The sequence below is a fragment of the Sminthopsis crassicaudata genome, chromosome 2 (genome assembly GCF_048593235.1).
Source record: "Sminthopsis crassicaudata isolate SCR6 chromosome 2, ASM4859323v1, whole genome shotgun sequence".
In the NCBI taxonomy this organism is placed as follows: domain Eukaryota; kingdom Metazoa; phylum Chordata; class Mammalia; order Dasyuromorphia; family Dasyuridae; genus Sminthopsis; species Sminthopsis crassicaudata.
In genome coordinates, this window is record NC_133618.1 from 156165449 (window position 1) to 156237537 (window position 72089).

Below are 72089 nucleotides of genomic sequence, written 5' to 3' on the forward strand. Positions count from 1 at the left end.
TTTCTCTTGTCAATTTGTTTTCTTCCATTCCCTCTCTGACAAAATGAACAAAAAATTTAAAAGGGCTCTAACCATTGACAGCTTCTGTATGGAGAGAGAGCAGACTTCAAATACTGAGGAGACTAAAAGCAGATTATCTTAACTCTGGACAAGAGTTAATGTCAACTGCCTGGAGACAACAGTTCTCTACAGGAAGAAGAATCTGTCTGAGAGATTTGAGTAGACACAGCAGATCTCTTCCCAGAGAGCGATCCGGCAGCTTCTGAAGACGACAGCTTGGTACAATTGGATATATATATATATATATATATATATATATATATATATATATATATATATATATATATATATATATATATATACACACATATATATACATATATATAGGAGAGGAATCCCCTAAGGGTGATATGATCTGCTCTTCAATACATAAGACTCTCATAGAGGAAATCAAAAAGTCTCTCACAAGAGAGCTAGAAGAGAAATGGGAAAAGGAAAGGGAAGCTTGGCAAGAGAGTCTGGAGAAGTCATCCCACACATTTAAAGACAGTGGATAAAGAAATCAAATCATTGAAAAACAAAATTAGTGAATTAGATAAGGTAAACAACTCCAAGGAAAACAGGATTAGTGAATTGGAAAAGGTAAACAGCTTCAAGGAAAAAAAAGATTAGTGAGCTGGAAAAAGAAAACAGCACTCTAAAAAATAAAATGGATGAAATGGAAAAAAATTCCATAGAAGAAAAAAACTCACTTAAAAACTCAATTGGACTATTACAAAAAGATATTTTAAAAAATGAATGAATAAAATATGTCATTGAAAATTAAACTCAAGGAGAAATGAATTAGAAAAGAATGACTCAAGGAGAAACCAAGAAGTAGTCAAGCAAAACCAGAAAAACAAAACAATTGAAAAGAATGTCAAGTACCTTATTCGAAAGACAACAGACCTGGAAAACAGATCCAGGAGAGACAATTTGAGAATAATTGGACTCCCTGAAAAATGTGAGGGAAAAAAAGAGCCTGCACACTATTTTCCAGGAAATTATTAAAGAGAACTGCCCAGACGTTTTGGAATCAGAGGGTAAAATAGACATTGAAAAAATTCATTGATCACCTACTGAAAGGGACCCTAAAATAAAAAAGAAATATAGTGGCCAAGTTCAAGAACCATCAGATAAAGGAAAAAATATTGGGAGCTGCTAGAAAAAAGCAATTCAGATATGGAGGTGCCACAATAAGGATAACCCAGGATCTAGCAGTGTCTACATTAAAAGAACAAAGGGCCTGGAATATGATATTCTGAAAGGCTAAGGAACTTGGTATGCAGCCAAGAATAACATACCCAGCAAAAATGAGCATCGTTTTCCAGGGAAGAAGATGGACATTAAACAAAATAAATGAATTCCATATATTCTTGATGAAAAAAAAAAAAAAAAAACATATCTACACAAAATGTTTGATCTTCAAATACAGAATTCAAGAGATTTCTATAGAAGTAAAAAGAAATCTTGAGAACTATATTCCTGCCATAAAGATATGTAAAGAACACATGTATAATTTGTCCTAGAAACTGGAGGTGGAAAGGAAATTATATCATAAAAAAGGGTAAAGTGGTGGTACTATATCTCATGAAGAGGCAAAGGTAACCTATTATATCTGAGAGAAAGAAAGGAGGGGGATGAACATAGTGTGTATCAATAGACATATTCGATTTATGGTGAAACTGTTTTCACTTCATTGAAAAGTGAGAGGGAAGGAGTAAGCTAAGAGGAAGGGAATACAGAAATTGTGTGAAAAGGGGGTCAAATAGGAAGAGGAACTTCAAGGTGGGGCAGGGATACTAAAAAGGGAGGGCTATGAAAAGCAAGTGGTGTTCACAAGTTTAATACTGGGTAGGGGGGTAAGAGGGAAGGAAAGGAGAAAAGCATAAGCAGGGGTTAAGAAGATGGCAAGCAATGTAGAATTAGTCATTCTAACCATAAATGTGAATGGGGTAAACTCCCTCATAAAGGGGAAGCAGTTAGCAGACTGGATTAAAAGCCAGAATCCTACTATATGTTGTTTACAGGAAACACACCTGAAACAGGGTGATACAATCAAAATAAAAGTAAAAGGGTGGAACAGAATCTACTATGCTTCAGGCAAAACCAAAAAAGCAGGAGTAGCCATCCTCATCTCAGATCAAGCAAAAACAAAAATTGATCTAATTAAAAGAGATAAGGAAGGTCATTATATCCTGCTAAAGGATAGCATCAATAATGAAGCAGTATCAATATTAAACATATACCCACCAAGTGGTACAGCATCTAAATTGTTAAAAGAGAAATTAAGAGAGCTGCAAGAAGAAATAGACAGCAAAACTATAGTAGTGGGAGATCTCAACCTTGCACTCTCAGAATTAGATAAATCAAACCACAAAATAAATAAGAAGTCAAAGAGGTAAATAGAATACTAGAAAAGTTTGATATGATAGATCTTTGGAGAAAGCTAAATGGAGACAGAACTGGGTATACTTTCTTCTCAGCAGTTCATGGAATCTATACAAAAATTGATCATATACTAGGACATAAAAACCTCAAAATCAAATGCAGTAAGGCAGAAATAGTAAATGCATACTTTTCAGACCACAATGCAATTAAAATTACATTTAATAAAAAGCCAGGGGAAAATAGACCAAAGTAATTGGAAACTAAATAATCTTATACTAAAGAATGATTGGGCAAACAGCAAATCATAGACATAATTAATAACTTCACCCAAGAAAATGACAATAATGAGACATCATATCAAAATGTCTGGGATACAGCCAAAGAAGTAATAAGGGGAAGTTTTATATCTCTAGAGGCCTACTTGCATAACATAGAGAAAGAGAGGGTCAACGAATTGGGCTTACAACTAAAATTGCTACAAAAGGAACAAAATAAAAACCCCCAGACAAACACAAAACTTGAAATTCTAAAAATAAAAGGTGAGATAAATAAAATTGAAAGTAAAAAAAAAAAAAAAAAAAAAAAAAAAAAAACTATTGATTTAATTAATCAAACTAAGAGTTGGTTCTATGAAAAAAAAAAAAAAAAAAAACCAACAACATAGACAAACCCTTAGTAAATCTGATTAAAAAAAGGAAAGAGGAAAAGCAAATTGTTAGTCTTAAAAATGAAAAGGGAGAACTCACCACTAATGAAGAGGAAATTAGAACAATAGTTAGGAGCTACTTTGCTCAACTTTATTCCAATAAATTCGATAACTTAAATGAAATGGAAGAATACCTTCAAAAATATAGCTTGCCCAGATTAACAGAGGAAAAAGTAAATAGTCCCATTTCAGAAAAAGAAATAGAAGAAGCTATTAACCAACTCCCTAAGAAAAAATCCCCAGGACCAGATGGATTTACATGTGAATTCTACCAAACATTTAAAGAACAACTAATTCCAATGCTATATAAACTATTTGAAAAAATAGGGATTGAAGGAGTCCTACCAAATTCCTTTTATGACACAGACAGGGTACTGATACGTAAACCAGGTAGGCTGAAAACTGAGAAAGAAAATTATAGACCAATCTCCCTAATGAATATTGATGCTAAAATCTTAAATAAAATATTAGCAAAAAGACTACAGAAAATCATCCCCAGGACAATCCACTATGACCAAGTGGGATTTATACCAGGAATGCAGGACTGGTTCAATATTAGCAAAACTATTAGCATAACCAACTATATCAATAACCGAAATTAACAAAAACCATATCAATAGATGCAGAAAAATCATTTGATAAAATCCAACATCCATTCCTACCAAAAACACTTGAGAGTATAGGAATAAATGGACTATTCCTTAAAATAATAAAGATTATATATTTGAAAGCATCAGTAAACATCATATGTAATGGCGATAAACTAGAACCTTTCCAGTAAGATCAGGAGTGAAAACAAGGTTGCCCACTATCACCATTACTATTCAACATTGTACTAGAAATGCTAGCCTCGGCAATAAGAGCCAAGAAAGAGATTCAAGGAATTAGAGTAGGTAGAGTTTTTACAGATGACATGATGGTATACTTAGAGTACCCTAAAGACTCTGCTACAAAGCTATTAGAAATAATTCATAAATTTAGCAAAGTTGCAGGATACAAAATAAATCCACATAAATCCTCAGCATTTTTATACATTAACAACAGAATCCAACAGCAAGAGATACAAAGAGAAATTCCATTCAAAATAATTGTCGATAATATAAAATATTTGGGGACATATCTACCAAAGGAAAGTCAGAAATTATATGAGCAAAATTACAAAACACTTGCCACAAAAATAAAGTCAGATTTAAATAATTGGAAAGATATTAAGTGCTCTTGGATAAGACAAGTGAATAAAATTAAGATAACAATACTCCCTAAAATTATTTATTTAGTGCTATATCAATCAGACTCCCAAGAAATTATTTTAATGACCTAGAAAAAAAGCAACAAAATTCATATGGAAGAATAAAAGGTCGAGAATTTCAAGGGAAGTAATGAAAAAAAAATCAAATGAAGGTGCCCTAGCTGTACCTGACCTAGAACTATATTATAAAGCAGCAGTCACCAAAACCATTTGGTATTGGCTAAGAAATAGACTAATTGATCAGTGGAATAGGTTAGGTTCACAGGGCAAGATAGTGAATAAAAATAGCAATCTAGTGTTTGACAAACTCAAAGATCCCAACTTCTGGGATAAGAATTCATTATTTGACAAAAACTGCTGGGAAAATTGGAAATTAGTATGGCATGAACTAGGCATGGACCCACCTTTAACACCACATACTAAGATAAGATCAAAATGGGTCTAAAATTTAGGCATAAAGAATGAGATCATAAATAAATTAGAGGAACATAGGATAATTTACCTCTTAGACTTGTGGAAGAGGAAGGAATTTATGACCAAAGGAGAAATAGAGATCATTATTGATCACAAAATAGAAAATTTTGATTACATCAAATTAAAAAGCTTTTGCACAAACAAAACTAATGCAAACAAGATTAGAAGGGAAGTAACAAATTGGGAAAACATTTTTACAATTAAGGGTTCTGATAAAGGCCTTATCTCCAAAATATACAGAGAATTGACTTTAATTTATAAGAAATCAAGTCATTCTCCAATTGATAAATGGTCAAAGGATATGAATAGGCAATTTTCAGATGAAGAAATTGAAACTATTTCCACTCACATGAAAGAGTGTCCAAATCACTATTGATCAGAGAAATGCAAATTAAGACGACTCTGAGATACCACTACATACCTGTCAGATTGGCTAAGATGACAGGAACAAATAATGATGAATGTGGAGGGACTGTGGGAAAACTGGGACGCTGATGCATTGTTGGTGGACTTGTGAAAGAATCCAACCATTCTGGAGAGCAATCTGGAATTATGCCCAAAAAGTTATCAAAATGTGCATACCCTTTGACCCAGCAGTGCTACTACTGGGCTTATATCCCAAGGAAATACTAAAGAAGGGAAAGGAACCTGTATGTGCCAAAATGTTTTTGGCAGCCCTTTTTGTAGTACCTAGAAACTGGAAAATGAACAGATGTACATCAATTGGAGAATGGTTGGGTAAATTATGATATATGAATGTTATGGAATATTATTGTTCTGTAAGAAATGACCCACAGGATGAATACAGAGAGGCTTGGAGAGACTTACATCAACTGATGCTGAGTGAAACAAGCAGAACTAGGAAATCATTATACACTTCAACAAAGATATTGTATGAAGATGTATTCTGATGGAAGTGGATATCTTCAACATAGAGAAGAGCTAATCCAATTCCAATTGATCAATGATGGATAGAATCAGCTACACCCAGAAAAGGAACACTGGGAAATGAGTGTAAACTGTTACCATTTTTTGTTTTTCTCCCCAGATTATTTTTACTTTCCAAATACAATTCTTGCTTTGCAACAACAACAACAACAAAATTCAGTTCTGCACACATATATTGTACCTAGGATATACTTTAAGATATTTAATATTTATGGGAATCCTGCCATCTAGGGGAGGGGGTGGAAGGAAGGAGGGGGAAAATTTGGAACAGAAGGGAGTACAAGGGATAATGTTGTAAAAAAAAATTTACCTATGCATATATATTGTCAAAAAAATGTTATAATTATAAAATTAATTTTAAAAAGAGTACAATTAGGTTCTGAAGCTATGGAGAGATATTTTCATATAATAGGTATGATTTATTGATATAATTAATCCAAACTTTTCTCTTAAGTGATATTAGTTATCTATGTTATGCTATATCATTTTATGTTGTTATGTTATATTGTATAAATAAAACAATAAATTTAAAAAATGATTTTCTTGGGATACAGACCCGGTAGTGGCACTGCTGGGTCAAATGGTATGGCCAGTTTTATAGCACTTTGGACATAGTTCCAAATTGCTGTCTACAAAGCATTTCACAACTCCACCAACAATGCATTAGTGTCCCAATTTTCCCACATCCCCTCCAATATTTATTATTATCTTTTTCTGTTATCTTAGCTAATCTTAGAGGGGTGAGGTGGTATCTCAGAGGTGTTTTAATTTGCACTTATCTAACCAATAGTTATTTAGAGCAACATTTTTATATGAATATAGATGGCTTTAATTTCATCATTTGAAAATTGTCTATTGATATCCTTTGACCATTTGACAATTGGGAAATAACTTGTATTCCTAAAAAATTGACACAGTTCTTTATATATTTTAGAAATGAGAGTTTTATCAGAAATACTGATTGCAAAGATTTTTCCCAGCTTTGTGTTTCCCTTTTATTCTTGTTTCTGTTGGATTTGTTTGTTTAAAAACTTTTTATAAAGCTTTTTTATTTTCGAAACATATGCACAGATCATTTTACAATGTTTCAGATTTTCTCCTCCTTCCCCCACCACCCTCCCCTAGATGACAAGTAATCCAATATATGTTAAACATTTATAAACATATGTTAAATTCAACATATATATATATATACATATTTATACAATTATCTTGCTGTACAAGAAAAATCATATCAAAAAGGAGAAAATGAGAAAGAAACCAAAATATAAGCAGACAACAACTAAAAGAGTGAAAATAATATATCATGGTCCTCACTCAGTTCCCAGTCCTCTCTCACAAGATCATTGGAACTGACCTCAATCATCTCATTGTTGGAAGAGTCATGTCCATCAGAATTGATCATTATAAAATCTTGTTATTGTCATGTATAAAGATTTCCTGGTTCTGCTCATTTTACTCAGCATCAGTTCATGTAAGTTTCTCCAGGTCTCTCTAAAATCACTCTGCTGATTGCTTCTTATAGAACAGTAATATTCCATAACATATAACTTATTCAACCATTCAACAAGTGCATAAGGATCCACTCAATTTCCAGTTTTTTTGCCACTACAAAAAGGGTGGCCACAAACATTTTTGCACATGGTGGTTCCTTTCCCTCCTTTAAGATTTCTTTAAGATACAAGCCCAGTAGAAGCACTGCTGGATCAAAGCATATGCACAGTTGGATAACTTTTTCAGCATAGTTCCAAATTGCTCACCAGAATGGCTGGATGTATTCACAATTCCACCAACAATGTATCAGTGTCCCTGTTTTCCCACATCCCTTCCAACATTGCACATTATCTTTCCCTTTCATTCTAGCCAATCTGACAGTTGTATAGTGGTATCTCAGAGATGTCTTAATTTGCATTTCTCTGCTCAATAGTAATTTAGAACATTTTTATTGACTAGAAACAATTTAAATTGTTCATCTGAAAATGGTCCATTCTTATCTTCTGACCATTTGTTAATTGGACAATGGCTTGTAGTCTTATAAATTTGAATCAATTCTCTATATATTTTAGAAATAAGGCCTTTATCAAAACCCTTGGATATAAAAGTTTTCCCCCAATTTTCTGCTTCCCATCTAATTTTGTCTGCATTATTTTTGTATGTATAAAACTTTTTAATTTAATATAATAAAAATTATCCATTTTACATTTTCTACTGTATTCTAGTTCTTCTTTGGCCACAAATTCATTCCTTCCTTTTCCATAGATCGAAGAGGTAGATTGTCTTTTGTTTTTTGAATCTGCTTATAATATCACTCTTTTTGTTTAAATTTCTTGTTTCAAAAAATCTGTGTTTCAAATTTTCACCATATTTGAACAGATTCCACTTGTCATTCTAAAGTTGAATTAAATTATTTGCAAATAGACCAATTCCTTTTTTGGACTTTAATATATGTGTGTATTTTGTCCCAATGGGCAAAACATTAGAGCATTAGAGACACGCCTAAAAGAGATCTTAAAAGCCACATCATAAAATTCCCTAATTTTTACACATAATAAACCTTTTGAACATAGTGGTGAAGGAACTTGTTCAAGGTGGCACAAAAAAATTAAATAAATTCATTAGTTTTTTGTAGCACCTTTTATAGTACTCCCAGAATGTAAACTCTGTGAGAATGACATTTATTCTTTAACATCACTGTCACTTCATTTTTGATCAATTAATCTTTTGACATCTTTTTAAATTAGTCTTTCTTCTACTATAACTTAAAACCACAATGAGACATCTGTAAAAAATTGTTTATTAATAAACTTTATTAGACTGTAGTATCATCTCTCTACCACATCTTCCATCTCATAGCTTTATAAATGATGATAGTACCTACATATTTAATTGCTGTTTAATCTTTAGAATTCTCTGGGATAAAAAGGCATATGGAAATATAAACTATGCATATACCTGAAAAAAAGGATAATCTGGCATTTCAGTGCATTAGAAAGAATATTGTTTGTAAATAGACCATTGGCTTATAATTCAACCAAGTTTATGAAGTAAATCTATTTTTGATCATTTTTAAATGTGTCAAATTATGTGTTTATGGATTACATTATAAGGAAAATACTTTCCCCAGAAACAACTAGTTTTCTAGTGGAAAAAAAATCAAAACTTTATGTTTAAATTGACCTTGAAATCCAGCCTTGAGTTAAATATTACCCCAGTGAGTAATTTTACTTACATTTCTTCAGTACAATGAAGAAATCTTGGAAAGGCCAAGTATTGGCATGACTGTCAGGGGGAAAATGCCTTAAAATTCCTCCTATAAAGCCATAATGAACTGCTTGTTGTTTCATATCTTCAATTTTTAAAAATATCATTTTCTTCCTAATACTTAAAGAAAGATACTTGGAGTAGAAGTTGACATTTCCTACATGTTTCAGTAATATGTTCTTCTATTTAAAGTATAAATAAACTTAAGAATTACTTATTTGGCCTGAGAAGAAATTCCTTGAAAGTTTCTTGAAAACTATCTATTGTGCTTTCTCTCTTAATGGAAACAAATGAATGAATGAAGGCATGAATGAATTTATGGGGGATGAGGAGCCATTTATTAAGTGTTTACTATGTGCTAAGCAGTTTGCTAAGCCCTGGGAATAAAAAGACTAAAAACAAACAGATGATCAAACACATTCCCTGTCATCAAGGGTTTTATATTGTAAAAGTGGAAAACAACAGATATAGTGATGTTGTGAATGAAATTTTGTTTTAAGGACATGTTGGTAGGAGAAGGTACAAGTGGCAGATGGTAAAATGGCCTTGGAATGTGAAGCTAATGCATGGTCTGATGTGTAAGGTCAGTCACTAAAAGTAATAGGGTAAATGGGATAGTGCACTTACTCCAATTATCTAGGTAAGGCCCTAGAGTGTAACACTGGAAAAAGCTTTTCCTTGATCCATATATAAATAAAATATAGTCATTGTGACTCCATAACCATTTTAAGTAGGATTCAGTCAATCACTTTATTTATTTGTTTTTGATTAACCAACCAAATTTGTAGTCCTAATCTTTTATTTAAATAAAAGAAATAAAAGTTCTCATGCCTTCATCATTTAACATAATTGCATTGACCAGACTTTTCTAGCTATACTATCTATACTACATATTGGAATAATAGACATTCTTTGGTTAAAGTCCTGACTTGATACACAATGGTTGTTTGAAGCTGAAAGTCATTTATCTTTCAGTACCCTCAAGTAAGTGGCAAAGAAAGTACTGATTTACCTTGATAAAGGTAAACTTATTTTGCTGTTTAGTATTCTCACCATTAAAATACAATTATTACTAGAAATGATAAGATTTATGTAGCACTTTAAGGTTTGCAAAGTGTTTTAGAAATATCGTTTTTGATGATCATAAAAGTCTTGGGAGGTAGGTGCTATTTATTATTCCTTAAACAAGGAAGAGACTACTCTGACTCCAGAAGTTTTCAGGGAAAGGAAGTTGGATTTCTTTAATTCCTCATGCAAGTAGGCAAAGAAATACAGGAAATGCAATGTGAATATCCTTTAATGATGTTCAACTCATATTTCCAGTATGGTCAATTTTTGGATGAAAGTCCAGGAAGTTTTTATCAGAGATTCAGATCCTCTGATGGTACAGGTAGATGAGATTTGTTTAGAGCTTTTCCATTTGATGTCTTCTCCTGGCAAAGACAATCTCTGACTGTTTACTCAGTCATGGAGCAGAGGGGTGGGCAAAGTCAGGCCTGACATAAAGAAAAACTACTAATCATTCAACATCAAGATTTCTCTGTCCTGAATGGGAATGTGGGAAAACTAGGACACTAAAGCATTCTTGGTCGAATTGTGAATGGATCTAGCCATTATGAAGAGCAATTTGGAATTATGCTTAAAAAGTTATACTGTTCACATGCTTTGATCCAGCAGTGTTTCTACTGGTCTTGTATCCCAAAGAGATCTTAAAGGAGGGAAAAGGGACCCAGATGTGCAAAGGGACCCATGTGCAAAAATGTTTGTGGCAACCCTTTTTGTAGTGGTAAAGAAACTAGAAAGTAAGTGGATGCCCATCAGTTGGAGAATGGCTGGATAAATTATGGTATATGAATGTTATGGAATATTATTGTTCTGTAAGAAATGATCAGGAGGACTATTTTAGAGAGGCCTGGAGAGTCTTACATGAACTGATGCTAAGTGAAATGAGCAGAACCAGGAATTCTTTATACATGACAAGAAGATTATATGATGATCAATTCTGATGGACATGACTCTTTCCAACAATGAGATGATTGATACCAGTTCCAATGATCTTGTGATGTAGAGAACTATGTACACTAGAGAGAGGATTGTGGGAACTGAATGTTGAATACAAAATAACAACATAACATTTTAATATTGTTCCCTTGCATTTTGTTTTATTACTTTTTTCCTTTCTTTTTGATCTGATTTTTCTTGTGTAAAAAGAGAATTGTATAAATATGTTTATAGAAATTGGATTTAACATACATTTTAATATATATTAGATTTCTTGCCATCTAGGGGAAGGGACAGGAGGAAGAAGGAGAAAATCTGAAACACAAGGCTATGCAAGTGTCAATGTTAAATTACCGTGCATGTTTTGAAAATAAAATGCTTTAGTTAAAAAAAAATTCTCTGTCCTCTAGGTCTCCAACCTAGAACTTTTCAATAAAAGTTTCTGGTGGCCAAGAGTTATGCTCCATGTCCTATCAGTCTCTAAGTCCTTTAAGCCTTTCTCTTAACCTAGGTTTCTTCCTATGAATTTCCTTGTCTCTATTTCTGTCTATGTGTATGTGTGTGTGTTTGTCTTTCTCTTTATATCTTTCTCTGTATGTCTCTCTGTATCTTCCTCTGTGTCTCTCTATAACTGTATGTTTCCCTCTGTCTGCCTATCGGTTTGTAGGTTATCTGGTTATCTGGTTTGTAGGTTGCTTTATCAAAATAATTCATCCTAAGTGGTCATTCTCCTAAGGGTGTTGTGCCTCTCCATAATTAGGAAAATTTTGTAAAGCAGATATATTTTGTTGTCTAGGACTATATTTAAACCAGTTCCACAGATGTAGAATTCTCATATCTTAATTCCTCCAACATAGCCTTAGATAACCAGATTCTCCTCAGTATAACAATGAGACATTGGAGTAGAGTGTTGGAGTAATTGATAAATCAGAAACATAAAAATCAATATCTCTGACCTCAAAGAATTTATGTTTTTATAATGAAATCCTATACCCCACTGTGGGACTATCTATGAATTTTTCAAATTCTAGGCTGTCAGTACTTGGCATAGTAGATGAAACAGTGGCCTTAGAATAAGAAAGATTCATCTTTTTGAATTCTAATTTGATCTCAGATACTTTGTAGCTATGTGATCCCATTGCCTCAGTTCATCATATTTAAAATGAGCTAGAGTAGGAAATGGCAATTCCCTTTAGTGGTTTTTTTTTCCAAGAAAACCTCAGATTGGGGTCATGAAGAGTCATATAAAACTGAAAAAGGACTAAACAAACACACACACACACACACACAGCACACAACACACACACACTCATACTTAGGATAATTTTGCTTGTCATACTTTGACATAAGTGCATTTGGATTCTAGGGAAAAAATATTCTGGTGGTCCTCTATGTTTCTCTCACCATTTTTACCTTGTTTCTCACCCTCATGCATGTATTCCCAACTTTTGATTGTATATTATTCCTACATATTAAACCTTTCTAGAAAATAGAAACCAGCTTAATGATAGGAAGGGAAAAAATGAAGAAGGAAAAAAAATCAAGAAATAACAACATTAACAGCAGCAGCAGCAGCAGTCATGGTGATAATAATAATAGCAGTAGCAGAGTGATGATAACAATGATGATGATGTTGAATTTTTAAAATTGCCTGGGATTAAATAGCAGAGTTTATTTCTCCATCACCAAGTTGTATGCAGTCAGGCATGGGGATCTCTAGAGTGTCCTACACAATTGAAAGTGAGCCCTGGGGACATGCTAATGGAGACCACCATCCTGAAAGAATATCCCAATAGCCCTCATTCAGAACATATTCTCTTTGGCAGGCAAAAGAATAAACAAGACAGGATGTGAGAAGTTAAATGAAGTATGAAAGAAGAGAAACAGTTTATAAAAATGGCAACGAGGTAGAAATGGGAAAGAAACTGAATGGCAGTTAGTTTTTCTCTAAATAAGAAAGAAAGGCAAAGGGTAAATGATACAAAAGAAAAGGCTACAATGTGGTGGAATAGAAATAGCACTGAAGATTGAGTTGAAAATTTGGACTTAAGTCCCAGTTCTGACACTCTCTGACTGTGTGATCTTGGAAGAGTCACATCCTTCTGAGCCTCAGTTTCTACATCTGCAGAATTGGGGGGGGGGGTTATACTAGGTCATTTGATACAACAATTTTTTTTATTTAGCAAGTAATATGTGGGGTCATAAAGACAAAAAGCAGTGCCTTCATTTAAGTTGAAGTTTCCTTTGGTCAAAAATTCTGTGATCTACTCTCTTAAATAAGGATATATCTCATGATGCTATTGCTGTCTTATTTCATCTGATCAAGCAGTAAAACAGAATATAATGTTTCAGATAAAAAAAAGAGATATGAGTTATAGATATGAACTGAACTGGAAGTAAAATTATTAATTGATTCAGTTCAACTTCTATATCTACAGATGAAGAAATCGGGGCTCAAAAACTAAGTGATTCACTCAAACCCAGTCAAATGTTGTCCAGTCATTTCAATCATGTCTGGTACTACTTGGAGCTTTCTTAGTAAAGATACTGGAATGGTTTAACATTTTCTCCTATAGTTCCATCCCACTGTGCCACTTCATTACCAATCAGAAGATGCATTCAAATCATGGCTCTGTCACTTTATAATTATGCAGTTATAGGAAAACCACTTAGTTTTGTCTTCTGTAAAATGAAGATAATAGACAGAAAAGTAAAGTACACAGCTATTTGATTTATGTTATTTTGTAAAATTTGAATTTAGCTGCCCAAACTGCTAATCATGACTTTGTTGATACTAAACTTAGCTTAGTCAGTAATACTCCATTTCTTCCTCATCCCATCTCTGGTTTCTTTTTTTTTTATCAATAATTAAAGCAAAAAGGGAAAAAGATGGGAAAATACTGAGGTAGGGCATCAAGTAAAAGAATGGAAGAAGTAGTCCTTTTTAGCTGAAGTGCAGAATATTCATAGGAAAGAACATGAGATAAGAGTTGTAGAACAGGGGGCAGCTAGGTGGCACAGTGGATAGAGCACCAGCCCTGAATTCAGGAGGACCCGAGTTCAAATCTGGTCTCAGACACTTAACACTTCCTAGATTTGTGATCCTGGGCAAGTCACTTAACCCCAGCCTCAGGGGGGGAAAAATGGATGGTGGCAGTTTGGGGAAGGATCTGAGTGCACAGAAAAAGAATTTTACATTTGTGTGTGTGTGTGTGTGTGTGTGTGTGTGTGTGTGTGTGTGTGTGTGTGTGTGTATTCATTTTCTTTTCATTCTGAGACTTGGAAAATCTTAGGTGGGAATTGTGGTAGAAGAATTTCAATTTTCAGTGGCAGTCTTAATATGTTTGCTCATTTTTGTTTTGTGGATGTAGGAATCTGAGATAGAGAACATATTGATTAGTACTGTTCTGCTATTCTCTTCTCTGTGAATGGTTTATGATGTTTAATGACTGTTTTCATATCAATTGGCTTTTCCAAATTTGGAAATAAAATTATTTCTGTTCTAATAGAGTTACAGAAATAGGTTCTGGAAGCTGAGCCCCAGAACCTTGATCCACATTTTTACCTCACTCCCTGCAACCATTTGTTAGCACTCTTTCCCTCTGGAAATTAATCTGTATAAATTTTAGCATTTACTTACTTATATATGTGTGGTTTTTTCTCTAGTAGGATATATCAAAAATTCCTTGAAGCAAGAGAAGTTTTTGGTTTTTTTTGTCTTGATATCTATAGGACCTTGCCAATAGAAAGTTTTCATGTGCCTGTTAATTAAGTTGAATTGAATTGAATCAATGAAAGATGATTTTGTGAAACATCATACAGAATCAATCTGTTGCCTAGATCCCCTCCAAAGCATCTGGAATCACAAGGATCAGATCCAAACATAAGTCACAAAAAATAATTTTCTTTTTTTTTTTTTTTGGTTCATTCCTCTTGTCTGGAGTTTTCCTAGGACAACATACAAAGTAAAACTAAGGTAGAGCTCTTGTCTAGATTTGTCTAGATTCCCCAGATTTGGATAAAGGGGTTCCCTTGCTCTTATACATACATGAAAGATTATATATGCAAACTTGGAATGAGATAGTCTATATTGTCCTTCTATGTTTCCCTGATAAGGGTATAATTACTCTTGGAGTTTCCACTAGGGTAAACGTTTGACATTTTGGTAAGTCTTACTTTCCCATAGGATCCTGTATAATGAACCCAAGATTTGAAGAACCACTCTATGATTTAAATACCAACAGAAGATGCAGAAAAAGAAAGTAATGAGAAGATTCCCATTAGCAGGTACAAGAAACATGCAAAAAAAATCAAATAACATATAAACTTTTCTGATAAGGAAACTAATCTCAGTGGAGCAATCTTTTTATAACATTTCCCTCTTTCCCATAGGAACATATATAGTGTCTTGCAGATTTAAAGGACTTTTCCTTGGTGACACCAGTGGTGTCAAATTCAAATAAAAATGGGTGTCACCAACTTAAAACATTAAGGAATCCTTTGGCGTTCAAAGTGACTTAGAGAAGTACATGATAACATTAATTATGAGCTATTATGTTTTTAAGGTACAAAAATAAATCTCAATTACATTTTTTTACTGAGTCAATTGGGGTTAAGTGACTTGTCCAGAGTCACACAACCAAGAAATCTGATGCCAGATTTGAACTCAATTCCTCCTGACTTTAGGGCTGGTGCTCTCTCAATTACATTTTAATCTGGTTCAGACTATATTATGGACTGTTAAATGTTGCCTACAGCGCACAGGCCATGTTTTAACATGTCTGCTTTGAACTCTATCCCAAATATAAACATTCTTTGTGGGATCTTGAATAAGTAATTAATACTCTGTCAAATCTATATTGTCTGAATTACTCACAGTAATAGCTAAGGGTGACAAATCCCAGAGTTCTTGCTTCAACCCTTAACTCTATATGTCTTTGCTCTCTAAGAAGAATATTGCTCAGGAAATATGTGAATTAAACTTTTTCTTTTTCCTGAGGAGTATATTGTTTAAGAAATCTTCACTCTCTGGAAGACACTCTCCACATTTCTAAACTTAGGATCACTCATAAGGCCATCTTAAATGCTGTAGCTGGCCATGAAATCTCCTTTCTCTGATTAGAAAGTTAGAGCCTAATAGCTATGTGCAAAGACACTGCTTAGGATTTTGAACTTTCCTTTCTTCTACATAGAGTATTGGGGTTCAAGAGAATTATTTATTCATTCTGTCTTGGACCTCCACATAAGTAGACATCAGTCAATGATAAGTGACAGAATCTTCAAAAATAAATACTTGATATACTATATACACTAGTAATACACACATTTATACAAGCACTCCTATTTATTAAGTTCCTATTATATACCAGGCACTGTGCTAAAAATTGAGGACATGAAAAAAGGCAAAAAAAAAAAAAATTCCCTGCCCTCAAGGAGCTCACATGAATTTGTCTTTTACTGCAGGAAATGTATCAATGCTATGAGTTGACATCTCTTGAACTAAGAAAGTTTACTTTGAGTTAGTCCTCTTAGGCCATGTGCTTCTACTTCAATTTTCCATTAAATATTTCCTGAATAAGAGGAGAAAGGGGAGAAATACTTCTTTCCAATTCAGATACTCCAGAAATAAGATCCAGGCAAAAAAGCTAACGATAATTGAAGAAAATAACCTGTTGTTTTTATAGTAACTCACAAAAGGAAAGATCATCTATAAAAGGATTTTTCCTTGTATCTTAAAACTAAGCATCTTAGAGTCTACCTCAGGCATTGAATACCAATGAGGAGTTTCTGTATTCTCTTAACACACTGTCATTAATCATGCTTACCCAATTATTCCAGAAGTTCTTATACTTGTGTGTATCATAGACATTTTTAAAAGTCTGATGAACACTATGAACACTTTAGATTGAAATTGAAACAAATTTCATGGAAATATAATTATCAATTTCTTTAAGTTTACAAATCCCTGGGTAAGAACCTTTTTTCTATGGGGAAGTCTCCTCCTGAGTTATGAAAAAGATCTTGAAATATTGACTCCTAAAATCAAAAGTCCCAATATCAACTTCTTTATCACTTAAAAGTGGTCCTAGCGGGGCAACTAGGTGGTGCAGTAGATAGAGCACCAGCCCTGAATTCAGGAGGGCCAGAGTTCAAATCTTGTCTCAGATACTTAACACTTCCTAGCTGTGTGACCCTGGGCAAGTCACTTAACCCCAGCCTCAAAAAAAAAAAAAAAAAAAAAAAAAAGTGGTCCTAGTTCTTCTTTCACAATGACAAATCCTAACAATATTTCCTCCATAGTGTTCTCATCTGCCTCATGGGCTATTTTGTTTCCTAAGAAGAAGAGTTTTTAAATTTTCCACTACTGATCAGATAGCTTTCCTGTACTGAACTAGATATCTTTTAGTCACAATATTTCTTTAGGAGATGGAATTCATTTGTAAATTTCTGAAGCAAACAATGGAGATAGATGCCCCTATTTAGAGAATTGTTTTTGATTCGAATAAAGAGATTTATCATTCAGAAAGAAAAGCATAAAGCCAAATTTTCTTTTATATTTTCTAATACAGTGATATCAGAAATTGGTGAAAATAGAAAAGAAATCATTACAATTTTCTTTTTGTAGTGTGTTTTATAGTTAAAGTGTGCTTTATCATAGATGATGTTATGGGATTATCTCAACCCTGTTGCAAAGTGATCCATACAGCATAAGACATAAGTTGGTCTTTGGTCCATATTTTATTTTGCTGGGTTTTTAGTGCCTTCTCCAAAGGCATATTTAGCTATAAGTTGTATTATAGATAAATAAATGCTCTTTGAGAAATGGCAAAAGACTTGGAAGTACTGGAATTGTGCAATAACTTTGTTGCGGTGAGGAAAATACTGTGACAGTCAGGGCTTACTAGAAGCATAAAAGCATTTTTGTACTGTGGATCAGTTTCTCCTCCCTCTTAAACTCACATTTTCCTTGGCCACAGTGTTTAGCTGTTTGAGTCAATACGTCTAATCTTAGCTAGAGCAATGTCGTGCCAGCACCTCCAGAAGGCCTTCCATTCTTTGACACTGGAATCTACTGACCCTGACGTGGTTCTACTTATTCCTTTCAGTATTTTTCCTGGCTGTGATTTTCCAAGGAGGAAATAAAAAGAAATGGTATAAATTCTAGAATCTTTCAGTTATCTACATTTACTTTCTCTGAGAAGTAGGGGGTGACAGAGGAGGAGGCAAAATACTTTAGCAGAGGTCATAATAAGTATCATGACTTTTATTTATGAAAATTATACTGAAAGACAAGTACCAGCTTTAGGATCTTACTTTTAAAGTCTAGGTAGTTTGCTAATCTATATAATTTAGGAATTGTTATCAATCTACAACATGAACTAAAAAGGAAAAATACATAATTTCTACTTTTTTTCTCTGCTGTGAGTTAAGGGGAAAAAACAGACATTGCTCATTACACATTGACAAGGTCTTGTATTGAAAAGAAATATAAATACTCAATATCATTTAACCTCTCTAAGTCTCAATGTCCTAATCTATAAGATGGAGCTGCTAATATTTGCATTATTTACTTTGAGAAGTTATTGTGAAGACTACTTAAGATAATGTATGTGAAATCAATTAATTAATTTACATTCATTAAGTACTTACTATGTAACAGGTACTTGACAAAGAGGATAAAAAAACTGGAAATGAAAAACTCTTGTGTCTAAAAGCATATATTCCACTGTTTTATCTTATTGGTTTTTGGTATAGTAACTTAAAAGACTGTTAATAAAATACAAAAGTTCCTCTCCTTGAGAGGAAAATGCCTTCAGTAACATAAGAATCGGTTTTTTAAATATTGAAATATTATCACTAAAAAATTACATTGATTTCTATGACAGAAAAATCAATAGATGATTTATATCACAGTATTATTTTGATCCTTAAGCTAATGAATCATTGGGTATTTATACTATTATCTTAAAGTTTCCCATATGACATGTGGTCAATTGTCATATAAAAAACCTTCTACATAACTATAGAAATTATTTAAAAATCTGTCACCCAATTTCAGTCATAATAGAAACTTTCCTTCCAGTTGAGCCTATTACAAATGTTGGAGTTGAGGGGTATTGGAAAATTGATATGAATGATCATTTCTGCACTTTGGATAAGCTACTATGATTGGGAGAAATTGATGTAAGGCACTATATATGAAAGTATGTTATTTTTTAATTGAGTGTCAAAACTCTGGATGATAAAATAAATAACATACCTAAGTGTTAAGCTAAAACATATGTAGAATACAAGAATTGGAGTCCTGGAAGACAACTTAATTCTTAGAGAACATGACTTTCTTATATTAACTTTTACCTCTGTCAGATCCTGAGTTATAACATAATTATGTGGACTCTTGCTATAGTCATCTATTGTATTGGAGGGAGTTCAATTAAAGGAAAAGTTTTCTGTTTGGAAAAGCTATCACTAATATATCAAGGACGTAGAGTTCGTACTAATAATCATTAGCACAGAAGTACTTTAGGGTATACAAGGTGATTATCAAATATTTTAATTTTACTTTTTACTAATTTTAATTTCACAACAACCCACAACCTGGAAGGTAAGTGCTATTATCATCTACATTTTTCATATGAGGAAACTGAGGTAAACAGAAGTTAAGAAGCTTCCTCAGAGTCACAGAGCTAGAAAGCCAACTGTTTATTTCCATCCAATGAGAAGAAAAAGACATCACATTAATAAAAGCAATAAGCTATAAATGTCATAGCAATGTGGCACATAAATGTTATCTTCTAAAAATTGGAAGTAATTCTTAGGTTTAGTTTTCCTGTGGAAATATTATTTTTCTGCTATGTCAACAAAATCACACTTATTAATAATAGTACAATAACAATTAGCAGACGTAGTATTTAGATTTGAAAAGCACATTTACACATATTATTTCATTTAAGCTCATACTAATCCTATAAAGTAGGTACTACAGATATTATTCCTCCAATGTAGAAAGGAAGTAATTAAGGAACATCAAGGCTAATTAATTTGTCTTTAGTTATCAGCTAGTAAATGTCAGAATTGGAATTTAAAACCTGGTCTTCCTAACTCCAAGTTCAAAGCCCATTTATTATACACAGTAGACAGAGTCATGTAAAATAATTTAATTTTTTTCTTTTTAAAAAAATCTTCTCTGTGCTAAATGAAATACAACTAATATACAATTAATAAATTAATGAAAATAATGAAATAAAATTAATAAAAATGAATATGTTTTCCAAATGCCTTAGTGATCTGAAATTACTCAGTCCATCTCTATATAGCACAAATAAAATGGAGTTCTGGAATTATTCAAATCAGTTCAGATCACCCAGGCCAAAGTTCTACTTTGTAATGTTATTTGTAGACAAAGCCCTTGTGTTTGTCAGAAGAATGGTAAGTGCATAATATAATAATATAATCAATTCAGTTTAATGGAAAGAGGTATATTGAAATCAGGAAAAAAGAGAAAAAAACTTTGTCAAATCCTGTATCTACCAGTAAACAATGACAGATAAGTTTCTTATCTCTCTAAGCTTCATTTTTCTCATCTGAAAAATGGAGATAATAATATTTCTGGCATTTCACAGTACTATCATGACACTCAAGTGTTTATACACATTATGCTAATCTTAAGACATTATATATTTTATTTTTGTTTGTATTATTGTTGTTATAATTATTATATTTTAAATGCTACATGCTTTTGACATTTGAGAAAATGTTTATACTACATCAATCCTGTCATACTTCCCCCTGCCCCAAGTTGAAGGAAAAGAGAGAAGCAGAATTTGGAGCTGTAAACTCCCCATGTGGAAACTCCCTTCACTAATATGGAATAGCAACTCATCTGTAGCTTAGTTTTCAAAAATTGACTTGGGGAACAAAACCCTTTGTATCAGACCCAGGACTTGAATCCAGTTCTTCCTGACTATAGGAATTGTTCTTTATCTAATCTGATGCTAGGCTGCTTTTATTTCAAATTCCTATATAATTCAATTCAGAAAGATTTATGAGTGATTAATGCATTCAAGGCACAGGGGTAATTGCTAGTAATGTAAAGATGAAGTCCCTATACTCAAGGATCTCATAAGCTAATGAGTTATAAATACCTTCAAAGAAAACTCGAAAAAAATTTTCATGCAATATGTGGTAAATTGGAATAAGTGACTTTCACTTTCAGTACTCTTACATAAAATGGGATTAAATGCAATTTTGTTTCAAATTGAAACATCATTTTTTGAATAAAATTTTGAAATGTTTGCAAAAAGTAAAAACCTAAATCAATAATATTTTTGATTTTTAAAAAAATAACAAGGACCAAAATGACATATTTTCTTAACAGTTGTTTTTTTGAAAACAAAAAAGGACTCAATAATAATTTGACTGGAAGAAACATAAATTTATCTCATCCCTACAAATCTAAAATTTACAAAATCAATCTTACTGGAACATAAAAATATTATTAGTATATCTCAATTAAGAAAAGCATATAGAATTGAAAAAATTTCATTGTACATTATATGAAAATTGTTATTTGAGAACAACCTTCACTTTCCAAAATAGCAAAATGATTTGTAAAGATAGAATACTGCATATAAAATTCATTTTAAGGAGGATATATATATATATATAATATGTATGTTTCATAAACTATTTCCTTAAAAACATCCAAAATAGATGATTTCAATCAATCCTTGTATTAAAATAAATGCTGATTAAAATTAAAACAACCAATAATCTCCTAGTATTATATTATTTATTAAGAAGATATGATGAAAACTCCAAAAAAAGGTGTTTTAAATGGTAACACAAGTCTTCACAATTTTTCAATTCTCAAATTGAATCAAATATTTAGAAGACTTAGAAGGACTTTGAAAATAGTGAGAGTAGAAAAATTTCCCAGAATTTAAGTTTTATTAAATCACTCTTGAAAGAAGGGGGGAAAATCAACTATACTTTATAAAATATAGATGGCTTTGCTAATGAAGATCTCTCTGAAACTGACTTGCTCGCATATGGATGCCATTTGTAACTAGTGGTGAGAACGCACAGGTCAGCTTGCACTTTGGTGTCTGTCTATCCATCTGTTTTCACATTAGTTGCAAATTATAGAATCCTCCAGACCCAAATGATCATAAATCAGGACTATGAGCATGTACACTTTTCCCATCTGTCATAAAACAATGAATTAAATTCATGCCTGTCAAAATATGCTGCTGCGAATTCGCCTTCTTCTGCAGTTGAAGGAATACAAAGCTTCATCTCATCGCTGTAATTTATGGTCTCCTTGGGAGACTTGGGTGATTAGGGCTTGGCCCACCAACACAGAGAAAAACAGTAGGAACTCCAATAACTCCAAATGGAAATCTTGGGTCAAATTTATCAAACAAATCAGAGAGAAATCTATTTCTGTTTGGAAAAGGAGGAGATATATTGCATGTTTAGTATACGAGGACGGCTTTGGAACATTTGCCTATTCGGTATTTGTGAGTTTTGGAATTTCTAGCTTAAATAGTATCACCAAAGGACATGTGATGTATTAGACATGAGCACATTTTTTGCCAAATAAAATATACAACTGCAAGCAAAGAGGTTTTTCAATGTTAACAACAACATATCTGTGCAAATGATGTAACTGAAAATTTTCTAGGTAGAACTAAAAAAAAAAAAAAAGCATAGCTTTAGTCCTGGAAAAATACACTGGAAGAAAATGAAATATGTTCGAAATAGGCAACTAAGAAAAATACACAGTGAGACTGATAAGGTGTATAGACTTTAACCATTCCATGTCAATGGATTTATATCAGTCCCATGGTACAAATAAGTGTTTCTTTAACGTTTTTCCTTCCCTCAAGCTGCATAAGGTTCAAATATAGTTCTGTATCTGAAACCAGAGAGAAAAAGAGACAGAGAGACACAGACAGACAGACAAACAGAGAGAGAGAAGGAGAAATAGAGAGAAAGAGAGAGAGAGAAAGAGAGAGAGAGAGAGAAAGAGAGAGAGAAAAAGAGAGAGAGAGGAGAGAGAGAGAGAGAGAGAGAGAGAGAGAGAGAGAGAGAGAGAGGAAGAGAGAGAGAGAGAGAGAGGAAGAGAGAGAGAGAGAGAGAGGAAGAAAGAGAGAGGAGAGAAAGATCCAGTGCAGAAACATTCATGCCCTCCATGCAAAGAATGTTGGTCACAGTCCTATGTGATGAAAAATAAACAGAGATAATTGAGGAAGATTGCAAACAAAGACACATGTGCTACAAATCCATTGGGGGATTTTGGCACTTGTCCCTCTTAGCAAGCCACAGTATGCTTGAACTGGTGTTTATCATGAAGACTAGCAGGCATTTATTCAATCAGAAAGTCGTATTTCTCCCAACACCCCCTGCTGTATTAGAAATTTCAGGCAGAATTACAGCACACTAAATGAGAAGATGATGTGGTATAATACTGTCTGTCATAGATCTGGCTAATACCAAAGAGTGAATTATTGCATCTGTAGAAAGGAAAAAAAGCTGGGCATTCAATATCACTTCTGACCACACGGTATCACTGCTTAAGTATTACAGGCAGGTAGGCTTCAAAATATTGTACCTGCCAGAAGAAATTAATCCTCAGTTCCTACTACTGATTCAGAGGACTTTCCTGCTTCATGTAGTTGTAGGCAATAGGAGCTTGTGTCAGAAAGCGAGCTCTTCAGATCCATCACTCAGCAGGAATTTATGGTGGAAAGGCCTTTTGTTTTATTGACTACCTTTTTGCAGATCAACAATATAAAGACAATTCCCTTCTCTATCTGGAAATCATAACAAGAGTACTGATCACTAGCCCAGCAAATCCCAAAACAAATCTCAAAAACAAATCCAAAACAGAATAGAGAATAGAGAAATCAAGGTAATTTTCCATTATGACATATAAGAGAAATAATTCTTTATTTATTTGTACCCAATAAAATAAGTCACTCTTTGTTTTATTTTAGCTATCTATTTTATTTTACTAGGAAACTTAGAGTTGCCCCTATTACCTGCAAAATCTGACCACCAAATAGCTACAGTGGCTTATTTTGCTTCAGAGAGAATTTATTAAATAAGACCATATGTTTAAAAGAGGCAAGAATGTGCCATCGAGATTCTACTAGACTTCTATTTATGTCCCAACTGAAAGGTTATAAAGCCACTTGCAACTGATTAAATATCCATTCTGCCATCTGAACCTAAGCTTGCTAGACTGGCCAAAACTAACTGGTGAAATTAAGAAAATCATTAAAATTACTAGGAATAAAGGTTGCATATGGAAATTATTTCAGGACAGTTGCTAACAAAGAGACCTCATTAAGCTTTCTTTTCACTAGAATTAACTGGCTTATATACCTCTTTCCTAATACATGCATGTCCATCAACCCCACCCAAGCAAGCATATATAGCAAAATTAAACTTTTTGCATTCCAAAACATTTTGAGATGTTTTAAATATTTAAAGGAAAATTACAGCATTTCTGTATGCATTTTTCCACATTTAATGCTTATGTGTGTTAATCAGTTTCTTTTTCTTTTTTTCCTACATTTTCCATTTGTGTGTATTTCAAAAAAAATTTTAATAGATTTTTCCTCTTCTTTTGGGTTTTCTATTTCAAACTTGTAGAAAATAATTTTTCTCTTTCAAACTGAAAACTATGTTTTATTTAACATTTTAACTATGGTATTTTTGCTTTGTAACAATACTCAACTTGATTATATCATGATGTATCACAAAATACATAAATTATTCAGTTAAATTCAAAATAGTTATTAAATGCTAACTATGGAAAATCCTATATTAGATACTATATTAGGTTAATATTTTAAGGGAAAGCAGATAGGAGGAGGAGGAATCATATTAATTTCACTTATGATACTGTATTAGACATTTGTATTATTTATATTAACTATACAAATATATTTATGTAATTATTATTATAATTATTTATGTAATATAATTTTTGTATTAGACATATAAATATCAAATTCCTAAAGATTACTCATTCCTAAATTGGCAAACTTCATATGCAACCACAACACAGATTCACAGGTGGCATTAGTAGCTTGTCAAATTTTAGATTCAAAACAAAAATTCTCTTAGAAGGTCTTGACCCAAAAAATCATATAAGAACAAAAAACCACAAGCAGGAAAATTCTTGCATAAGTTTTTCCAAAGAGAAGCCACAATAGTGCTTAAGGATACAACTCAGACAACTAAGGCTATTTCAAAATGTCTGAAATGATAGATTTACAAGCACCTGGTCTTTAAGGAACATTATTGGAAATAATTTATTTTCCTTTTTTCATCTATAATATTTTAGGCAATAAGTTCAGACAATCAAATTACAAGGTAGAAAAGACGATCTAGTGCATCACAGAACAGGAAAGCCTCAAGTAGAGCTTTATAAATCTAGGTGGACAGAATGATTTTGGAAGTAAGCTCACAGCCATCTCTTGGGACAATGAATTTAGGCAACCATCAAAGACCCTATACTCTAAGAGAGCCCAAATATGACTTGGTCACCCTATAAATATGATTTTTTTCATAACCGTCTCACAATCACAACACAAACACTCTTCCCTTCTTCTTGCAGCAGTCCTATCCTTTCCCTCAATCCTGGGCTATATATTACATTATGTTATTTTTTGTTGCTCTTTGTTTTAACTCTTTCAGACTATTCACCGACATTTTTCACAATAATTATATGGCTACAAATTATGAATACCACCATCTCTAAGGAATTTCAATGGACAATGGACAAACACATGGTGGGTATAAAAGTGGCTGCAGTGTGTCACTCTGAAGATATAAGGAACTGCAGATAGGATATTATAAGCCTTAGCTGCCACTAGTCAGTCAATCAGTCAACAATAATTAATAAAATTTTATTAAGCCTCTACTACAATCCAGGTATTGTAATAAATACAAGGAAATTGAGAAGAAGGCAACATTTGGTTTTCTTGTTAAAAAACTGGCACATGGAAGAGGAAACTTTCGCTTGTCATAGAATCCAAGGAGGGTAAGTAACAGACATGTGGAAGGAGAGAATTCCAGACATGGGGGATAGCTGATAAAAATACACTACTATCAAAGAATTAACAGCTTATAATGTAAAATTCAAAAAAATCAAAATGCATAGGCTTACAACTAAGAATAACTTACCTAGCAAAGCAAAGCACAATTTCACAAGGGGAGGGAGGGATGAGTATTACTGAAATAGAGAAATAATAAACATTCCTCAAGAAAGTCAAAAGCTGAATTGAAATCTTTAAATACAAACATCGAAGTCAAGAGAAACATAAGCCAAATAGTGGGAGAAAAATTATAAAAATGATGCATTTATATTCTAATTAGAGAGAGGAGTGGAGATGATAGTATCTCCTCAGAACCATAATGGCATCAAGGATCATAGAGGTGATTAAATAAAACAGAAGAATAAATATAATCATTGTATTTATTAACTGGATCAGAGAATAAAGAAATGATGCACAAAAAGTTTGATGTAAAAATATATTAATTTCAGCATTAAAAACTGAGGGAACAGGAAAAGGAGATTAGAAGAAAGTATAGACTCAAAGCAATATTAATATAAGCAAAACAAACTCTAAAGTCAGAAGTGTTATCAAGAACAAAGATTAAAAAGAAAATAAAGAGGGACAAGAGGCTGTGACTGAGATATAAATGACAGAAAGGGAAAAAAAAAGATAAAGGGATCAGAAGTAAGTTACATGAAGCAAAGAGCAAATGGTAAGCATAATGCTATTCACTTCATTTTTGGAAATTTGAGCAAAGAAAGGGAAAAATATGAAAGAGCAGGATAGAAGAAAATAAACAACAGTAACTGTAAATATGAATGGGATAGACTCATAAAACAGGAGAACATAATGCAATAAAAGCAAAATTTGATTTAAGAACTAAAGTAAATCAAATCATTTGTTTAGTTCCTACTATGTGTTAGGAACTATGCTGGGTGGTTGTTATTTGTCAGTGATAAATAACAGTAACTGAAATTAAAGTGAATTTTTTTTGATATTTTTGATATTTGATAGATATACAAATCTATTCATGGGAATTTTGTTGCTTCCAACTTTTGTTAGGCCCATTCTCACCTAACTAATATTAATTAGTCCTTATTCCTATGCCTATCAGAGAGAAACTGGTAAATATAATATCAATCTTACCTCTGTTTTGAGGTCCCCAGAATCCTCCAGCTGCTATCTCATAGGGAAGTAGTTTTTAAGCACAACAGAGCACCAGAGAGTTTTGGCGAACAAGTTTAGACTTTATTCACGAGATTCATATCTACTCTATGACCTCCTGCCTATCTCAGTAGTGCTCCTCCAGGCCAAGCTCTAGATGGTAAGAGAGATGGAGCTCTTCCTGCCCAGAGCTCATATAGGGTCTATGAGGCCACAAACACAAGCCAATTGATGATGAAGATTACATCTGGAACTTAACCTAGATTTCAGAGTGAGGTTTGGGTTCCTGCTGTGGCTGGAGGTCCCACCCATGAAGGAAGTCTCTAAGTACTCTATTCCAATCACATCCAGGGACCTCAGAGACCATAAGCCCACTTACAACTCAATTGTGCTTGCCTGACCTTTCTAGGACCTTTACAAACTTTCCTTAAAAATCACATTTTCTACTAATAAGAATATATAAATTAATATTTAAACTATTGAATATACCTTAATTAAAAGAAGAGTAATTGACCTTATCCTGATATAGGGTATGAGGTGTTGGTCTATGGCTAATTTCTGTCATACTATTTTCCAATTTTCTCAGCAATTTTTGTCAAATACTGAGTTCATTTCCTAGAAGCTGGAATCTTAGGTTTAAAAACAGGGGATTATAATAGTCATTAATTATTCTGTCTTGTATGCCTATCTATCGTGCTGATCCATCATCAATTTCTTAGCCAGTACTGAATGGCTAGGATAACTACTGTCTTAAAATAGTATTAGGTCTGGTATGACTAGGCCACTTTTACACTTTTTTTTTCATAAATTCCATTGATATTTTTGATCTTTTGTTCTTTTATATGAATTTGTTTTACTTTTTCCCTAATTCTATAGAAGAATTTTGGGGCAATTTCTTCAGTATCATTGAATAAGTAGCTTAATTTAAGTAGAATTGTCATATGATATTAGCTCTATCTATGAGCAATTGATATTTTTACAATTGTTTATATTTGATTATATTTCTATGAAATGTATTTTTAATTGTCTTCATATAGTTCTTGGGTTTGTCTTGGAAGGAAGTCTCCCAAATATGATATAAAGACTCTCAAATAACTATGGTTATTTTTAATGGAATTTCTCTTTCCATCTTTTGCTGCTGGGCTTTGTTGGTATATAGAAATGTAGATTTAGATTTATGTGGATTAATTTATATCCTGCAACTTTGCTAATCTTGTTAATTGTTACAAGTAGTTTTTTTTTTTTTTTTAAGTTAGGATTCTCATCATAATATATCATCTGTGAAGAATGATAGTTTTTTTTCCCATATTACCTACTCTAATTTCTTCCATTTTTTCTTCTGTTATTGATAAAGCTAACATTTCTAGAATAATATTGAATAACAGTGGTGATAATGGGCATCCTCGTTTTATCCCTGATCTTATTGGGAATGTTTCTATTATCCCTATAACATATAAGGCTTACTCATGGTTTTAGACAGATGCTACTTTTAATTTTAAGGAAAACTCCATTTATTCTTATGCTCTTCAGTGTTTTATATTAGGAATGGAAGTTGTACTTTTTCCCATGCTTTTTGCTCATCTATTTTTTTTGTGTGCATCTATTAAGATGATCATATGAATTGTGTTAGCTTTGTTATTGATATGGTCAATTATGCTAATAGTTTTTTCCAATACTGAACTAGCCCTGCATTCCTGGTATAAATATCACTTGGTCATAGTGTATTATGTTGGCAATAAATCACTGAAATATTTTTTTAATATATAAAATATGAAAAATATATTTTGTAAATAAATATTTATCCATTTTATTTTAGATCATCACATTTATTGACATATACTGGGAAAAATAGTTCCATTTATAGATTTTTTTTTCCTCTTCATTGGTGGCAAGTTCACCCTTTTAGTTTTTGATACTGATAATTTGGGTTTTGTTTTTCTTTCCATTTTCTAGTCGCATAAACCAAAGTTTTATATATTTTGTGGTGCATCTTCCCACAAAACAAACTCTTGGTTTTATTTATTGTTTCATTAGTTTTTTTTACTTTAAATTCTTAATATCTCCTTTGATTTTCAGAATTTCAAATTTGGTATTTAATTGGGAACTTGAATTTTATTCTTTTTGTAGCTTTTTAGTTGTATGCCAAATTAGTTGAAATTTCTTTCTCTATATTATTCATGTAATCATCTAGAACTATAAAATTTCTCCTAAAATTGCTTTGGTTATATTGTATACATTTTAGCATGCTGTTTCATTATTGTCATTCTCTTGAATGAAATTATTGATTTTTTTCTATGATTTATTGTTTGACCTTCCTGTTTTTTAGGATTAGATTATTTAGGTTCCAATTAATTTTATTTATTTTTACATAGCCCTTTTTAATGTAATTTTTATTGTCATAATCTGAAAAGAGTGCATTAAGTATGTCTACTTTTCTACAATTGATTATGGTCAATTTTTTTGTAGGTGCCATGTAGCATAGAGAAATTCCTTTTTATCCCTTTCAATTTTCTTCTTCTATTATTACTAAATTTTCTAAAACTCTATTTTAGAATAGAATTTAACTTTTTTGTTAATTTTGTGGTTAAATTTACCTAGTTCTGAAAAAGGGAGGTTGAGATCCATTACTAGTACAGATTTCTGTTCTATTTCATCCTACTACTCATTTAACAACTTCGTTAAAATTTTGGATACTAAACCAAAATATACTAGAAGATTGGAGTTGCCAATCAATTGGAGAAAAGATGAAGAAAATATGGCATATGACTATAAATGAAATACAGCTGTCCTACAAGAAATAGTAAAAAGAAAAGTTTCAGATAAATCTGTGAAGATTTACATTAACTGAGAAGAAAAAATGACTAATACCAGGAGAAAAGTTATATTATAACAGCTACATTGTAACAAACAACTTTGAAAATTTAAGAACTCGGAGCGGCATAGTGATCAATAATTATTTAGTAAGATTGAGGATGAAAATATCACAGAAACCATTTTTTATTATTATTTTTATTTACCAGATATATGCATGGGCAATTTTGCAACATTGACAATTGCCAAATATTTTGTTCCAATTTTTCCTCTTCTTCCCCCCATCCCTCCCCCAGATGGCAGGTTGACCAATACATGTTAAATATGTTAAAGTATAAATTAAATACAATATATGTATACATGTCCAAACAGTTATTTTGCTGTACAAAAAGACTCAGACTTTGAAATAGTGTATAATTAGCCTGTGAAGGAAATAAAAAATGCAGGTGGACAAAAAAAGAGGGATTGGGAATTCTATATAGTGGTTCATAGTCATCTCCCAGAGTTATTTCGCTGGGTGTTGCTGGTTCAGTTCATTACTGCTCTATTGGAACTGATTTTGTTCATCTCATTGCTGAAGATAGCCACGATCATCAGAATTGATCATCATATAGTATTGTTGTTGAAGTATATAATGACCTCTTGGTCCTGCTCATTTCACTCAGCATCAGTTCATGTAACTCTCTCCAGGGCTTTCTGAAATTATCCTGCTGGTCATTTCTTACAGAACAATAATATTCCATAACATTCATATATCACAATTTATTCAGCCATTCTCCAATTGATGGGCATCCACTCAGTTTCCAGTTTCTGGTCACTACAAAGAGGGCTGCCACAAATATTCTTGCACATACAGGTCCCTTTCCCTTCTTTAAGATCTCTTTGGAACATAAGCCCAGTAATAATACTGCTGGGTAAAAGGGTATGCACAGTTGGATAACTTTTTGAGCATAGTTCCAAATTGCTCTCCAGAATGGCTGGATGTATTCACAATTTTACCAACAATATATCAGTGTCCCTGTTTTCCCACATCCCTTCCAACATTGCACATTATCTTTCCCTCTCATTCTAGCCAATCTGACAGGTGTATAGTGGTATCTCAGAGATGCCTTAATTTGCATTTCTCTGATTAATAATGACTTGGAGCATCTTTTCATATGGCTAGAAATAGTTTCAATTTCTTCATCTGAAAATTGTCTGTCCTTTGGCCATTTATCAATTGGAGAATGGCTTGATTTCTTATAAATTAGAGTCAATTCTTTATATATGTTGGAAATGAGGCCTTTATCAGAACCTTTGAATTTAAAAAATGTTTTCCCAATTTATTTTTTCCTTTCTGATCTTATCTGCATTAGTTTTATTTGTACAAAAATTTTCAATTTGATATAATCAAAATTATCTATTTTGTGATCAATATTATCTCTAATTCTTCTTTGGATATAAATTCATTCCTCTTCCACAGGTCTGAAAGGTAAACTATCTTATGTTCCTCTAATTTATTTATAATCTCATTCTTTATGCCTAGACCTTATCTTGATGTATGGTGTTAAGTATGGGCCAATGCCTAGTTTCTGCCATACTAATTTCCAATTTTTCCAAGCAATTTTTGTCAAACATTAAGTTCTTCTCCCAAAAGTTGGGGTCTTTGGGTTTGTGAAGCACTAGATTATTAAAGTTATTGACTATTTTGTCCTTTGAACCTAACGTATTCCACCCATCAACTGGTGTATTTCTTAGCCAATAGCAAATGGTTTTGGTAATCGCTGCTTTATAATATAATTTTAGATCTGGTACAGCTAGGCCACCTTCATTTGAGTTTTTTCCCATTAATTTCCTTGAAATTCTTGACCTTTTGTTTTTCCATATGAACTTTGTTGTTATTTTTTCTAGGTCATTAAAATAATTTTTGGGGGATTGTGATTGGTATAATGCTAAGTAAATAGATGAGTCTGGGGAGTATTGTCATCTTTAATATATTTACTAGCCCTATCTAAGAGCATTTAACATTTTTCCTATTGGTTAGATCAGACTAAATTTCTGTAGAAAGTGGTTAGTAATTTTGTTCATATAGTTGTTGATTTTCCCTTGGTAGACAGATTCCTAAATATTTTATAGCATCGGTAGTTACTTTAAATGGAATTTCTCTTTGTAACTCTGTTAGATTTTGATAGTGATATAGAAGAATGCTGATGATTTATGTGGGCTTGTTTTGTATCCTGAAACTTTGCTAAAGGTGTGGATTATTTCTAATAGATTTTTAGTAGAATCTCTGTGGTTCTCTAAGTATACCATCATATCATCAGCAAAAAGTGATAATTTGGTTTCCTCATTACCTACTCTACTTACTTTAATCTCTTTCTCAATTCTTACTGCTAAAGCTAGAATTTCTAATACAATATTGAATAGTAATGGTGATAGTGAACAACCTTGTTTCACTCCTGATCTTATTGGGAATGGTTCAATTTTATCCCCATTACATATGATGGTTACTGATGGTTTTAAATAGATGCTACTAATTATTTTAAGGAAAAGTCCATTTATTCCTATACTCTCAAGTGTTTTTAATAGGAATGGATGTTGGATTTTATCAAATGCTTTTTCTGCATCTATTGAAATTATTATATGATTTTTGTTAATTTGATTATTAATATGGCCAATTATACTGATAGTTTTCCTAATATTGAACCAGTCCTGCATTCCTGGTATAAATCCTACTTGATCATGGTGTATTATCCTGGGGATGATTCTCTGTAGTCTTTTTACTAATATCTTATTTAATATTTTAGTATTAATATTCATTAAGGAGATTGGTCTATAGTTTTCTTTCTCAGTTTTCAACCTACCTGGTTTATGTATCAGTACCATGTCTGTGTCATAAATGGAATTTGGTAAGACTCCTTCATTCCCTATTTTTTCAAATAATTTATATAACATTGGGGCTAATTGTTCTTTAAGTGTTTGGTAGAATTCACATGTAAATCCATCTGGTCCTGGGGATTTTTTTCTTAGGGAGTTGGTTAATAGCTTCTTCTATTTCTTTTTCTGAAATGGGACTATTTAAGCAATGTATTTCCTCCTCTGTTAATCTGGTAAGCCTATATTTTTGGAGGTAGTCATTCATTTCACTTTAGTTATCAATGTTATTGGCATAAAGTTGGGCAAAGTAACTCCTTATTATTGCTCTAATTTCCTCTTCATTAGTAGAAAGTTCCCCCTTTTTATTTTTAAGTCTAAGAATTTGATTTTCCTCTTTCCTTTTTCTGCTCAGATTTACCAAAGGTTTATCTTTTTTATTGTTTTTTTTCATAAAATCAACTCTTAGTTTTATTAAATAATAGTTTTTTTTCTTACTTTCAATATTATTAATTTCTCCTTTTAATTGTAGAATTTTGACTTGAGTATTTGATTGGAGGTTTTTAATTTGGGCTTTTTCTAGCTTTTTAAGTTGCAAGCCCAAGTCATTCATTTTCTCTTTCTCTATTTTATTCTATTTATATCTAAAGATATAAAATTTCCCCTTACTACTGCTTTGGCTGCATCCCACAGATTTTGGTATTATGTCTCATTCCTGTCATTATCTTGAGTGAAATTATTGTGTTTATAATTTGATGTTTCACACAATCATTCTTTAAGATGAGATTATTTACTTTCCAATTACTTTTTGGTCTATTTACCCCCAATTTTTTGTTGAATGTAGTTTTTATTGCATCGTGATCTGAAAAGAAAGCTTTCACTATTTCTACCTTCCTGCATTCAATTTTGAGGTCTTTATGTCCTAATATAATGGCCAATTTTTGTATAGGTTCCATGAACTGCTGATAAGAAAGTATTCTCCTTTCTATCACCATTCAGTTTTCTTCAAAGATCTATCATACTTAATTTTTCTAATATTCTATTTACCTCTTTAATTTCTTTCTTTTTTGTTTTGTGGTTTGATTTATCTAATTCTGAGAGGTCAAGGTTGAGATCTCCCACTGTTAGAGTTTTGCTGTCTATTTCTTCTTGCAGCTCTCTTAACTTCTCCTTTGGGAAGTTAGATGCTATACCACTTGGTGCATATATGTTTAGTACTGATATTGCTTCATTGTCTATGCTACTCTTTAGCAGGATATAGTTTCTTTCCTTTTCTCTTTTAATTAGATCAATTTTTGCTTTTGCTTGATCTAAGGATGGCTACCCCTGCTTTTCTGACTTCACCTGAAGCATAATAGATTATGCTCCAGCCTTTTACCTTTACTATGTATGTATCTCCCTGCTTTAAATGTGTTCCCTGGGTTCTGACTTTTGATCCCGTCTGCTATGTGCCTCCACTTAATGGAAGAGTTCATCTCATTCATATTTGCAATTAAAATTACTAATTCTGTATTTCCTGCCATCATATTATCCCCAGATTATGCTTTTTGTTTCTTGCTCCCCTGAATCCCTTCCCCAGTATTAAACTTATGGCCCCCACTTGCATCACACATCCCTCCCTCTTTAGTATCTCTCCCTCCTCCATTTAAATTCCTTCCCCTTTCTTATACCCTTACCTTATTATTCTTTTCCTTTTCCCTTTTCCTTTCCCACTTTTTAATGAAGTGAAAAAGAATTCTCTGTAAAACAAATATGTCAATTATTTTCTCTTTGAACCAACTCTGATGAGAGTAAGATTCACACAATGTTCCTTCCCCTCTCTAAATTCCCTCAGATATGATAGGCTTTCTTTGCATCTTTGTGGGATGTAGTTTCCTTCCTTTTATCTCCCCCTTTTTCCTTTTTCTGACACTATCCTCTTTCCATTTCTACTTCATTTTTATGTTATATCAGTAAAATCAAATTATACTTGTGGTCTTTATGTATATCCACAACAGAAATACAGTTCTCGAAAGTTCCTTTTGCCTTTTTTCTGTTTCTCTTGAGTCCTATGGTTGGAGATCAATTTTTTTGTTTAGATCTGATTTTTTTTTCTTAGAAACAAATGTAATTCATCTGTTTCATTAAATGTCCATCTTCTTCCATGGAAGAAAATGCTCAGCTTAGCTGGGTAGTTTATTCTTGGCTTCATTCCAAGTTTTTTGCCTTTCACAATACCAGATACCAGGTCCTTTGATCCTTTAATGTAGAGGCAGCCAGCTCTTGAGTGACCCTTATTGTGGCACCTTGGTATTTGAATTATTTTTTTCCTGGCTGCTTGCAATTTTTTTTCCTTTGTCTGATAGTTCTGAAATTTGGCCACAATATTCTGTGGAGTTTTTTTGTTTTGTTTTTTAGGGTCTTTTCCAGAAGGTGTTCAATGAATTCTTTTAATGCCTATTTTACCTTCTGGTTCTATTGCCTCTGGCCAGTTCTCTTTGATGATTTCCTGTAAAATAGTACATAGGCTCTTTTTTCATCATAATTTTCAGGAAGTCCAATAATCCTCAGATTATCTCTCCTAGATCTATTTTTCAGGTCTGTTGTTTTTCCAAATAGATATTCAATGTTTATTGCTATTTTTTTCATTTTTTTGGTTTTGCTTGACTGATTCTTGGTGTCTCAATGAATCATTCGTCCATTTATTCAGTTCTGATTTTTAATCAGTTATTTTCTTTTTACTTCTTTTTGGATATGTCCAATTGAGTTTTTAAATGAGTTGTTTTTCTCTATGGAATTTTTTTCCATTTCATTATTATTTTTTAGGGAGTTATTTCCTTTTTCCAATTCACAAATCCTACTTTCCTGGGAGTTCTTTATCTTTTCCAATTCACAAATTCTATTTCCCTGCACTTCCTGGGAGTTTTTTACCTTTTTCAATTCACATTTCAGGAAGTTGTTCCTCTCTTGCATAGCTTCTCTTTCCTTTCCCCATTTTTCTTCTAGCTCTGTTTTAAGGTTTTTAATAGTCTCTTCTAGGAAAGCCTTTTGTGTTGGGGACCAACAATTGTCTGGAGACTGTCTACTATTAGTCTCCTCGGGGTTGAAAACCTGCTCTCTTTCTGTATAGAAGCTATTGATCATTCTTTTGAATTTTTCACTCATTTTTTAAAGCCTGTAGGGTCTGCCTTCAGGGCCAGGAGGTTACCCACTTCCTCTGCAGAACCAGGATAGCTGTATGGATGGCCTACCAACTGCCTACAAAGAGTGGCCAGGTACCAGAATGCTCTGGGAAATATTTCCCCAATGGAAGTGACTCAGGCCTGCACAGGCCGAGCTGAGGGAGGGGGGGTCCTGCTAAGAACCTTGCTGTGCGAATTAACACTGCCCTGATGCAAGAAGCTGAGCAGTGAAAGTATCACTATCCCAAGCCAAAGCCTGCTATATTACAGAAATCTTAATAGACACATGATGATGATGGATCAAGTATAGACAACAAGGCATATTTTTTTTCAGAAGAGGAATGGGAGAGAGAAAAGTATATTAAAAAGAATAAATAAATACATGAGCATGTTTTAAGTTTCTAGGGAACCCAGTCAGCTGGATATGCTCTGTTGTTGAACTAAAATGAATGACTGGATATTTACTTTTCGCATATTAGTCACTGTGCTACGTGTGGTAAGGAACACAATAATGTTTAAGACACAGCTAATGTCCCTATAGAACCTATACTCTGAAAACCTGTGTATGTGTATTGTACATACATGTGTGCATGTGTGTATGTTAAGAGACAGAACAATTCTCTGAGAGTCTCCACAGCTGTGAATCATAACATCTGAAGGATTTGCAAGGCAGCTTTTGTTGACACAGATGTTGTGGACTGGGAATGAGATAAATTGGAGGCAGAGGAAAGAGGAGAGAGGTCAGACAACAAAAAGGCCTTTCAGTCAGAGAGGTCAGAGAACAGCAACTGCCTGTCAGTCTTCTTGTGTCATCCTCTCACAAGAAGAGATCCATTTTGGCTTGGATCTCCAGCAGGCACTGTCAGGTAGTTCCCATGTATTCCAACAACTCTCCTGTGTATTCCAACATGTGTATGTATAAGTGGGAATCAGAGAGAGAGCTTTGCATGAACAGATACACAGAGGCAAAAAATTAAGGATTTTTGAAAGGAACTGAAAACAGTCTACCCACTTTGGCTGGAAGTGATTAAAGAAGAATAAGAGAATAAGAGACTGGTAAAATAGAATATATGTATATAGTAATGTGGAGGGATTTGAATATGTTCCTGATGAATTTGAAGTCCGTAGGAAATAGAGATCCCTTAAAGGTTAATAAGTAATAATATAGTTTAATCAAGGTTTAAAATCTACATTTCTATAGGATCCATCCTTTCTAGTTTTATGATCTTAGGCAAGCAGAATAAATCCTTTGTGTGAAAGGCATTCAGATATTTAAGGACAGATATGGTTACCTTGTAGATATGGTTAGCTTTTAACTTTCCCTTTTCTAGGCAGTCTCTTCAACTGATCCTTTTATAGCATGAATCCCTTATCATTCTGGTTGTCTTCCTCTGGATCTATTCTAGTTTGTTATTGCTCTTTCCTAAAATAAGCCACTTAGAAGTTAACAAAAGAATGATGATATAGCCTGACTAACTCAAATCAAGTCATCACCATTGCCTTCAAAATATTGTATACGGACACCCCGAAATTTTCTTTGGTTGGCATATAACATAGTTAATCTTTTTTGAACTTTAAATTCACTAAAATTATCAGATATCTTTCCTATGAGCTGATGTCTATACATATCTTTTACTTCTGCAGGTGCTATTTTTAAAAAGAAGAACAGCTTAATTAGACATAATTAAGATCATCTTAACAGATATGTAGGGCTTTTTAGATTTGGTCCATTATTTTATTCAATTGAAATGTTTTTGCTTGTCAATTTTATCCTCAAACATCTTAGTAATCCCTTCTAGCTTTATGTCATGTGGAAATCAACATTGGTGCAAATAGTTTCCAATATAACTAACTAGAGAGGGTTTTATATATTGCCTGCAAAGATATCAACTTATTCTGGTTATATTTCTTGCTGAAATACATATATACTTTATCTCTTGCATTTTCCTTCCTAACCTAAGTATTTTAAGAGAGAGAGATAGAAAGAGAGAGAGAGAGAGAGAGAGAGAGAGAGAGAGAGAGAGAGAGAGAGAGAGAGAGAGAGAGAAGGAGAAAAAAAAGAAAAGGAGGAGGGAGAGAAAGGAGGAGAAGGAAGAGGGAGAGGAGAAGGAGAATGAAAGGAAGGAAAGAGGGAGGGAAGAAAGGAAAGAATGAAAGAAAGGAATGATAGAAGGAAAAAATTTAGAAGATGGAGTATTTAGTCTTTGAGGAACTGACATTAACTCTTAATATTCATCTATCCCTAACTCTTAATATTCATCTCTCACTAGGTATTTTACAAATAATTTGTTATTACTTTCTTTTACTTTGTTAGAATATGAAGTCAAATTCAACAACCTATATGATGATCAACTATTATAGACTTATCTCTTCTCAGAAATTCAATAATCCAAGGCAATTTCAATAAATTTTAGATAGAAAATGCCATCTATCCAGAGAGAATACTATAGAGAGTGAATGCAGATTGGTGCATACTATTTTCACTTTTTTTCTTTCCATTTTTTTCTTGTGGTTTTGCTCTTTTGTTATGATTTTTCTCACCCAATCCTACTTGTTAGCATTCTTACAAGGTGCTAAGTCAGTTATCTAATTTAGCATGGTACTTAATTGTAATGTTCTTCTCTAAAATATAATGTTCTCTGGGAACAGGTTTCTTGGGGCTTCTAGAGGCAGCCAGTAATCACCACAGGTGCAGCCAAGAGTTAAAGTCCAAATCCTTTATTATATCAGTCAAAATCTTATCTCCTTCACTTGGGGTTCATCTAGTTTTCTGGAGGCCTTCTGGATCTTGGTTTCAGTGTTCTCCACAGGACAGCCTGCCACCACTTCTCTGCCTTCCTTCATTCTGCCCGACTGCTGAATCTGACTTGTGAATCTCCTTGACTGAATCCTGGCTTGTGAGAACAGTTAAGTACTATGCTAAATTAGATAACTGACTTAGCACTTGTAAAAATCCTAACACTTAACAGTTCTCTAGTTCACTAATATACTTAGTACTTATTAGAGTTCTACAAGATTCACACCTTTGAGAGGAGCTTCAACCAGGATGCACTTCAGGAGATTCATAAGCCAGAGAAGGCAGCTTACGCTCTTGAACCAAGACTACAGAAGGCCTCTAAGAAAACTAGCCGCGCCCCAAGTGAAGGAGATAAGACTTAGAAAGAAAGGATCTGGATTTTAACTTTTGGGTGAATTTGAGGTGATTATTGAACTGAACTAAAACTAAGACTGCTTCCAGAAGCTCCCCAAGAAATCTGCTCTCAGAGAACATTATAATTTAGAGAAGAACATTACACCTACTCAAAAGGAAATATGTAAAAAATGAATATATATAGAGAGAGACATATATGGGTAGACATATATATATATATATATATATATATATATATATATATATATATATGATCTAAAAATAAAATTAATTTTAAAAAGATTTTAAGTTCTTTAAGTACAGGAAATATCTCTTCTTTTAAAAATGGTATCCCTAACATTTGGTATTTGGCCTCAAACAAAGCAGATGGTTAATAAATATCAGTGAATTGATTAGTATATGCTTTCACTTTCTTCAAGAAGCCTTTACTGGTGCCTCTTAATGTTAATGCCTTTCCTCTAAAATGACCTTTCCATCTACTCTGTTTGTGTCTTTTATATAAATAGTTCTTTAATATTGGCTGTCTCATTAGAATGTGAATTCCGTGAATTCAAAAACAATTTTTATTTTTCTTTATATCTCTTTTAATTAGCAGTCTGTTACATATGATAGTAATAACAAATTCCCACTGAATAAAATTGACTAATAGACACATAATCCTGTACTCATGGAGGAAATGACATGAAAACAAAAAACACTGGTTAAACTGTTTTGAGAGAGACAGAGAAATAGAGGAGTCTAAGGTGATAAAAATTTGAATCTGAATTTACTGGAAAAACAATGCTATTTTCCATGTTTTCCAAAAACCAAGTCATGGATGTCTCTTTCAGGGGGTTTACAGACTTTTGTTTAATTTCACTACTCAAGTCAATTAAAAAACTAGCCAAGTCATTCAGATAACAAGCATAATTTTGTTTGCTTTTCATTGAGCTGAACACACTAAGCAAACCACTGTATATTAGTATAACTAGCCAAAGGGACAAAGTATGATCTTTAGCATGACACAAAAACTCATAACCAAAATAACTTCTTAAAAATTAACATCTTGACTTGTTCATCTCCTCCCTTTATCAATTGATTCAGACTATTATCTATGTGCCTATAAAACAACCTTTCAGAATCAGCTAAATAATATTTTAAAAAACAAACAAAAAGTTCCCTTTTATTGATATCTGATGGCATGTTTGGATAACTTTTCTAATTGCTGCTTTGGGCACTGTATAGACACTACCAGAATGAAATGCAATCCAAGTGAAGGGTTATGACCACTTTTCCAAAAATATGCTTCCTGCAAAGAAGGTGTTTTGCATCAAAGTTGCTTAAAAGAAATGTGGCATAGAAAACTACAATTATCTATTCAGTTCATTTCCAACTATCAAGCAAAGGGTCTTTTTTAAAAATTTTTTCAATGATAGAACTGGTCTCATAAATGTGCCAAACAAGGAAAAGACTGGCTTAAAGGAGAAAAATTATTACTTCTATCTTTTCAATTTTCCATCTGAATCTACATTCTCTTCTCCTCTAACCACATATGTTATTGGGAAGAACTTGTTTTCCAAGTTATTAAAAGATAAAATATGAAAACTTTGGGTAAACATTTCATAGCATTCATGACAAAGTTGTACAAATGTTTGACTTTCTTGAGATAGGGTGCCCTTTCCAGTAATTAACTTAGTAGATCATTTATAAAAGGGATCCTGTAAAATTAAATCTGGCTCAATATGTTTATTTTTCTTTAAATACTTTGACCATTAGAGTTACTGGATGTTTTGTTTTTGTTTTGTTTTGTCTTTTTAAAGACAGAGTCCCAAAATCGAAAATTGTAGTTGGAGCAACACAGAATACTCAATCTGAAAGCACAGACCACAATATCAATTGCTTTTACACCATTGTTAAATCTCTGGAACATAAAAAATCAGCATATTGAAAGCCAAGCAGTATTCTTAACCAAATCAGATCTCAAGTAGCTGATTATTTCTAAGACATACTCATCAATGTTATGACAAGAAAATTAGAGAATTTTACTGAACAATAAAAGAAATAAAGAAATTCAAGAACTCAATGACTTAATCTCTGTATACTTGTTTATTTTATTCTATTAAGACCCACAGAATCACAGACTGGTCAGAGGTCAAAAAGTTCAATTCCTTCATTTTATAGATTCAGAAATTGAGATTTAGAGAAGGTCAGTGACTTGACCAAGTTCATGGAGCTAATAAATATCAGTCAAAATTCAAACTAAGATCATATAACTGTAAATCCAGTACTTATTTTACTGTTATTTTATTCTTTCCAATGAAGAAAAGATTTATTATATATGTGTTGGTACATCATTGACAGTATTTGTGATATAACATTGATCTTAAAGGCTTTTTTTGCAACAGAGGGAAAATGTGCAGAAATAACTGTTTTAGTAAAAGAGGTTCTGAAATAAGTGCAAAATATAGGCCAAAATAAGGGAGGCTCTCATTACTTTTACTTCAGGATGCATAGTAATTGCAGGAAGGAGAAATCAAGGAAAGTTTTATGTAAGAGGTTACCTCCAAAAAGGAGAAAGAGGGAAAACATTTCAGGCTTACTGGTGGTATGACTAAAGAAAAAGTTATGAAAGAAGGAAATATTTAACTGTGAATATAAGATAGAAAATCAATAAATTTAGATGGAATATATTTCATATTCCCTTAATTTCCCATGAAGGAAATAAATATAAAATTAATTGAAAAGATAACAGCTTCTGAGTTTATAGACTATTGATTTCTAGGATCATATTCGAACTTCCTATCCTGGAATCATGATGTCCTATTTGATAAGAGCCCATTGTAGCTATTAGAATTTTTCTAATCATATTTCACTCTGGTAAGGTTCCTACTATATAACTTTGCTGTTGTAATTGATACATTCTCAAAATCCAAGGGTAATTCTAAACTTATTGGACCATCCCAAGATGGAGCCAAGTAGTTTGAAAGTCAAATACTGGAGCTATTCTGTACTGATTAGAGAGAGCCTACTCTAGCTGATGATAGATCTACAACTACATTTCCCCTGAGAAAACTTTCTGCTATGTTACGGGGCACATACACTATCCCCTACTTTTCTTTCTAATTATATCTCTAGGATCAATTATCCAATAAACATTATCATTGCTCCTGGAAACAGGTGTCACTTCATAACTTTCTCTATGTAAGTACACTTTCTTATGACAGTTATTTGTTATCAAGAAAGCTTCACAAGTCAGAGAATATATCTTTTTTCTATATTTTTATCCTTGGTGGCACATTTGTTGGTGTTTACAAATTGCTTAATAAAATTTTGCATTAATTCTTTATTCATATTCTTTTTTATCTTTTTAATTATTTTCATTTATTTCATTAGATATTTATAAATAACATAAAAATTATCATTTTAAAAAAATTTTTGAACTCCAAATCCTGCTCCTCATTCCAGCTCTTTCATCTTCCTTGAGAAGATAAGGAATATGATATTGATTATACATGTGAAGTCAGGCAAAACATATTTTAATACTAACCATGTTACTCCAAAAATTACAAACAAAATAAAACAATTAAAAATAAAGTTTTAAAAATATGCTTTGATCTGCATTCAGAGATTATCAGTCCTTTCTTTGGAGGTGGATGGTATTTTCATTGTGGGAACCTGTTAAGTCCAAGCTAGTTCCCTGGAGGCCTCAGGATCAACCAGAGTCAAGATAAGTAAAAGTCCTTGGTCTTTAGGGGGAGGAGTGAAAGAAGCAGACAAACTTCCCGGAGTTTTGCCAAAGATGTCTTCTTGATTCTGGAGTCCAGAATCTCTACCTTTTTCCTTCTCATCCTGCTGCCAAGTAACTCTGTCCTGTCTCATCCCACCCTAGAATCCTTGTCTATGATTATGTTAATATCAAACATTGAGCCAGCATCCACTGTGAGAAGAGTCATTTATCCAAATATATGCTAATAGAGTCATTGTCTCATATCAAATAGGTAATTAGCCTTAAGTGCTCAGTTGTCTGGTTCAAGTACATCTTTTCATAGTTTCAGCCCTTTACAGAATTTTAGAACTGTCTTGGATCATTGTTGTTGTCTTTTATAGCTGAGCATCCTTACAATAATTCTGTGATTATAAACAGTATTCTCCTGTTTTTGCACATTTCTTTTTCATGAATTCATATAAGCTTTCCTAAGTTTTTTTTTTTTTATTTTTATTTTTTATTTTTTATTCTGAAATCATCCTGCTCATAATTTTTTATGGCACAATAGTATTACTTTACATCCATAAACCACAACTTTTCCTGTCATTTTCCCCTCAATTCACCATTATTTGCCATGACTGAAAGAGGTGCTATAAATATTTTTGTACTAATAAACCTTTTCTCCTTTCTTTGATCTCATTGGGATACAGATCTAATATGGTATTGCTAAGTCAAAAGATTCGAGCAAAGTTTCAAATTGTTCTCCAGAATGGGTTGGACTAATTCACAATGCTACCAAAAGTGTGTTAGTGTCCTAATTCCTCCATATTTCTTTAGCATTTGTTGTTTTCTTTTTTTGTCATTCTGGTTGATCCAATAGGTGTGAGGTATTGATTTAATTTACATTTCTTTAATCAGTGGTATTTAGAGCTTTTTTCATGTAGTTATTGATAGCAATTTGTCTTCTAAAAAGTGCCTGTACATATGTTTTGACCATCCATCAACTAAGGAACAACTCTTCAATTGTACATATATGTATTTCTGTACATTATAATGCATGCATATGAAATGAGGGGCCTCTCTAAATCAGTTATTCGTGTTAGTTACATCTACTTTATGTTAAACTTTTGGGAATTTGGGTAATTTTGGGAAGAAGTCAAATGATAAGTTCATACTCTCAGAACTTAGATCTTTATGGTATAATGTTACCTAAACTATTCCAATGATCCACCATTTTATTTCTTAGGTAGTACCAGATTGTTTTGTTGATTACTGTTTGTAATATTGTCTGAAATACAGAACTGTTAGGAAAGCTTTACTTCTCATTAAAAAAAAAAAAGCTAATTTCTTTGATATTCTTGGCCTTTTTATTTTCTCAGATGAAATTTGGTATTTTTTTTTCTCAAACTCCCTTAAATAATTCTTTGGTAATATAAGTGAGATGGTATGTTAATTTAGGATTGTAATACTTATTTCATTGTTTTGTCCTACCCATGAGCAATTAATATTTTTTTAATTGTTTGGATATGTTTTATTTGTGTGGGAAATGCTTTGTAATTATAACCATATAAAACAATCCATGGAAAAACAAAATTTGTGAAATAGAAAAAGATCCAATAAGAAAAGCACCTCATTTAAAAGTTCAGTTGGCCAAATGCAAAAAGAGATTAAAAAAGCTAACTGAATAAAATAATTCACTAAAAAATAGAACTGAACAAATGGAAGTGAATGACACAATGAGATCTCAAGAATCAATGAAATAAAACAAAAAAATGAAAAAAAAATAGAAGAAAAATTAAAATACCTTATTGGAAAAACAACTGACCTGGAAAATAGACCTAAGAAAAACAATCCAAGAATTATTGGAATTCCCGAAAACCATGATGAAAAAAAAAGAGTCTAGACATCATCTTTCAGGAAATCATCAAGGAAAACTGCCTTGATGTCCTAGAATCAGAAGGTAATATAGCCATTAAAAGAATCGATTGATCACCTCCTGAAAGAGACCCCAAAATGAAAACTCCAAGGAACATTGAAGCTAAATTGCAGAATTATCACATCAAGGAAAAAGCATTGCAAAGAGCCAGGAAAAAAAATTTCAAATTATCAAGGAGCTACAATCATGGACCTAGCAGCTTCTAATTTAAAAGATTCAAGGGCTGGAATATGATATTCTAAAAGCCAAAGGAATTTGGATTGCAGCCAAGAATCCACAATCCAGCAAAAAACAAGCATTATCTTTCAGGGGAAAAGATGGACATTCAATGAAACAGGGGAAATTCATTTATGTCTGATAAAAAGACCAGAAATGAACAGAAAATTTGATCTAAAATACAGAACTCAAGAGAAGCATAACAAGGTAAAAAAAAAAAAAAAAGAAAAAGAAAATAATAACTTTTTTAAAAAATAAAAAAGTGTATATCCCTATAGGGAAAAATTATATGCTTGACTCTGGAGAATTGTGTCTCTGTTATGGATATGCATATAGGGTACAGGTATATTTAATTTTGTTGTGATTATATAAAAAGAAACTAGAGATGGAAAGGGGATTGTACTGGAAGAAGAGTAAAATGAAATTAAAATATGTAAATTACATTTCAGGAAGACAAAAAAAGATCTACTACAATTGAAGAAAAGAAGGAAAGAAGGGAGGGGTATCAGCATTGTGTGAATCAGATTTGGCTCAAGGAGAAAATATCAGACATATTTAGCTTCACAGAGAAACTTGTCCCACCCTATAGGAAAGTAGGAGGGAAAGGGAGAAAGGAAATGGGGAAGGTAATAAAAGGGAGAACAGAAGTAAAAGGAGTTAAGTATGACAAAGGGTGAAGGGGTATAAAAGAGAAGAGCTGTTTGAGGGAGGTAGTAGTCAGAAGTAAAATAAAAAGACCTCAGCTTTTGTTACAAGGACTCACTATTAGACAAAAACAGCTGGAAAATTGGAAATTAATATGGCAGAAATTAGGCACTGACCCACACTTCACACCACATGCCAAATAAAAAAGGTCAAAGTGGGTTCATGATCTAGCTATAAAGAGGGATATTATAAGCAAATTAGAAGAACAGGGAGTGGAGCCAAGATGGCAGAGAGGATACATGCTTCATTCTAAACTCCTCTTCTATCCTCACTACTAGTTATTAAATTCAGCCTCTGAAATAGTGCTTGAATAGTATAATTGATGAATATTGGGAGTACAACAAATTACCAGCTGAAGATAATTTGGAAGATCACCAGAAAAGGTTTGTCCTGATCAGCATGAGGAGGCCAGCATAGGGAGGGAGGCAGAACATAGAGGCAGAGCAAAGAGCAGGCCTGGGGTGGGTGCAGTTTCCACAAAAAAAGGGGAAGGAACTCAAAGGAGGTGAGAGGGATTCTAAAGAGGAAGAGCAGAGCAGTGTGAGACAAGTGGTGCACATAAGTTTAATAATAGGGAGAAGGGTAAGGGGGGAAAGAAAAAAGAAAAGCAAAATCTGGAGATAAGATGGCAGGAAATACAGAATTAGTAGTTTTAATTGTAAATGTGAATGGGATGAATTCTCCCATAAAGCAGAGGCAGATAACAGAATGGATCAAAAGCCAGAATCCTACAATATGTTGTTTACAGGAAACACATTTAAAGCAAGGAGACGCATACAGAGTAAAGGTAAAAGGCTGGAGCAGAATCTATTATGCTTCAGGTGAAGTCAAAAAAGCAGGGGTAGCCATCCTTATCTCAGATCAAGCAAAAGCAGAAATTGATCTAATTAAAAGAGATAAGGAAGGAAACTATATCTTGCTAAAGGGTAGCAAAGACAATGAAGGCATATCAATACTAAACATATGTACACCAAGTGGTATAGCATCTAACTTCCTAAAGGAGAAGTTAAGAGAGTTGCAAGAAGAAATAGACAGCAAAACTATAATAGTGGGAGATCTCAACCTTGAACTCTCAGAATTAGATAAATAAAACCACAAAACAAATAAAGAAGTTAAAGAGGTAAATAGAATATTAGAAAAGTTAGGTATGATAGATCTTTGGAGAAAACTGAATGGAGACAGAAAAGAATACATATTCTTCTCAGCAGTTCATGGAACCTATACAAAAATTGACCATATATTAAAGCATAAAGACCTCAAAATTAAATGCAGAAATAGGAAGTGCATCCTTTTCAGATTATGATGCAATAAAAACATTCAACAAAAAATTAGGGATAAATAGACCAAAAAATAATTGGAAACTAAATTAGCTCATCCTAAACAATGAATGGATGAAACAGCAAATTATAGGCACAACTAATAATTTTACCCAGAAGAATAACAACAATGAGACAGCATATCAAAATTTGTGGGATGCAGCCAAAGTGGTAATAAGGGGAAATTTTGTATCTTTAGAGTCTTACTTGAATAAAATAGAGAAAGAGAATATCAATGAATTGGGCTTGAAATTTAAAATGCTAGAGAAAGAGCAAATTAAAAACCTCCAACCAAATGCTAAACTTGAAATTGTAAAATTAAAAGGAGAAATTACTAATATTGAAAGTAAAAAAATAAACCCTACTGAATTAATAAATAAAACTAAGAGTTGGTTTTATGAAAAAAAAAACAAAATAAATAAAAATTTGATAAATCTGATTAGAAAAAGGAGAAAGAATAATAAAATTGCTAGTCTTAAAAATGAAAAGGGAGACTTTCTACCAATGAAGAGGAAATTAGAGGAATAATAAGGAGTTACTTTGCCAATTTTATGCCAATAAAGTTGATAACCTAAGTAAAATGGATGACTACCTCCAAAAATATAGGCTTCTCAGACTAACAGAGGAGAAAGTAAATTGCTTAAATAGTCCCATTTCAGAAAAAGAAATAGAACAAGCCATTAATCAGTTCCCTAAGAAAAAATCCCCAGAACCAGATGGATTTATATGTGAATTCTACCAAATATTTAAAGAGCAATTAACTCCAATGTTATATAAACTATTTCCAAAAATAGGGAATGAAGGACTCTTACCATATTCCTTTTATGACACAGACATGGAACTGATACCTAAACTAGTAGGTTGAAAATAGAGAAAGAACATTATAGATCAATCTTCTTAATGAATATTGATGCTGAAATATTAAATACAATATTAGGAAAAAAACTACAGAAAATCATTCCCAGGATAATACACCATGACCAAGTAGGATTTATATCAGGAATGCAGGGCTGATTCAATATTAGGGAAATTATTAGCACATTTGACTATATCAATAACCAAATTAACAAAAACCATATGATCATCTCAATAGATGCAGAAAAAGCATTTCATAAGATCCAACATCCATTCCTATTGAAAACACTTGAGAGCATAGGAATAAATGGACTTTTTTCTTAAAATAGTCAGTAGCATCTATTTAAAATCATCAGTATTTAAAAGCATCATATGTAATGGGGATAAATTGGAACCATTCCCAATAGATCAGGAGTGAAACAAGTTTGTACTATATATTGCTTCAGCAATAAGAGTTGAGGAATAGATTAAAGGAATTAGAGTAGGTAATAAGGAAACCAAATGATCGCTCTTTGCAGATGATATGATGGTATATATAGAGAACCTCAGAAATGCTACTAAAAAGTTATTAGAAATAATCCACAACTTTAGCAAAGTTGCAGGATACAAAATAAACCCATATAAATCATCAGCATTCTTATATATTACTAACAAAATCCAACAGTTAGAGATACGAAGAGAAATCCCATTTAAAGTAACTGCCGATAGTATAAAATAGTTGTGAACCTATCTGCTAATCAGGAGCTATATGAGCAAAACTATAAAACACTTTCCACACAAATAAAGCCAGATCTAACCAAGTGGGAAAATATTAAGTGCTCTTCTATAGGTTGAATGAATGTTATTGATGATAATACTACCTTAACTAATCTATTTATTTAGTGCTATACCAATCAGACTCCCCAAAAAACTATTTTAATGACCTAGAAAAAATAACAACACAATTCATCTGGAACAATAAAAGGTCAAGATTTTCAAGGGTACTAATGGGGAAAAAAACTCAAATGAAGGTTGCCTAATTGTACCAGATCTAAAACTATATTATAAAGCAACAGTCACCAAAACCATTTAGTATTGGCTAAGAAATAGACTAGTTGATCAGTGGAATAGGTTAAGTTCAAAGGACAAAATAATCAATAATCTTAATAATTTAGTGTTTGACAAACCCAAAGACCCCAGCTTTGGGTATAGGAACTCACTGTTTGACAAAAACTTCTGGGAAAATTGGATATTAATAAAGCAAAAACTAGGCATTGACCCACACATGACACCATACACCAAGATAAAGTCTTGATCTAGGCATAAAGAATAAGATCATAGGATAGTTTACCTCTCAGACCTGTGGAGGAGGAAGGAATTTGTGACCAAAGAAGAAGTAGAGATCATTATTGATCACAAAATAGAAATTTTTGATTATATCAAATTGAAAAGCTTTTCTACAAACAGTACTAATGTAGACAGGATTAGAAGGGAAACAATAAACTGGGAAAACATTTTCACAGTCAAATATCCGGATAAAGGCTTCATTTCCAAAATATATAGAGAATTAAATCTTATTTATAAGAAATAAAGCCATTCTCCAATTGATAAATGATCAAAGGATATGAATAGACAATTTTCAGATGAAGAAATTTAAACAATTTCTAGTCATATGAAAAGATGCTCCAAGTCATTATTAATCAAAGAAATTCAAATTAAGACAATTCTGAGATACTACTACACACCTATCAGATTGGCTAGGATATCAGGAAAAGATTACGCTGAATGTTGGAGGTGATGTGGGAAAACTGAGACACTGATACATTGTTGGTGGAATTGTGAATACATCCAGCCATTCTGGAGAGCTATTTGGAACTATGCTCAAAAAGTTATCAAACTGTGCATACCCTTTGATCCAGCAGTGTTACTATTGGGCATATATCCCAAAGAAATCTTAAATAAGTGAAAGGGACCTATATGTGCCAAAATGTTGGTGGTAGCCTACTTTGTAATGGCCAGAAATTGGAAATTGAATAGATTCCCATCAATTGGAGAATGGATGAATAAATATGTAAATAAGTGTGTATATGAATGTTATAGAATATTATTGTTCCGTAAGAAATGACCAGTAGGAATATTTCTGAAAGGTCTGGAGAGACTTACATGAACTGATGCTGAGTGAAATGAGCAGGACCGAGAGATTATTATATACTTCAACAACAGTACTATATGATGATTGATTCTGATGAATGTGGCTCTCTTCATCAATGAGAAGAACCAAATCAGTTCCATTTGTTCAATAATGAATAGAACTAGATACACCCAGCGAAAGAACTCTGAGAAATGAGTGTGAATCACTACATAACATTTCCAATCCCTAATTTTAGCCACTTGCATGTTTGATTTGCTTCTCACTTTAATTTTACCTTATTTCAAAGCCCAATTTTTCTTGTCCAGCAAAATAACTGTATGTATACAGATATTGCATTTAACATATACTTCAAGATATTTTACATGTATTGGTCTACTTGCCATCTGGGGGAGAAAGGAGGGGGAATTGTTAAGTCCAAGCTAACTCCCTAAAAGCCTCAAGATCAGCCAGAGCCAGGATAAGTAAAAATCTTTGGTCTTTAGGGGAAGCAATGAAAGAAGCAGTCAAACTGCCAAGAGTTTTGCCAAGATCTCTTCTCAATTCTGGAGTCCAACATCTCCACCTTTTTCCTCCCTGTCCTGCATGCTGAGTGAAATCTCCCAGCTCTCACCCCACCCTCTAATCTTTGCCTACTATTATCTTAATATCAAACATTGAGCCAGCACCAATGGTGAGAAGAGCCATTTATCCAAACATATGCTAATAGAGTCATTGTCTCATATCGAATAGGTCATTAGCCTTAAGTGCTCAGTTGTCTGATTCAAGCACACCTTTTCATAGTTTCAGCCCTTATCATCTCCTGCTTTCCTTTGTTTTAGAACACAGGTGGTCACACCATCCCTGACTTCTCAGGGAGGTGAGAACCTCAAAAAGGAAGTGATCATGCCCTCCCTGACTTTTCAGGAAAGGAGATGAAAACACCAAAAAGGAGGTGGTCATGCCCTCCCTACCCCTCCAACTTCTCAGGAAGGGAGGTGAAAACACTAAAAAGGAGATGATCACGCCCTCTCTGACTTCTCAGGAAGAGAGAGATGAAAAATACCAAATGGAAGTGGAGAGTCAAGCCAGATAGTTAGTGGGTTTCTGAGCTGAAGGGTCTTACTAGAAATAGGTATACACAAACCCATCAGCATGGTGAGGGGGGAGAATATTATAAAGCATATAGCAATAAAGCACAGGCTAGCAGTGATGAGTCTCCCCATAGGTGGTGCAGGCTCAATGTGGTGTAACAAACATGAATTGTACAACATGCAGATATTAATATAACAAACAATATGAATCAACATGATATTGTAAAAGATTTGCAGAAGTCCTAGAAGGAGGGCATATAAATAACAATCACATATATGCCTCCTTCAGCAACCAAGAGATAGTCCAAAACCAATCTATTGTCCATTACTTCATGTGTAAGGGGATCAAATGATCCCTGAAAGTTGCTGAAGTCCTTCAACAGTCTTTTCATGTGTTAGGGAATCCAGTGATTCCTGCATATTTTGAAGTCTTGCAACAGTCTTATCATGTTTCAGGGATTCCAATGCTTCCTGAGGGTTTTGAAATCCTGGATCAGTCTCATTAACAACTTTTGATGTCAATGAGTCAATTGCCATAATTGCCATGCTCTTTCAGTGGTGGGCACAGTCAGGGATGGAACCACCTGATGTTTCTTGGGTCTTCTTCATTTTAAGGGTCTGCTCCATCTCTCTCTGATACAGCTCTTTGGCACCCATCTGATTCCTTCTCCATCTGTAGAGGTATAAGCAAACCCTCTCCCCCAAGAAGTTAACCTATCTGGTCCCTTCCATTCACCACTTTCTAGATCTCTACATATCACCTAGGAATTATCAAAAGATAGTGGAACTGCTCACACCGGACACTGCCCTTCCAGTGGGTTATAAAACCTGTCTGCCGGAGCCAGTGTATCTTAGTCAAAAGTCAAGAAATTAATAGTATAAAGAGCTAAATTTAGAAGTTCTCTAGGGTTACCTGTGGCTCCCCCTTTCTTTTGTTTTTGGAGGAGCATCTTAATGTCTCTCTCCTCTCTACTATTGCCTGTCCTTGAGGATTAAAAGGTATGCCAGTGGTATGTAAAATCTAATACTGTGCAGAAAAGTGTGAAAAATGTTTAGAAGTATATGCAGGTCCATTGTCTGTTTTTATTGCTTGTTGCACACCCATAATTGCAAATGCTTGTATAAGGAATTCAGTGACAACTGGGGCTGTCTCTTTTGCTGACAGTATTGCAAAAGTGAATCCTGAAAAGGTATCTACTACAACATGGATAAAAGACAGATGACCAAAAGATTTATAATGGGTTATATCCATTTGCCAAATTTTATTGGGTCTCAAACCATGAGGTTTTTTTTCCCCTAGAGGGAGCACAGGAGCATGGAAAGAAAGGCAAGCTATACAGGCTTTTACTATGTTCCTAGCTTCCTCTCTTGTTATTCCAAATTGCAAACATAAAGCCTGAGCAGCCTGATGATATTTAGAATGAGATTCTTGAGTTGAATGAAATAAAGGAGTATTGGCCAATATGGTTAGAAGGCTATCTGGACCTGGAAGTCTACTATGAGAGTGATCATGCACGATATATATCTTACCTGGATACTTTCTCACTTGCTCTTGAAGTTCCTTAAAGAGCTGATATATATTGGAAGCTACAAATTTTATTTGTTCTGTGGGAATTCTTTGTACCACACCTACCAAATAGGCTAAATCAGATATTATATTTATATCTCATGGATAATAATTAAGAGCTAGAATGATTATATACAATTCATTCTGCTGATTGGACTAAAAAGGAATTCTGACTACTCTATAGTTAAGTCACAAGAGTATACAGCACAAATGTTTTTAATTTTTAAGACTAACAATTTGATTTTCCTCTTTCCTTTTTCTGATCAGATTAACCAAAGGTTTAACTATTTTATTGGCTTTTTTCATAAAACCAACTCTTAGTTTTATTTATTAATTCAATAGTTTTTTGTTTTGTTTTGTTTTGTTTTTTAATTTTCAATATTATTGATTTCTCCTTTTAATTGTAGGGTTCTGATTTTTGATCAGTCTGCTATCCGCCTCCACTTAATGGGAGAGTTCATCTCATTCACATTTACAATTAAAATTACTAATTCTGTGTTTCCTGCCATCATATTATCCCCAGATTATGCTTTTTTTCCCCTTGTCCCTCCTGAACCCCTTCCCCAGTATTAAACTTATGGGCCCCACTTGTGTCATGCATCCTTCCCTTTTTAGTATCCTTCCTCCCTCCTTTTAAATCCCTTCCCCTTTTTTGTACCCTTCTCTTATTACTCTTTTCCTTTTCCCTTTTCCTCTCCCCCCTTTTAATGAGGTGAGAGAGAATTCTCTGAAAAACAAATATGTCAATTATTAACTCTTTGAGCCTACTTTGATGAGAGTGAGATTCACATAATGTTCCTTCCCCTCTCTAAATTCCCTCAGATGTGGTAAATGTTCTTTGTCTCTTCCTGTGATATATTTTCCCTCTTTTTATCTCCCCTTTTCCCGTTTTCTGACAATATCCCCTTTCCCTTTCTACTTCCCCCCTTTTTTATGTTATATCAGTAAAATCAAATTATACATGTAGACTTTCTGAATATCCACAACAGAAATACAATGCTGAAGAGTTCCTTTTACTTTTTTCTGCTTCTCTTGAGTCTTGTGGTTGGAGATTGAATTTTTTGTTTAGATCTGTTTTTTTTTTTTTTTCTTAGAAAAAAATGGAATTCTCTGCTTCATTAAATGTTGATCCTCTTGCATGGAAGAAAATGCTAAAATTAGCTGGGTAGTTTATTCTTGGTTGCATTCCAAGTTGTTTTGCCTTTTGGAATATCAGATTCCAGGACCTTCGATCCTTTAATATGGATGCAGCCAGGTCTTGAGTGACCCTTATTGAGGCACCTCAATATTTGAATTGTTTTTTTCCTGGCTGTTTGCAATATTTTTTCCTTAGTCTGATAGTTCTGCAGCTTAGCCACAATATTCCATGGAGGTTTTTTTTTTTTTTTTTTTTTTTTTTTTTTTTTTTTTTTTTGGGTCTTTTTCAGAAGGTGTTTGATGAATTCTTTCAATGCTTATTTTTTCTTCTGTTTCTATTATCTCTGGACAGTTCTCTTTGATGATTTCCTGTAAAATAGAATCTAGGCTCTTTTTTTCATCATAATTTTTGGTAAATCCAATGATCCTCAGATTATCTCTCCTAGATCTATTTTCCAGGTCTATAGATTTTCCCAATAAATATTTGATGTTATTCTCCAGCTTTTCATTTTTAAAATTTTGTTTGACTGATTCTTGGTGTCTCAATGAATCATTCATTTCTATTTGTTCAGTCCTGGTTTTTAAAGAGTTATTTTCTTCATTCATATTTTTTTGTTCTTTTTGTATATGTCCAAATGAGTTTTTAAATAAATTATTTTGCTCTGTGGAATTTTTTTCCATTTCACTAATTTTTTTTTTACTGAGTTATTTCCTTTTTCCAATTTACAAATCCTACTTTCTTGAGAATTCTTTATCTTTTCCAATTCAGAAATCCTACTTTCCTGTGATTTTTTTTAACCTTTTCCAATTCACAAATTTTGTTTCCCTGCATTTTCTGTGAATTCTTTATGTTTTCCAATTCAAATTTCAGGATGTTGTTACTCTCTAGCATAGCTTCTCTTTCCTTTGCCCATTTATCTTTTAATTCTCTTTTCAGGTCTTTAATGGTCTCTTCTAGGAGACAATTATGTGATGGAGGCTGGGTAACATTACCCTTCAGGGCATTATCTGGGGACTGTCTGCTGTTAGCCTCCTCAGGGTTAGAGATCTGTTCTTTTTCTATGCAGAAGCTGTCAATCGTTCTCTTCAATTTCTTACTTATTTTTAATAATCTGTGGGGTCTGCTTTCTGATTAACGGGTTCCCAGCTTCCTCTACAGAACAGAGATATGGAAGGCATCTGTCTTGTGAACAGGGTGGAAAAGGTACTAGGGTGCTCTGGGAGAGAGTGCCCTCCTTCTCCATCAAAAGTGATTCAGAGCCAGGCTGGGGATGTGCCCAGTGAAGGACCCCCACTTTGTATCCTAGAGACTGCCCTAAGGCTAGAGGAACAGTGAAAGCATCACAACTCTAGGCCAAAGCCCCATATGGGGCCACGGATATTAGCAGCTGACCAGCAAATAGCCCCAGCGCACAGACCAGAAGTATCTCTGTCCAGAAAGCACAGTCACTGTTGTGGAAGTTTCGCTGCTGTGGAAGTTCCACTGCCTCAGGACGAGCCCTCCACTATGGGTTTAGAGGCTGCCCTGGGCTGTGCCCCCTCCCACTGCTTTGCAGGTTTATAATTGCCCCATGGAAAAGCACAGCAGAAGGCATGCTGCAATTTGTGCTGTGTTACTTCTGGTGTGGGGTAGCTATAGGCAGTTTCTGGTGGGTTTTTTTTTTTTGTTTTGTTTTGTTTTTTTTAAAGTGGCTTGACTTTTCTGCTGGTCTGCTCTTTTGCAAGCAGAGTAGAGCTATCAGCCTATGCCAGAATTCTCTGTCTCAGTAGCTTTTCTAACCCCAGAGGCCTCTCCAGCACAATCGGCACAGTAAGCTAGCTTTTAGTCTCTCTCTGTCTGTACTGGTCTGTTTTCCCCTCCGTTCATTACAGACCTTTTCTGATGAAGTTCCAAATTCTCTTCAGCTGGTAAGTTGTTGTGTTTCTAATCTTCATGATTTTTGCCAGTCCAGCATAATTTTTGAGGATGAATTAAATAGTTGGTATTGAGGGTAGGGGAGAGCTTAGAAGTTTGTGTGTATCTTCTTGGTCCACCCCTCTATTTTCACTCTTTTTTTCATGTTTGCATTTTGTTTTTTTTTCTCATTTTCCCCTTTTTGATCTGATTTTTCTTGTACAGCATGATATTTGTGGATATATAAATATATAAAAGAATTGCACATATTCAACATATAGCACATAATTGCACATATTTTAACACATATTTAACAAAAAGATAAAAAAGACATACTATAGAATTTTAAATTTAACCTAAATTTAAACTTTTTTAAATTCTAGATCAGTAGTATCAAGCTCAAATAGAAACCACCAAACTTTACGTAAAGATGTCTGGAGGCCAGATACTGATTTAGTTTTCATGTATAATATTTCTGTTTGGTTTAATCTATATTTATTTTGTTCAATATTTCTAATTTACAACTTAATCTGGTTTAGGTCACATTCAGAAATGTTGTAGGCTATGCATTTGATCTTTCTGATTTAAACAATCAACAACACAATAAGTAAAATACAAATTTTTAAGTTCAAGGATTTCTGTTTCACAATGAAAATGAACAATTGGCTCTCAGGAAGTATGTATGCGCTGTCTTCAGCACATACTCTCACCAAGGTGAAGGACATATATTGCTTTGATATGAACATTGAATGCTATCTTACCAGCTGGCTCAAGCACTTTTACATTTTTTTTTTATTTTGATAATAGCTTTTGATTTTCAATATACATCCAAAGATAATTTTCAACATTCACTCTTGTAAAACCTTGTGTTCCAAAATGTTTCTCTCCCTTTTTCTTAAACCTCTCCCATAGACAATATAAGTATCCAGTACAGGTTAAACATGAAGCACTCCTATAAGAGTAAAAACAGTTTTCTAACAACAACAAAATCACTAAAGGAACAGAAATACTGATAGCTAGACTATTTGTGATAATAAGGAGAATGAGAAGGAGAAAAAATTTATCAAGCATTATGTGCTAGTCACTATTCTAAACTTTTTACAAATATTATCTCATTTATCCTCATAAAAGCACCAAAAGGCATATGCTATTAATATCTTGCTTTTATAGTGGAAGCAACTGAAGGAGACAGAAGTTAAGTGCTTGCCCAAGATCACAGAGCTAATAAGTATCAGGCTGGATTTGAATTAGATCTTTCTGATTCCAGTTCCAGCTCTCCATCCATTGCTCCACCTATTTGGAAACAACACACATAACTTAGAATTTGGGAAAGACTGAAAGTATTGTGACATATAATGTAACATAATTAATATATTACAATAATCTAATGTAAAATTATATGACATTACTGTGCCATAATGAATGATGAGTGTGAAGCATCAGATAGATACGAATATATTCACATGTGACTATGTAAAGTGATGCAGAGGGAAGAAAATTGGGATAAAATAACAATATACTTAATAGTAACAATATTTATATAAAACAAACATTGAAAGTCAACAAAATTTTGTCAAATCTAAAATAGAATCATATTATTTAATTTAAAGAATATAACCTTCCTTTCTGATAATATATGAATTAATAAATCAAGAAAAACTATAGTGAACAGATGTTAACTTTGATATCATTTTGTGAATATCCTTTCTATTTATACACACTATAAGCCCTATTTGTCTTTTTAAAATGATTTCTATTGTCTTCAAAAATCCTACAAATTATAAACACAATGAATTGTAAACATTTTTCCTTGGCACTTTTATTATTTTCAGAATTCATTTAGCTTCTTGAAGTTTTCCATCTGTTATCTCTTATTCTCACAATATAGAACAATAAAGATAATACATTTAATTTGGAAGGGTGCTTACAAATAATCTATTGAAACCTTGACATTTTACTGATAAGAAAACTGAAGCATTGAAAAGAAAAGTGACTTGAATAGTAGCCTTGAACTCATCATAGTCTTGAAATCAAATTCTTTTGTCTCCAAAGTCAATATTTTTTATAATGTAATGTTATCAGCTCATATTCTTCATATTATTTATGTCACTTCTTGAATGCTACTAATTACTTATACCTGATATATGACATTTACCCTTTGGGTTATTTTAAGTTTCATGAGAATTCTATCATTCACAGACTCTATAGCATCACTTAGATAATACTGGTTGGTGTTAAAAGTTGCTTCTAAAACCATATATATTAGGATAATTGAAATCAATAATTTTCCTTAGCTAATCTACTGTGATCTCTTCTTAATCTCATTTATCAATTTATTTAAAATATTCATATTTAGAGGACGAATTAGCAAACTACTTATTCAACTACATAATAAAATTTACAGAGTGTACATTTTTCATTTACTTTTATTTTTCTATGTGGATGGTTAAATCAGTTTATTTGCCCTTACTGTAGATATCAAGTAAATGGTCAGATTTCCTGTACACTAAACCAAACCTTATCTAATTACTTATAAATAAAATACAAATAATAGCTATCAGCAAAGTAAGCTATTAATATTTTTCTCTAAAGGAACTAAAAATATGTTAGTTCAAAAAAGGGCTACTCTAACCTAACTTGTTTTAATACATTAATTCTCTCTAGAACATTTAAAAAAATTATTTTTTCTAATTGTAAAGAAGTTTTTCTTTTCCTAGAAAATAATGAAGATTTTAAATATAGTAAAAAAAAAGCTTCTTTACAATTATTTACAATAATTATTCAGAAATGGAATGAGGGATCTTCAAATGCAGTAAATTGCTCATCACTGAAAGTATTGAGGGAAAGTTGATGCCCAATTAAATTGAGTAAAAATTTCTTAAGTATCTGAACTATTTACAAATAATTAGACTAGAATTTAAGAATAAAACAGCAACATTTTTAAAAAATGAATTATTGCAAATGTTCTAGAGAAGATTAATGTATAAAACAAGTTAATGACTATATACTATAGTGTTCTTGTTGGTTTTCTGGAGGTCTTGGACAAACCTTTGTTTCAGTAGAGTAATCACCACAAGAATAGCCAGGTATTAAAGTCCAAAACCTTTATTATTTCCTTCACAATCTAGTTTCCTTACCTGGGGCCCAGCTGGCTTTCTTCAGAGCCTTTCAGGAGTCTTGGTTTCAGTGGAGAAATGAAGAAGGAGAGCCTGCCACCATGGTGGTGTAAAATGGAGTGAATGAATTTGTCTCTGAGTTCCCAGGCTTGTTTCAGCCTCCAGCCACCACAAAGGTGGAAGATAGAATGAATCTGGCTCTCAGTCCCACCCTGGCTGTGTTTGTCCCAGTTTATATACTCTATTACAGTTAAATCCATTCATCATACTGAGTTTAAGCCAATTATTATATCACTAGGGAACCATTATTTGTTGTAAGATTAAATCAGTCATACTGAACTAGAGAACTATTAATCACTATGCTAAAGTAGATAACCATTGTCTTTATCAATTCCCACTGAGTTAGCACCTTCTAAGAATTCTTGTTTTAAGTACAGCGTCCTGGCCTGTAACAATATACCTTCATTTTCAATTTTTAGTCACTAAATTTTTAAATTAAGGAATAAAGTGATGTATCATTTTGAATATTTTCTTGCTGAAGACTTCTCACATACTTGAATAGATTAGATTTCAGATTTCTCTGACTTCCCACTTTTTCTGGGATGCCCCATTCTCTTTATTTTTTCTCTGCCTACCTCTGTCTGTCTTGTCTATCTCTCTCTCTGTGTATCTCACTATTTCTGTTTTTCTCTCTTTTTCTCTATATCTCTTTCTCTCTGTGTGACTCTCTACCTCTGTGAGTGTCTCTGTCTCCTAAACCCTCAAGCCTCTTTCTTGTAATCTCCCCAAGATACATTTTGCTTTGCCTGAGAAAAATTACAAATTCCATAAAATTGTGACAAAACTTTAAAACTCTCAAATGTTTTTTTTATCTTTTTGCCAGTAAATAGTCTTAAAATGACAGGCACATCCATGCTTTGGGCTAATAGTATTTGGCATCAAACTGTTCATAAATAAATAAATAATTACACATCTCAAAAATCATAAACTTTCACTAGAGATTAATATGATTACTAGAATACCTCCCAGAATCTAATTGAATTTATTCTTTTCAATCTAAGTTGTGAAATTTATGAACTTTGCCCTTGGATGCATAAGAATTATTAATAGCAAACATGAACATTTCTCTCAAGGAAAATTGATTATAGTAATTCATCTATCAAGTCTACTTGTTTCTGGTAGGATAAACCTGCTCAAGCTGCCCAGTCTACTGCAATAATCTGATAAAGGTTGGCCAGAGAGATAACTTAGAAGTAACTGTCAGGGAGACAAAATTAGAATTGTCTGTAAAAATCATAGGATAAAATTATGAATAGATTTGGCAGTTATGTGGGGAATTGGACTGGATTTCAATTGTTGCACAAAATCACACAAAATTTCAAAGTTGGAAAAGACATCAAAAGGCATCTATTTTAACTTATACATGAAAAAAAAAATTCTTCCAGAACATACCAGTTAAGCAATCAGGCAGTCTTAGCTTGAAGACTTCCAGTGAAAGGGAATGTTATACGTCCAGAGGCAGTTAAGTCCACTCTTTTTTAGGATTCATTAAATAACTCTGATTACCATGACTTAAACCTTACTTTATATCTTTGCAACTTTTGTCTTTTTTGAAAAAAAACTTCATTCCTAGATCTGCCCTTTTTGTGTCAAATTTATCACATTGTCATATACCAGTTCTTCTGCTAGACCCCAGTAAATATAATTCAGGAAACCCTGAATTTGGAGGGTACCCATTCATTATAGACAGGGGAAAAAACTGTGCAGTGAGCTTTCATTATAATACTCATTGTTTTTACAATTTCTGGTGAATTGTGTTTTAAATAGCTAAAAGGATAAGTGAGGGGGTTTACCCTTTTAGTTTCAGTTTTTACACATGCTGAATGGAATTGCACGGCGCTGTCCTATTCAATAAATTCCAGTGGCTCCCTATCACCTCCAACATCACATACAAATTCCTCTGGCATCCAAAGCCCTTCATAACCTAACATCATCCTCCCCTCTACCCCCATCTTTCCAATCTTTTTAAACTTTAATCCTTGCTATGAATGCTTTGATCCAGTGACACTGGCCTCTTTCCTGTTCCATAAACAAGAAATTCCATCTTTCAATTCTGGACATTTTCCCTGAATATTCTCCATGCCTGAAATGTTTTCTCTCATCATTTCTGACTACTGATTTCCCTGGCTTCTTTCAAGTGCTAGCTATAATTTCATGTTCTAGAAGAAATCCTTCTACATTTCTTACTCTGTTATTTCTCCCCTTTAATGATTTCTCATTCATATTATACACAGTTTATTTGTACAGTTCTGTTTGATTATTTCTCCTTGCTCTCAGTAAATTTTAAGCTTCTTGAAGGAAGAGACTGTTTTTGTCTCTCTTTGTATCCCTAGCACTTGTTACAATCTTGGAACACAATAGGCTCTTAATAAATGCTTATTGACTGACAGAATAATAACAAAGTAGTTGAGTGGATAATAGTTGTAGTTTATAAAGTCTGACTATTATAGATTCTTTAACATCAACTTATACTACCACAATAATTTTTGTATAATAGAAAAATTCCAGGAAATATACTGGTTAACGAAAATAAAAAGACTTTCTTTATAATAACATAAAGGAACTTGAACTATAGTAGTGATCTGAATAAGTACTGAAAGATGAGTAGGATTCAGCATCCTTTATTTTATCATTCCTTTTTTCAAGACTTTCTAGCTAGCTCAAAAGAATTTTTCTTGGGACATCAAATTGTTTCATATTTTGAAGGTATCTAAAGAAGAACAGAGGTATGATTTTTGAGATCAAATTTAAATACTAGAAGAGAAAAACACTAAAAAATTGCTGGACAAAAACTTGGGAATTATCCTTATTAAGATTTTTCATTAGACCATTATTTAAAGTGCAATTTTGGGTTTTGTGTCAAATTATTTGAGAGCTCATTTAATATCTAAATGCCATTACTGGCAAAAGTCAACCTCAGACTTAAAAAAAAAAAAAAAAGTTAAAAAACCCACATTGGATGTAATGATGCATCAAGAGGACATTTTTGAAATTCGTGGAAACCGCAATAAATATTAGGTGCATGATAACTTAACTTGGACTATATAATATAGAACTGCCTTTTGTAGTTTCTAGTCTGTCCTTCTGTAATACAGTCTTCTGGAAAGGTACTTAATACTGAAATGATAAAAGTATAAAATATGACTAGAATCATGTTTGAATATACTTTACAGGAAGATTCTGAAGTTTGCCCAATTTATTTAGTTTGTTGTTGTAGATAATGAAAAGTCAAGCAGTGACATTATCAAAATATATATGTTTAGGCCTTTAAAACTACCATAGATTTAATTTATTGAGATAACTCAAGGATATGAATAAGAATTTTGAATACTTTGGAAGAAAGAACAATATTGAAAATATAATAAAATTATATTTAAAAATATCATGTATAATTTAATTTTCATTGCAATGTAATAACAAAACACTATAATTGGTATGGGTCCATGAGTTTTGCAATACATTTTAATAATTTTTAATATAGAAAACCCCCTCCACCAAAAAGAAATTGCCTTAAGATCCTATAGACTTTAGGGGTAGGTAGGTAGCCTTGTTGGGCACATAATAGTTGTTTTTTTTTAAATAAATATTTATTTATTGTTGACTAAAGTAGAATCATGAACAATTCATCTATAAAATAGACATTTTTTGTACTTGAAGACATCAAACAAGTTACTTACTTTAGTTTTCTCTGCTCTAAGTTAAACCTATTTCCTTCAACCAGTCCTCATCTCAAGGCCTTTCACTATTTTTGTTGTTCTTCTCTATGAACACTAGCATATAAATGTCTTTCCTCAAATATGGTACTCAGAACCAAATATATTCCTTCAGATACTGGGCATACTGTAATAGGACTTTAACCTCTTTACTTTTGCATTCTTTGTCTTCAGGCTTTGGATTTGAAGTCAAGACAATCTGGATTCAAAAGGACCCCAAACACTCATTTGCAATGTGATTCTGGGCAAGTCATTTCATCACTCTATACCCAGTTTCCTTATCTAACAAATGAAGTAGTTTATACTTAATGGCCATTAAGGTCTTTGCCATATCTAGTATGATCCTGTAATCAAAGATGCCATTAACTTTCTTTCTTTTTTTTTTTTTCCTCCCAGTGACTTCCAATTTCTCTAATCCTTGATGCTTAATTAGGCCATATGCCATGATAAGACTTCATTTTTCTCTCTTTCCATTCTGTATTACATAGTTGATTAATTCTCTACTTTCAATCCATTGAATGTATCCTTATCCTATTACCACTTAGGTTTTGTTTTATCCAAAATCCTAGATTACTACAATCTACTACTTCTGTACTGCTGAATTCAGGTTATTTGTCTAGACAATTATTTTATGCCTCAACTAGTTCATTTTCTGTTCTCCATTTCACAAAAACTATTCCAAACTTCTTTTTTTATGAAAACTTTCTATAACTTCTTCACTGACTCTCTCCGATAAAGACCTCATTTTGCACTTTATTGAAAAAAATAGTCACCTGCCATAATTCCGTTTCTCCACTTAAAATCCTTTACCATAATCTCTTTACTCAGCTCTTTCATTCCAATCTGCAATGAATATGTATACATTCTTCCACCAAGGCCAATCCTTCTACATATGTCCTTAAACTCAAATGTTCTTGGATTCATTTTCAGAAATCTTACAAATTCCTTAGGATTTACTTTATCACATTATTTTTTAAGTTCCAAATTGTCTTCCTCATTTCAGCCCTTACTCAATCCATAGAGAAGACAAATAATGTGATAACTATTATACATGTGAAATCATGCAAAATCCATTTCCATATTAGTCATATTATAAAAAATCAAGACAAATAAGTGAAAATATATTTCAATCTTCCCTCAAAATTCATCAATTGTCTCTCTGGAGATAGTGGTTTTCTGTATGAATTCTTTGAACTTATCACTATTTTAACCAAAATAGCTAAATCTTTCACAGTTGAGCAACATTTTAATTTTGTTGTTATCTTATACAACATTCACTGACTTCATCTCCCTTCATTTTGTATCAGTTCATATATCTTCCAAGACATTTTTGAACCTTACATGGCTTAGTCAATAAAGGTTGTATTACAAGAATCATCACATTAAAATTCATAATGACCCGAGAATTCATCTATAAAATTTTCCTATTAACATGGATGAATTTATCTGATTAGGCAGTTGATATTTTGTGATTTGTGTAGGTGTGATTTATTTTGTCATCTATAGAGAAGATTGTGAGGCAGTAATAAATCAGCATATTAGCTGGACCACATACGGTTAACTTCCAGAGGAGAGTAGATATAAGATGATATGAAAACTCAGTTAAAAAACAAAACAAAACAAAACTATAATCAAAAATCAGTTAGCCTCAATTGCCTCACCAAAAAAAGAGAAAGAAAAAAGAAATAAAAGAAAAATTAAAAACCACTATCATCAGGAGAATTGGACAAGAAAGGGTATTCTCTGTTTCTCTCATGTAAGAAAAAATTAACTTACTTTGAAATTTAGGGTAGGGATGGTACCAGCCTATTTATTAAGGAGAACATGAGAAATAGAACTTATGGTCCTCTTATACAACCAATGAAATATTTTTTTTTCTTTTTTCTTTTATTTTATCCCCCCCCCCCTTAGGCTGGGGTTAAATGACTTGCCCAGGGTCACACAGCTAGGAAGTTTTCAGTGTCTGAGACCAGATTTGAACTCCAGTCCTTCTGAATTCAAGGCTGGTGCTCTATCCACTTCACCACCTAGCAATTAACCATTAATAGTTGGAGTTGGCATTTAATGAAGATTACAACATATAATATTCACTATGGGGTTTTAAAGGATAATTTGATGTTCAATGATTAAATGTTAAATTAAAATCATTTATTCTAATACATAGTAAGATTTCACATTTCTCACTTCTTCAGCTGGTTATAGCCACATTTTCCCCAAAGCAAATGAGTTATCACTATGAATCCACCATGTCAGTTTCCTGAAATCTCCTGTGAGAGAAAAAAAACAAACAAACAACAACAACAACAACAAAAACCTGCTCTGTGCATCTGAAATAACATTTTTCCTTCCTTTTAAACTTAAAAATTAAAAAGTCAGGCTTTTTGCAAAATTGTCCCAGAGCAAATATATTTTGGTTCAAATAAGGTAATACATTTCCAAGAAGAAAATAGATCAAATTCATGAATGTGACCATTTAATATCATATTAAAACCACCTTTCTTCTTCAGGAAAAATTCTCTCAGGAAAAGTTTTAAATATGAGAAAAAAGTATGGAACATGCTTTTCATGCTATTTGATGAAATGCTTTACAAGCATAAAATTCATTTGGATATGACATCCTCAGAGACTACTAGATGATATGATTTTGAATTTTATAGTTAATTGCAGGATAAAACAAATTATGAATATTTGCTTCCTGTTAAAAAGATATAATTGTATTTACCAACAACAATTCTTTAAAATTTGCCTTTAGAAATATCCCTTAAGTAGTGAACTTCTTTATTAATTTAATTGAGAATTTGGTAAAGGAGAGAAAAGGTTGAGCTAGAGAGGAAAATTCAGGAATTGGTTATTTAAAAGTAATTAAATTCTAACCTCCCTAATTTCAAGAATATAAAACATCCCCCTAGCAAGAACTAGAAGACGAAATGATTTCATTTGGTATAAACACAATTATTGGGGTAAAATCAACATGGAGCAGTGACTAAGGTAGCCTAGCATACAGTTTATCCACAAATAGGTTTGTACAAAGAAAGGAGACAGTTTTCTCTATAAAAGAAGATGGCAAAAAGTATTCTGGAAATGGTAGAAAAGTTGGAGTATATTCACAGCAACTGAATCTACTGAGCAAAGCTTGCCAGAGAATAATCTTATGGGAATGAACAGAAATCAACTGCACTCCTTCCCATGAAGAACATATGATTACTAATAGTCACTAAATGTAATAGTCATGAATACTTCTTATTTATTTATTTATTTATTTTTTTTTATTCATTTTTCCAAATTATCCCCTCCCTCCCTCCACTCCCTCCCCCCGATGGCAGGTAATCCCATACATTTTACATGTGTTACAATATAACCTAGATACAATATATGTGTGTAAATACCATTTTCTTGTTGCACATTAAGTATTAGCTTCCGAAGGTATAAGTAACCTGGGTAGATAGACAGTAGTGCTAACAATTTACATTCGCTTCCCAGTGTTCCTTCTCTGGGTGTAGCTACCTCTGTCCATCATTGATCAACTGGAAGTGAGTTGGATCTTCTTTATGTTGAAGATTTCCACTTCATCAGAATACATCCTCATACAGTATTGTTGTTGAAGTGTATAGTGATCTTCTGGTTCTGCTCATTTCACTCAGCAACAGTTGATTTAAGTCTCTCCAAGCCTCTCTGTATTCTTCCTGCTGGTCATTTCTTACAGAGCAATAATATTCCATAACCTTCATATACCACAATTTACCCAACCATTCTCCAATTGATGGACATCCATTCAACTTCCAGTTTCTAGCTACAACAAAAAGAGCTGCCACAAACATTTTGGCATATACAGGTCCCTTTCCACTCTTTAGTATTTCTTTGGGATATAATCCCAATAACAGCAATGCTGGCTCAAAGGGTATGCACAGTTTGACAACTTTTTGGGCATAGTTCCAAATTGCTCTCCAGAATGGCTGGATTCTTTCACACCTCCACCAACAATGTATCAGTGTCCCAGTTTCCCCACATCCCCTCCAACATCCATCATTATTTGTTCCTGTCATTTTAGCCAATCTGACAGGTGTGTAGTGGTATCTCAGAGTTGTCTTAATTTGCATTTCTCTGATCAGTAGTGATTTGGAACACTCTTTCATATGAGTGGAAATAGTTTCAATTTCATCATCTGAGAATTGTCTGTTCATATCCCTTGACCATTTATCAATTGGAGAATGGTTTGGTTTCCTATAAATCGGGGTCAGTTCTCTATATATTTTGGAAATGAGACCTTTGTCAGAACCTTTCCTTTTAAAAATATTTTCCCAATTTGTTACTTCTCTTCTAATCTTGTTTGCATTAGTATTGTTTGTACAGAAACTTTTTAGTTTGATGTAATCAAAATCTTCTATTTTGTGATCAATAATGATCTCTAATTCTCCTCTGGTCATAAATTCCTTCCTCCTCCACAGCTCTGAGAGGTAGACTATTCTCTGTTCCTCTAATCTATTTATGATCTCATTCTTTATGCCTAAATCATGGACCCATTTTGATCTTATCTTGGTATATGGTGTTAAGTGTGGGTCCATATCTAATTTCTGCCACACTAATTTCCAGTTTTCCCAACGGTTTCTTCCGAATAATGAATTTTTGTCCCTAATGTTGGTATCTTTGGGTTTGTCAAAGATTAGATTGCTATAGATGTACCCTTTTTTGTCCTTTGTATCTAATCTGTTCCACTGATCTACCGTTCTATTTCTTAGCCAGTACCAAATGGTTTTGGTGACTTCTGCTATATAATATAGCTTTAGATCAGGTACACTTAGACCACCTTCCTCTGACTTTTTTTTCAATAGTTCCCTTGCAATTCTTGACCTTTTATTCTTCCATATGAATTTTGTTGTTATTTTTTCTACATCATTAAAATAGTTTCTTGGGAGTCTGATTGGTATAGGTCATGAATACTTCTTAAGTTTAATCCCTTTTCTTTCAATGATAAAAATTCTTTATTACTATTTTTGTCAATCTCTTACAACAAAAGAAAAAAATTGAAAAAATCAGTTCAATAAAACCAAAACTCTGACCAAATCTGATGGCATAGGCAATATTTCACAGATATAACTTCATGCTTCAAAGAAAAAATGGAGATCATTTGCTAATAGTCAACCTTCTTCCTCATTATAATTATATTTATATAATGATGCAAATATTATATATGTATGTGTATATATAATTAACACAATAACATATGTAATTACACAATTATAATTACAGATTTTCTTTTATAAAATCATTCTTTTTTATTTATATTATTGAATTCATAGTATATATCATTTTCCTGGATCTATTTACTTCATTCTGCATGAGTTCATATAACTCACTTGATTTTTCTATGAATTCTTAATATTTGGCATTTCTAAAAAAAAAAGTAATAATATCTAATTAATGTATATACTATAATTTGTTTAGCTAACTGAAAAAATAAATATTTACTTTGTTTTCAGTGCTTTGCTAAGATGCAATTCTTATATAGTAGAAATGCATTGCTCTTAGATCTGCTTGGATTCTATTCTTTGCATTTACTTTAGACTCAGAAATAAACCTGACCCTTAGAAAATATTCTGATATTCCACAATCTATTAGGTGGCCTTGCATATCTTATTAATTGTTTAACACTAGCCCCAAACCATCTGTTCTCTAGAAAATAACTTCAATAGTACTCCTAACTTGATTACAAGCTAATACTCAAAAATTTTAGAACTAGCTTCCTGATTCTAAAAGATGATTCTTTTTTTTTTCCTCCTTCTTGGAAGCTAGTCTCTATGACTCCTCATACAAGATATGGAGTTGGAATAGGAAAACACAAACAAAACTTATAAGGAATCTCTCACTCCTGACACTAAATGGATTAATCTTGGGTTACAGGAGTGAATCATATCAACATCCATGTATTTCCACAGCAAGTCCTTTATCTACTGGCCTTTGTGTTCACTAAGTGCCACAACAATTCCACAGAAAAACATTGAAAGAGATATTCATCTAAATAAATCATTTTTAGCTGCAAAGAAATTCTTTAATAAGCAGCAGAATTAACAACTTATCATGATGGAGTAAAGATAAAGTTTTTTTCTGCAGGCATTCTTGCTTGGGGGGAAAAACATACACACACACACACACACACACACACACACACACACACACACACACACACACACACAAAACAATTCCTTGATACTTTATAGCAAACATCTGGCCTGTCTCCAATGTATCTCAAAAAGAGAAATTATGGGAAGGGTCTTGAGAAGTACTTCCCACTCCTAACATACAGTCTGCTGCTCAAAATTCACTGAAATGAAAGCATGTCAGGAAGAAAAGATTATCCATTAAATATTGAATGTACCCAACCACATCAGAGATCAGATCAACAGGGTGATGAATGAATATTTCATCAGTTTGTTCACGTTCAGTTAACAAGAAAGATAACCAAATCACTATTAGCAATCCAAAATATCTTCGAATTTGAGATGACTCACACCCTACCTAGACTGCACATTTTCCAAGATTCCACTTATTGGTTGTTTTTTGAAAGATGTAAACCTTTGTTCCATGTGTGTCTTACAAAGCCAAGAAGAAACATACAGAACTTTCCAAAGAGAAAGATAGAAGCCAGAACATGTGATATGTGCATTCTAAGTCAGTATTGAATAGGAAAAGTCAAACAATTCTGAATTCTATGCACATACCTTGCTCAACATATTTTTGCATCAGATGGAAAATCAGAAAATAAACTATTTCAGTTTATATAACTGTTATATGACTTTTGTTGTAGTACAACCTTATTTGGGTCATAAATCAGGTTTTCTCCTTCCTCTTCTTCCGCTTTCTCCTTTATGTTTTCACAGGGGTGGGGGAAGATAGCAGAGTGGGGAATTAGTATTCAAAGAATCATGGAGTAGAATAGAATAAGCCTGTATTAAGTAATTAATATATGTCAGGCACTGTGCTAAATACTTTACAAATATTCTTATTTTATTATAGATTTATATATGGACAATACCTTCACCTATCATCCCTCTCATATTAGAGAGAATGAAACTGAAGCTCTATAAGATTAAATTAATAACACAGGGCACACAATAAGTAATTGGCAGAGCAATCATACTTTGATTCTAAATTCAGTAATCTGACCTATTATTTCTCTGTTGGTCAATTCTTAAAGAATTCCTGTACATCTATCTAACCCTGCATGTTGCCTGTCTCTGGAGACACAAGAAGCTTCAAACTCGATTGAGATTCAATGCCAGACTTCATAGAGCTTAGTTATAACTGCCTGAACAATTATAATAGGCCACAGTGGAGCAGAGTATGATTTTTAAAGCTTTTCAGGAAGCCATGATAAGCCCCAGTTGATCATTTCAAATACTTGTGTTTACTCATTGGCTGACCCATGTTCACCTATATGGAATATCATTTTTAGAGAGTCAGCTATAGATTATCTGATTGACCTGACTGAAAGTAAACCTTTGTCATTCAATCAGGATTAAAGGTGGTATTTCTGGAGAGAATTCCCCAATGTCTAAATTTATTGTTCAAAAAATTTAATCATTATTGTCCTAAAATGTATTTGATAGGCATTGAATTTACTGTAGGCCAAGTTAGTCTATATGTCTAATACATTATTTCAAGAAGATCCTTCATTTGAAAATGCTTTTTAAAAAATGAATATACTACTTCAACAACAATATGATGATCAATTCTGAAGGACATGGCCATCTTCAACAATGAGATGAACCAAATCAATTCCAATAGAGCAGTAATGAACTGAACTGGCTACATCCAGCGAAAGAACTCTGGGAGATGACTATGAACCACTACATAGAATTCCCAATCCCTCTATTTTTGTCCACCTGCATTTTTGATTTCCTTCACAGGCTAATCATGCACTATTTCAAAGTCCAATTCTTTTTGTATAGCAAAATAAATGTTTTGACATATATACATATATTGTATTTAATTTATACTTTAACATATTTAACATGTAAACCTGCCATCTGGGGAAGGGAGAGGGGGGAAGGAGGGGAAAAATTGGAACAAAAGGCTTGGCAATTGTCAATGCTATAAAATTACCCATGCATATATCTGGTAAATAAAAAGCTATAATAATAAAAAAAAGAAAATTGCATATAAAGCATTGCAAGTAGGCTTGGTTGTGTAGAATGAAGAAGAATGTATAATAAATTTGGAAATATTAAAAAATGAATATACTTCCAACAACATTGTATAGTTGCAAACAATGGAATATCACAATTTCAGAAGAATCTAAATTGCAGTATCCTAAAGGACAATATGCAGATATATGAGAAATATAAATAAGCTATAGCATATCATCAAGTAAGAACTGTGTATTTAAACTAACTCAAGGGTTAGATAACATATAAAAATACTTATCAATTAAAAAATGGGTGTTCCTGATGCAACAAGTGAGGGGGGAAATGCATATCCTGTATCCTCTACTAGTTCCACAGAATGCTAAAAACCCAAATGGAGGCTTCTAGCAGTTGAGTGAATCAGCTTTATGTGATTTATTAGATGGAATAAGAATTTTGTAGAATTAGAAATTAATGTGTTTCAATTTACATCAATGTAGTGTGTCCTTACATTGATGAGATCATGGACACAGGCTTAAAACTGCTTCACAAAGATTCATTTCGCATGATGTTCTTGTAGGATTTTTTCCCACAGGAAGATGATACCACTGACCCATCATAAGTAAAGTAGATGCTTTTAATTATTTCTTAAAAGGCAATATTATTCATACTTAGTAGTTCCCTCTTGAGACCAAGGGCATGCATTTGAAGCATAGATGGTTAAAGTTGGAGGTACTGTGACCATTGATTAGAACAAAGATGACAGGGCTAAAACATGCTTGACTGCATTAACATCAGTTAAGTAAGTGTTCCTGAAAATGCTGACTTTCAAACCTACTAACTGCCAAACATCCGACCTACTCATCTATCCCAGCAGCCTTTATATTCTATAAGAATGTACTAGGTTTTATTTCTAGCCCAAAAGAGGATGGTGGTTTGTCTAAAATGATCACTACTACGTGAAATAGGGGTTATACCACTTTCCTAATAGCAGCCATGATATGAGAAGTTGGCACTTCCCATTTGGAAGTGTCAATAAAAGCTAATAATAAGAAACATTTATGTTTTGTTTCTGGTGCTGCTTATAAAAACCTGAACATCTCACTTACTTGTAGAATGTATCTATGAGAGTCAGAGAGTTTTCATTTGCATCCATTCATAGGACTCCCCTATTGATAACTCTATCTTACATCTAATAACCCACCCGTGTTTTTAACAGGATTCAGAGCCAGATGTTCGATTATGCTTTCAACAATAAATAAATCAATAATCATTTGTAATTTCT